The following is a 72,089-nucleotide window of genomic DNA, read 5'->3' on the forward strand; positions in this document are numbered from 1 at the left end:
CTGGATATTTACCTTGTGACCTGTAGAGCTTGAAAACATTTTCCCCATACTATAGGTTATTTCTTTACTCCCTTGAGTCTTTCTTTTGCTGTGCAGAAACTTTGTACTCTGATATAATTTTATCTATTTTTTTCTGTTTCCTTTGATTTGGGGCTCTTATTCATACCTCCTTGTCCATTCCAATGCTTTGTGCCTTTCTCTTAGTAGACTCAAAGTTTCTGATTTCACATCTAAGTCTGTAGTGAATTTTTATACATGATGAGAAACAGAGGTCTACTTTCATTTTTTTTTTTACATATATGGATACCCAATTTCCCCAGTACCACTTATTGAAGAGCCTGTCTTTTCCCCAAAGTTTGCTCTCATCTGCTGTAAATGGGAGGGCTGACAGGGTTCCCTGTCTGCTGGTGATTTTGAATTTTATCTTTTAGTAAATACATAAAAAGAAATGGTATTCATCTTCATACTATGTATTTATCTGAGCAAATGTACTTAAAATATCAGCTCAAGTGTAATTGATGTAACAAAATGCTGTAAATAGTCTATATTCACCTTTTCAAGGTTTTGAAAATTCATTGTGTATTTCACAACTCACGACTAAGTTCAGGTCTAGTCATATTTCAAATGTTAATATTCATCTGAGGCTACTCCACCTCTCTGAAGACCTCAGACATAAGACTCCCGTGATTACTTAAACACAGTGCCTTTCTTTGCAGTAGGGTGCGATAGAGTGATGTGTCTTCTGCTTGAGGAGGTCTTTGGATCTGATGGGATGCAGGTTCAATGGATTTGGTAGTTGTTTATTTTAAATGGTGGATATCAAACCCAGAACCATATATTAACTGGGCAAGAAATCTCCCAATGAATCATATCTTTGGCTCTGGCAGTTTCTTTCAAAACATTTGATTTTTTTCAACAATGACACATGTTAATTGTACATATTTATGGGACACAGTGGAGTAACATGACCCATGTACCCAATGTGAAAGGATTGACTGAACTCAAGCGCTAGGTCTGGGTCTTGTTCTCTCTCTCTCTCTCTCTCTCTCTCTCTCTCTCTCTCTCTCTCTCTCTCTCTCTCTCTCAGCATGTCTCCATATTTTACCTCAGCAGACCTTGTCTTCCCTTCCTGGGTGGTTTAGCCTGTCTATTGTGCACTATGTCAGGAACTGCAAACTAATCAGTGGCAAGAAGAGCCTGAGGAAAGAATAATTTTGATTAAAAAAAACAACAACCAGTTTTTCTTATGATGTGAAGAACTGAAAAATAGCTTGTGGCTAAGCAATTAAGATTAGATGGGCATCATTTGTCCAAGTCCTCCACCTGTGAGAAAGTAGGCACGAGTCATGGGAACCACCCACGACCTCTCCTCCTATATCATCTCCCAGGAAGATGGTCTTTGAGGAAAGTAGTCCATTTTTCTTCCATCAGCTAACTCATCACTTAATGAAGACTTTCCTCTGCTACTGCCCGACCTCTTGGCTGATTCCTTCCAGCCTGAAGAGAACACAGAGATCCTGTGTGCACCAACAAAATCAGGGCAATTAACATTTCCATCTCCCCTGTTGTATCCTTCGAGCTCCTCTCTGCTAATTATGCTAAGCTGTATAATGAATTGTTGTGAACTGTGACCACGCGACTGTGAATGCTGTAGATCTTACTCTTCCTAGGTAGCTGCACTGAGGTCTACACTTCCCCTTCTAGTGCCCCTCCCAGCCTCCGGTGACTGCAGCTTACATCCTCTATCTCTATGAGATCAACATTTTAGCTCCCACATATGACTGAAAATATGCAGCATTTGTATTTCTGTGCCTGGCTTGTGTCACTTACCACGATGTCCTCCAAAAGTATGGAATGCTTCTTAGATGTATGTGTTATCCTTGTGTAGAAGCCACATGAATCTCTGTGTGCCTCCAGTTGTGATTTCTGTGCTGCAGAAGCATCAATGTGATAGGATGAGGTTTACCTTGAGTGGAAAATAGGGCTGTTTTTGCCCTATGATGGAAAAGGGATTTGAGAAGGAAATTATATTTAATTATGGAAAACATAGCTTCAGTTATTTATACACAGAGAATGTGGTTCCTTGTGTGAAATTTCCTTGAGAAATTTGAAAGTCCCTGTTATCAGAGCCAGTTTTTGGATCCAAAAATGGTAGAGAGGACTGTGGACTCAAAGAAACCAATAGGACATTTTTATGAGGAATCTTGCTAGAACCAACTGGGAAACAAAGCTCTGAGCAAGAGCAAGTTAGGCCAATAGCTCCTGAACAAAGGAAAAGAGAGAGGTACTTTGTGTAGGAGAAATTCCCATCTTCGACCCCATCCAGTTACCTCATACAAATAAGGAAATCAAATGAATGCAGAAAAAACAGTTTGATTGGTCAGTGCCAGGCCCTTCATGCAAATAGGAAATTCAAATTTGCAGAGGAAGTGGAGACCTGGCTAGTGAGGCCGTCAGTCAGTGAGTGTTGTAGGCCGCTCAGGGTCAGCTTTGTCTGCCAGGGTAAGGCTGCTTTGAAGGCCCTGTCTATGTGAGCAGGAAGCTGTGCTTGCATTTTCCTTGAAAGCACAGCATAGGTATGACCCCCGCAGTAGCGCTTTCTAGCAGCCATGGTTCTACCTCTGTCAAGAATGATCCCCATCTGTCTCATCAATATGGCCTCTGTTCTTCACCACGACCCAAGTGGGTTGCCCAGGCTGCTGTATGTTTTCCTCTGGGGTTTTCAGAGCCTCCTCACCTGGTCTTTCCAAAACAGGTTTTGCAGATAGGAATGAAAGCAGTTTCAAATCATCTTCCTTAATCTCTTTACCAGCAGTGTTTTAAAAACAACTAATTTTTAATTTTTAGTTTTCTCTTCTCTTGGGATGAAAGGAATTCAACAGGGATGATATTTCCCAAGGCATTGGTTTCTCCTTTACTTAGATGTTTCTGGTCAGTTTCTCAGGTAGGGCCTCATTATCGAAGTGATGCAGTTCCCCCGTGTGTGAGCATCGGAGAGCACTGTGCACCTAGAAGATGGCATGTGTGCTTGTCTATGTGCCCAGCCACTCAGTGAGATGTCATTGCACAAGGTATGACTGTGTATTTATCCTCTTGGTGATTGTTGGCATTTTGGTTTTGTTTTGGGTTTTTGGTATTAGGGCCATCGCTAAGGGACGGACTGCTTTAAATGGGTAAAAACATCTAGGTCTGAGCCCAGAGCTGTCATTTCCTGGCTCTGTAATTGCAAGCTGATAACTTAACCTCTTTGGCCCCAACTTTCCTGGGACTCACAGAAGATCTCCCTTGGCAGATGGCTTTGTGAGAATCACCAGCACGCCCTGTGGGGCAGGCTGGCCACAGAGTTCTCAGCAGATTGTACTTGTGGTCAGGATGGTCAAACATCTTCCGTAAAGGGCCCGGGAATAACGTTTAGGCTTGACAGGCTTTACAATCTCTTTCCTAATAACTAGACTTGCCCTTTTATAATGAAAGCAACCATAGACACAAGAGTGAATAAGTATGGGGTTCCAGTAAAACTTGTAGTCTTTTTAGTGCTTTTATTTTGTTCTTTTCAGAGCTGAGGACCAAACTCAGGGCCTTGTGCTTGCCAGGCAAGTGCTTTTCTACTGAGCTAAATCCCCAACCTCTCCCCCTTCCCCCATCCACTAAAACTTTATAAAAGTTCCCTTGGCCAGTTTGCCAACTATTGCTGTAGGCAATGAGAGATTAGGAGAGCCAGTGAAGGGGGCCTGCTCTGCCTAGCTCTGAACACCAGGGTTCTGGTCACAGTACTTCATTGCAGTCCCTAGATTAACTGGCTGTATTTTTGTCACTAGATAATTTACTTTCTGAATTAGTGACTTGGATATGCAAATGACACCAGGACTCTTTCATCACTTCTTTTCATTCCCTCTCACTTCACTTCCACTTTCCTCACCTATTCTGCATTCCCACCTCCTTCCCAGTCTGAGGAAAATCTGTCCGGATTATCCTAGCCTACTTGTTTCCTTCCCAGCAGCACAGCACACTGTACTGTCGTGGTTTCTGTGATGGAAAAGCTGCCTGGATCCTCCAGCTCCTGTTGCTGCCACTCCCCAGAGGGGACTGGGTAGTGCAAATTCAGAATTCTAAGTAGGGTCCATGTAAATGCAACCATGTGTGGGACCATTGTCTAGGCTGCAGGCATCTCTGCTTCCTCCTACCTCTTGTGCTTCCTAGCCAACAGCAATTTCTGGTCTTTCCCTGAAGCCTGTAGGCAGTATTTGCATCACAAACAAGCCAACCAACCAACCACACAGTGTCCTGCGTGTGCCCTGCAGAAGCCCACATCTCAGTCACAACTCTGGGTGTTCGCCCTGCTGGGTCTTCACCCTGGCCCTTCCTGACAAGGCTGCTGGAGCCAGGTCCATCGTAATCACCTGGAAGAAAGCTGCCATCTTGGGAGAAACATGGCTCTTGGCATGAAAGGCTGAGAGCAGACTGTGATTCATTGCGCCCGTCCCCAGTCACCCTACATACAGCCCAGCTGCTCATGTCTCTCCCAACACCTAATATCCTGACAAGGGATGAGGGATGACTGAAGATGCTGGTTGTGGGTGACTCAGCTCTATCTACCCTCTGCGCTAAGAACTTGTTTATGTTTTCTGTGACATAAGGCTCCGACAGGCTGGGACAAGTAATACAATAGTAAGGGCAACAAATTATTCCAAATGCTGGATTCCACGTGAAGGTCAGAATGTGTTTAACCCCAAAATATGGCCTTCCGCTTGATGTTTCTGTAGCCACTTTGTTTCCCAAACATATAGTTTGTTTCCCAAACATACAGTCTTTCTTTCCTCACTGGGTCTTCCAATCACATTTCACCTTGGTGCTAAATGACTTGCTGTTTTGTCTCTTACTCATTTGTCAAGTCTACAAATGAAAGCAGAGAAACGTCTACACAAATGAAAACATGTTTTATTTACAAGAAAAAGTCTGTACACTGTGTATACGTAAAAATATACAAAAATCAAAATAGAAAATATCCAAGTGTTAAAATGTATACAAACACTTCTAAAATGCAATTTCTGGAAAACTTTAAGCCTTGATTAGTTTGAAGAGTACACACTTCATTTTAAAAATTATCATACAAAAAAAACTCCCAAAGCTGTTAGAAAAGTTCACTGGTTTCTATTGGAAGGGTTCCATAAGTAGTTTCATGAGAGCAGAGCAGGATATGTTATAAATGTCAGATTTTAATACCACCAGTGCATTGTACTTGCTTGGAATCTATCTAGTTAGAAGACTATTATCCACAGAACCAGTAAATGTTTCTTCCCCCAATCCTGTAAAAGCTATGCACTATAGATAAACATCTCCTCAAATTTCAGAGTTAAAATAAAACTTGAGATTAGGAAATAATACTACCTTCATATTGCCTTTTAAATATTTCATTCAAATGTTTTTTGACATGGTGGAGATATGAAAAATATGATATAGAGGCAGGGTAGAGGGTAGAGGACTGAATTTTTTTTTAATAGAAGGATATAGAATGTAATCCTCCTCTGAAAAATTTAGTGCTCACATAATTAAAATAAAACTTATTTTGTAAAGGTTTCATCATAAAGATGAGTGAAAAACACAATATAAATGCAACCATGTGTGTAGATATGTATATGTAATTATATAACTATACCTACATACACACGTCTCTAGACTAAGAACTATATTGGTGTTTTTAATTCTTCAAATTTCATTAGGCTAAAGTTAGAGAGAATATACTGGATTACTTTTAGTCTTACTAAAGGCTTCATTCATTTAATAAAAGAAGAGCTAGAACTTACACTTTATTTCATTGATCCATCAAAGAAATTCTTTCCATATATCAATTGTATAAATAATGTCCAAGTGACAGAAACATGCAGAAGAATTTCACAAAGGAAATACCCAGAGTAGAAAAACAAGCTTAGACTCAGGCACATTTTACCTAAGGAATTAATTTCTAAATGAAGCTGCCTTCATCAGTTGTGTAATTACAGGGCAAGAGCTCTAAACTGTCAAAAAATCAGAAATCAAACAGGTTAATATGCTAGAACATATTCAGAGACATGTCCTGCATATTAAATCATCTCCCAGCCCTGCTTTTCTCCCTTTCTCTCACTCTTTCCACAGCCAAGCCCAAATGGGAAGAAGTAATCTTGACCACAATCACTGTGCTGATGCACAACAAAACCTACAGAACTGTAATCATATCATTGGTGCATGATGAAATTCTTCCATCTGTCATCTAGACTGATATGGCCTAATACATCCTAAACACCACCAGATTAATTCACAAATACAGTTCTCCTTACACTCCCAAAGGTCATCCAATAACATAAGGTATAATCTGTTCTGAGGGATTAAGTAGTTTATAAACATATAAGTGAGTGACTGAGGTCCTTTTATTTCTCTATTTGGAAACTACCAAGCATTACCTGAACCTTGTTTTTGTCTTGATGTTAGGGCTATGGTGACAGAGGGCTACTGGAAAGTGGAGGGTTGATTAGGATAGGACTGAGTGACCAAGGGGACAAGATCCACAGGAAGTGCTACTTGAGAGACAGGACACCTCGACTTCTACATCCTGCCAGAAAGACAAGGAAAAACACGAAACTCAAACATGTGTGAAGGCCCCTCACTTGCCTATTACAGCGCACCCAGTTGCTGATGTGCGACTTTGAATTGACCACGTCTGGTCCCTGAGCATCTATTCTCTGAAAAAAGATCAGCCACATGGGTCCATCATTGGTGTCTATGAAAACAGTCTAGGATTGAGAATCACATAGCCAATAGACATTATCCTCCTGCCGCAGGTGAGCTCTTGGAAAAACAAAGTAGAGAGAATCTACTTTGAATTGTCCTTGTCATTCTCTGTGACATCTGGGACTTTGTGATGGCAACAACAACAAAGGATGGGGTGAAATTATATTGAAATGCAAGGGACTGATATGTCCTGAAAGCAGAAGAAGAAATGCCTGATCAATTTAGGTTGTACCATGAGGACTTGATTCTCTTCCAGTCACTGAAGAGAATGGAGAATTCTAGAAGGGATGGAGCCAGAAAGAAAGGGGGTTATGGAGATGCCATTTAGTATTAGCTATTCCACAGAAGGGCCATGTGTTTACTGGAGTTCAAGAAATGTGGCACATAAGATTTTATTCAATGACTGGCAAAACAGTGCCACTGAGGACAATTTGACTAATATGGGGAGCAGATATGGCAATGGACACCACTGTGTAAGAGTCTGAAGCTAAATTATTTGAATTTCTAAACACAAGAATGCTCAGCCAATGCTACATTAATATATGCACCAGTTTTGGAATGTTTAACCAATTCCACATTCCAAGAGTCTTTAGGGTCATAGTAAATTCAAAAAAAGTTAATTAAATTTCTTTTTTGCTCTTCTGTCAACAATCTCTATAAATAATAATGAAATTGCTTTTTTAAAATGTACCACAACAGAGTGGTAGTTGAAAACTTTTGAAGTGTTTTCTGAGGCTTTTGAACTGCCTATTTATACTGCCTTCAATAGGTTATTTTCAACCCACATTTTCTTATCATCAAAAGGGATTGTCATGAATTATAAGGATACCGGTAAGACTAAAATGTCACTTGGAAGACTACGAAAGGAACTTTAATAGTGTGAGTATTAAAATATCAAAGCCTGGAAGGTTCTCAAATGGCCAAGGATGCTAGGATGAAATATTTGTCCTACATTCCAGCTTCCTTGTTATATTCAAAGTTATGGCAATGATCACTCACACAAATGTGGCAAGATCATGTTCTTCTAGGAAATCACGAAGAAACCTAATGCCACTTGAGATGTAAGTTAGTGCATGAGACATAGCTAGCTATCACTCCTCATAGACTTAGTAATGAAGCTCTCAAATGGACTTTCACAGATCCTGTCCTGAAGGGAACTTTTCGAATCCTCTCATTTCACAGCTGTAGTAAGCCACAGAGGTTGCATGTTGTCCAACTTCTTTTCTGCTGGGTAGAATAAGCAAACGGAAGCTGCCAGGCTCTGAGAATCACTCTTGCTCAAGAAGACAATCCTGTGGGCATTCTAGAACAAACCAATCCTGAAAAACCCTTCCCATTCAACTTTCCTGACAGTCTCTCCTCACTCATTTTGCCAGGAAAATTGTATTTAATTAAGCTGCTCTTGTCATTACCAAAGAAAGTCTAAACTATACCTACCACTGAGCAATGTTTGGGTTTGATATGGAAATAATGTCGTGTTTAATGTCATATTCCAAAATGCTTCTGTTGTACTCTCTTCACTGGAGAGAAGTAGGAGGGAAGAGTCAGAGAGAGACACCGAGTCAGAGAGGCATTAATATATGAGTGACAGAAGTTAAGATTAACATACCTGAATCTAGCTAACAATTCGGGATGAAATTATTCCTCTGCCTCTCAATCCAAACACAGATATATTCCTTGTTATTAAAGAGCAATACTTCCACAGAATTTTATTGGTTATATGGCTCTGCCATGCTGTTTACATAAAACATGCCTATGAAAACAAAGATTGTATTTCTACATGTTTGCCAATAGAAAGAATTTGTAAAAACTTTGGAGCACCTAACTGCCAAGTTTCCAATAGCTGAAGGCTACAAGAAATCTCTATTAAGAGACAGGTAGGTATGTATCTACTGCAGCTCAGGAACGGTGACTGCAAAGTCCGTTTTAGTTTGTAAGGAGCAAGGATGTCCCCCATAAGCCTGTACCCTGTGTTATGTATCAGTGCAAGAACTGTAGGATGGACTTGCCTACCAGAAGACATGGCTGGAGAAGTCAGAGCGAGGGAGGTCAGCGTGGCTCTGCAGCCCTGCGGTTCTGCATAGACTAGCTCGTAACTTCATCTTGGTTGGGTCATGAAGTCCCGGGGAAACAGGGCGCCTGTCAGGCATTTGGCTTTTCCTTGGACTGTTTAGGAGTGATGAGCCCTGCTTTTAGAAATTGGTTCTGATACACAGAGGGAGTTGGGTCTGGTGGACCATGGGAAAGCTGAGGTGGAGAAACTGATAGGTTCCAAGGGGAACTTGTGTTGTCAAAATAAACATGTCTGAGTGGTAACACAGACCGCCATCCTAAAATCCGGGATCTTGAGTGAGGAATGCATGTAGAAGCGACATTCTCGACCTCAACTTGACTTTTCCCACACAGCATTATCATCCCAGCCTGAGGTTGGAACCAATCCTGATGGGGTCAAGCCCTGGCCTACAAGAAGGCTAACATTTTGGGGAGGTATTATGTCCATGGTAACACTATTTGCTTTCCATATGCTCTTTTACTTAATGTTTTTTTTCTTTTTCCATCTTCCTTGAGTCTTTAAAACTCCATTTCTATATTCAAAGCAGTAATAAATAGTCCATGGCTTAGGAAGAGCAGAGTTCTCATGGCCACCACTTCATTACAGTTTAAAGACTCAACACTACATTGCCTAACATCTAGCTTCAAGTATATTTTTGTGACTTGGAGGACTACAGTAGTACCTTATTGCACAGTGATTCTCAAGATTCCCTTTCTTAAGAATGAGCATCATCAGCTTTAGGGGCTGGACAACGCACAGCCTGGAAGCCGGGCAGGACCACCTTGCCCTTGCGATGTAGATCAGCCTGGGTGCCCACGTTCAGACGCTGTACCAGGAGCTTCTCGTACAGCAGAGGATGGTAGGCGCCCAGAGTGCAGGCTGCATCGTAGTACAGCTCGTGGTAGTGGCAAAGCTCCGTCTGGCGGATGGATGGGAGGTATTCATAGACGTGCACCTCTTTACACATGGACATCATGAGGATGATTCCTGAGCCGGAAAGAAATAACCCAATGAGCAATTCCCACAAAGAAAGGTCACCTTCTTTTTTTGAGCGGTGGCAACTGCTAGCTATCAAGAAATACCTCCTTTGCACTCATCTGTCGTTATCTCTACTTTTGTGATATTACCACTTCTACTAAATGGCATGCAGATGGTTGGCTCATGAGCTATGGGGATCATAATGGTATAATGCTATGTATATATGATCAGTCACTAAGTTGAGCCCATGAATTACATATAAAAAGACAGAACTTGTGACCTTAAGCAGATGCTGCTAGGAGTAAGAGATTTGCTCCACCAACCCCCTCCAAATTAGACTTCCCTGAATTACATTCAGCATCAGGCTCTGATTTGCAATAAGATGGCTGTTGGTTCCAAAGAAAGCAATGTTATAAGCCAGGTGCTGGTGTCTCAGGCCCATAATCCTGGCTACTCAGGAAGCTGAGATGTGAGGATCACCATTCAAAGCCAGCCCAGGCAGGAAAGTCTGTGAGACTCTCGTCTCCAATTAACCACCAGAAAGCTGGAAGTGGCACTGTGGCTCAGAGTGGTAGAGCACTTGTCTTGGGCAAAAAGAGCTCAGACACCACATCCAACCCCAGAGTTTAAGCCCTTTGACCAACCAAAAACAAAACAAACAAAAATAAAAACAACAGGATGTTATAAGGTAGATTATAGAACAGCACTTGATGATAAATTGACATCATTGCTCTTCTCTTAGTCTGAATGAGCTATCAGCTGCTTGAATATGATTAATTTTTTCTGAAATTCTTAATTTGCTAGATAATTATGACATTTAAATCACATCTTTACTAAGTATACAATATTTACTTTGTGATAAGACCAGGCAAAAAGTTATGCTTTCTCTAGGCACCTGTAGATCATGCCTGTAATCCTAGCTACTCAGGAGGCTGAGATCTGAGGATCAAGGTTCAAAGCTACCCTGGGCAGTAAAGACCACTGTGAGACTCCTATCTCCCAACACTCAGGTGATAGAGCACTAACTTGGAGCAAATAATGTTCATGGACAATGCCCAGGCCCTGGGCATTGTTCAAGCCCCAAGATCAGCACAGATAACATCAACAACAACAACATAGAAGTTATGCTTTCAATGCTCTAGTAAATAGACACACTTAGCCTGGCGACGTGGCTCATGCCTATAATCCTAGTTACTCAGGAGGCTAAGATCTAGATTCGATGGCAGATTCGATCATCTAGATTAGCTGATTAGAAAACAAAGAACATCCTTGAGACTGTATCTCAAAAATAACCAGCAAAAATGCAGGTTGGATATGTGGCTTAAGTGGTAGAGCACCAACTGAATTAAACGAGACCTTGAGTTCAAACCCTTGCAGTGGACTTCCACTCCCCACCTCCCCCGCAGAAAATCCACATAATTAACACAGGTACTATGTGTCTATTTACATTCTATTGCCTTAAGGATGTTATTAATACCAAAATTTCTATTTAGATTCTGACTTTGTCACATAATTTAAATGGCGATAATGGTTCATGAACACGGTTAAACCTACACCTCAGTTTTCCTGAAGAGTTATTAAGAGAGCATAGCACCTATGACATCCTAGCAGAGAAATTGCTTGGTGCCTTGCAGAAGCAACCAGGAAGACATGGCATGTGTCGGGGTGCGCACAGACACCCTTACACAGAGCCCAGCGTGTGTGTCACAAATGGGACGTAGGTACTGCAGGGAGCCCGGGAGGACTGGGGAGCATCGAACCCTCCAGCCCTCCAGGAGGCCTCTTCAGTTAGTTAGCTTTAACATCTACCAAGCTAGGTCCAGGGAAAATCATTAGGGATTTGGGAAAACGTTCTTTGAAAATTAATCTGGGAGAGTAGGGACAGACAGACAGACAGAAAGAAAAGGGTGGGTAATTACAGTCCTAAAATTCCAGTGTACATAGTGAAACTGAAACCAGGAAACTTGAGGAGACAAGTGGGGCTGGGAGAGATGGGGGAGGGGTGGTGGAGAGGTGACACTGATCACGATAGGGGGAGAGACGGGGAGGTGACACTGATCACGATGCATCGTTCTCAAAAACTGGCGAATGAGAACCTCCTCCTGGGAGCTGGTGGCTCATTCTTGCCATCCTAGCTACTTAGGTGGCTGAGATCTGAGGATGGCAGTTCGAAGCCAGCCTGCGAAGGCAAGTTTGTGAGACTCTTATCTCCGATTAATTACCAAAAAGCTGGAAGTCATGTGGTAGAGTGATAGCTTTCAGCACAAAAGCTCAGGAAGAGCAACCAGGCCCTGAGTGCAAGCCTTAGGACTGGCACCAAAACCAAAACAAACCCAACCAAACAAAGCGAATAGAGCAAAACCAAACCTCTATACAACTCCTTAAATGAAATAAAATATTTTTAAACTGATGTGTTAAATCGAAACGTTTTTGTACAACTCTTTAAAGATAATAAAATTTTACTACGCTGGGCACTGGTAGCTCAGGCCTGTAATCTCAGTTACTCAAGAGGCTGAGATCTGAGAGTCTCCGTTCAAAGCCAGCCCCAGCAGAACGTGTTTGTAAGACGTTTGTCTCTGATGAACTATTGGAAAGCTGGCAGTGGCAGTGTGGCTTAAGTTGTAGAGTACTAACTAGCCTTGATAGAAAAAGCTATGGCACAGCCCAAGCCTTGAGTTCAACCCCAGCAATGACATGCATACGGAAAGAATTCACTTTTAAATTTAAAGATTGGACCAAGATACAACCATTCCCATGAGCTGAACAAAATGTTCTAAATGCCATGCTGAAAAACATGTTTGGTTTCTCCCCTTACATTGTGTGGGAACTGCTATGACACTGACGCTGAGTGGTAGCATCCACAAACGACATAACCACCAACCGCACCTGGCTCAGTGGTTCTGTAAATTACCACCAAGTAGGTGCTAGATCTGAGTCCCCATCTCACTTCTACCCACATCTGAGGATTCTCTGGGAGCCCCAGGGTTTCACATATAGCTGCTGACAAGACCAAGACCATATTTTATTGTAGTGAAAGAAGTCAGGAAAAGAGAAAGTGATGGGAAGAGGCCCTGGAGAAGCCAGGCATGAACTTCTAGAGCCCTCCCCAAGGAGATAATTCCTCCAACAATGTCTTGCCAAGTTGTGACAGCAGACATAGACCAAACCTGAAACTCATCTCTTCAGATGCTAATGAGATTAGTGCCCTTCTAGGGAGAAACGGCCCAAGGAATCTTTCCTACTGTCTTGAGGACACAGGAAGGAGGCAAGAAGAGGTCCCTACCAGGAACTGAACTGGCTGTGGCTTACATCTTGATCTTGGATTTCCAACCTTCAGAACAGTGAGATGAAAACCTCTGATGTTTAGGTCCTTTCATCTGTTGTTTCTTTGTTTGTTGGTTGGTTTGTTTTTGTGCCAGTAGTCAGGTTTGAACTCAGGGCCTGGCAACTATTCCTTAGCTTTTTCACTCAAGGCTGGTGCTCTACCATTTGAGCCACTTGTGGCTTTTTGCTGGTCAATTGAAGATAAGAGTTCCTTGGACTTTCCTGCTTGGTCTGACTTTGACTTATGGTCCTCAGATCTTAGCTTCCTCTGAGTAGCCAGGATTATAGGTGTGAGCCAGTCCAAAATGACTGGGACAGCCACACATAAAAAATGCCAGCAAACAGGAAGGGTCTTAGAGACTCAATGCTTAGAGCTTTAAGCAGGAGCTGGCTACACAGGCAGTCTTTGACATGTGCTCAAATCCCATACTTCCAGGAGGAGAGCAAGTACTTAGAAAAACCCATTTTCCTTGTATAAACAATATAGACATAGTGGTCCATTCGTATCAGTTAGAGGGTAGGGTTCTTCCCAAAACACAAGTTCCTAGATGCTATCCAAGCACCACTCTTCTAAACAGCTAAGCCTTGATGTGCTCAGTTTTTCCTGCACAGCTGCCCGGAAGGTGTAAATTCGTCAAAGTACCAGAACTTCTTCATAATCGTTTTTCCATGCCAGACTGACAAGGAGATTTCTTGTCTACTCATGCTAAAGATAGTTCTGGATTTCTCCTCTCATTTCCTCTCTTATGTCTGGCCAGGATTATCTGAAACATAAGAGGAATGCAGATTGCCTAATGGTATACAATTCAGTAAAGAATCACTTTAAGCCAGGCACTGGTGGCTCACACCAATAATCCTGGAGAATTATTATACGAGGCTGAGATCTGGACAGTTACATTTCAAAGCTATCGAGGAAAAAAGTCATCATGACTATTATCTCCAAAATGACCGGCAGAAAGCTGGAATGGAGGTGTGGCTCAAGAAGTAGAATGTCAGTTGGGCCATGAGTTCGAAAACAAGGGAGTAGCTTTTAGAGAGCATTAAAGGGACTTTTATGCTAAATAATCTTGTTTGCTTAGTATCAAAAATTAACTGATTTCATCATTCATAAAATCTTTAGTGCTTTCAACATGGACTTGAACCTTTTGGGAAGCAGATACATATTTAGAAGCTTTTAAGAGTATTTTTCTGAGCCAATCAAATGGGCATGTGGCCAATTATTCAAGATCTTTAAGCAGAATTCAACTAACTTAAACGTCTTATGTGACCAGTTTTTTATAATGAGTCCTTATGAAGGTTTTATTTAAAGGGGAAAAAAGTATCTTCCAAGCAGTTGTGATTGAAGTGGCATTCATATGTCAAACTGCATGTTTTAAAATATTTTATAATGAAACGTTATTATCAAGCCAATTAAAAATCATTTCATCTGGTCTTAATAAAATGTCATATTACATGATTCAGTATGATAAGCAGATGGATACTTATTTATTTGCTCCAAACCTGGATAAAAGGCAAACTTGAAATTGGGTCCAATTATCTTGGGTTTTAGATAAATGAGTATTCTCTGAAAAGCCATGTTTGCATGTATAGGTATATTTAATAGGCAATGAGAGTCTAGTGAGTCATTTAGCATGAGCTTAATTATAATTCCACCAAAATTATACTGCATTTCACCTGGTAGAATATTTACATTAACTTTCCAAATAATTAGAAATAGATTTTTCTCCTTGATGAAAATACCCTTTCATCAAATACCAAAGTAAATTATTGATATAACACAGGATGTTTCAAGTATAGGTAAAATATTTGACCAGATCAGCTTAAGTCAATTCTAATAAACTTGACCATAATTCATATATGATGCGGAGGATTTCTTACGACAACCAACAGGATATTATAAAACACATGTTTGGATTTATTTTTTCAGTACTGAGGATTGAACTCAGGGCTTTGCACTTGCATTTCTGGTGCCCAGACAGTTGAACCATGCCCCTAGCTTGGCATTTTTTCTCTTTAGTTGGAAATGGAGGAAGTCTGATGGGGTTTTCTTCTCTGAGCTGGCCCTGAACTTTGATTCTCCAGATCACAGCCTCTTTAGTAACTAGGATTACAGGCATTAGCCACAAACATCTAGTTACAGAATCCAAAATACTGCTCTGAATGAATGAAAAGTTTACCATTCATGTACCACACTAATGGAAATCTCACATCTGTGTTGCAGTTTCTTTATGAAGCTGACCATAAAATTGAAAACTATGAAATGTACACTTTTTGAATGATAATCAGACTTTTTAAGTGATATTGTCAGAAACTATCTGTCATTCCAAGATGGGTAAATTGGAAATTGGATGTACTAACATAACTTAAGCATCTGTATGCTAAAAAATATAACAGTCCAAGAATAATACTTGAAGGCAACTTGAGTTCACTGCTATTGTTACTTGATTTATTTTTAAAGCAAAAACAATCAGTTAGGACATATTTTACACAACCACAAATGTTAAGTGGCTGATTATTCTTCGCTAATGTTCAAGCTGGAAGGGCGTATTAGAAAAAGCAGATCCCAAAATATAACATAAAATGTGAACAAAGAAAGTTATGACTTGTTTTGGAGCATATTTTTCTTGTGCTGGTATTAAATAGCCTGGCATTTTAGAGTTTGCTTATCTCTGTGACTTACATAAATGACTTCGGTGGCAGCAGTAGAAGATGCCATTGAACAGGGGAGGGTGGGAATGTCTGGTTTCTTCACTCAACTTTGGCGAAGCGTATGATGAGCAAGCTTCCCAGACATGGGGTGTGGAGGAACCACGAGGCCTGTCTGCTGTCTGATATTGTTCCAGCTGTGAGCCCAGTGCAGGGGGGGATTGGCCTTAGTTCCTCCCCCCCCCCCCCCGGCTCTTCCTGAAACTCTTCTATGTGAAGTTAGCAAGCAGAGAGTCAGGATTCATGATCCCTCCTGTGCTCACTCGCCTTCTGTCAAAATAGCTAATATCACGAGGGCAACACAGAAGCCAAGGGAGTCCAAGCAAATCATCCAGGCGGCTGCGGAATTGAAATGACTTCATTACACCATTTACACAAGGTAAAGTCTCCAGTCTCCAACTAGGGATGAAAGGGAGAAGAAAGGTTCCTCACACAGGAACCAAGTGCTCCCAGTGGGCAGAGTAGAAGGAATCTAATAGGATAAAAAAAAAAATGTTGCTCTAAAGAAACCAGTCCTTATGGATCATCTACATTACCTTGCTACATCCTTTGAACTTTAGAATCCATGTGCAGCTCGATGCTCACCTGTGTGGCGTGTGTAACACATCTTCCATGTCTCTTCCCAGAACCTCTAGCTGGGCACTGAGACTGTAGATGTGGACTCTGACTTGCAGTGCTACTGGATAATTGTTAGTAAAGCAAGGTGTTGGTTGTTATCAGCAATCTTCAAAGTCATTCCCTTTGCATCAGCACTGGTAAGCCTGGGAATTTATCCTTACCCTAGCCTCACTGAGGTTTAAACTCAAGGCTTCATTCGCACTTGCTTGGCCCTCTTATCCCTTGAGCCATGTTTCCAGCCTGTTTATGTTTATGTTGTTGTTGTTGTTAGTTAAACAGAGATGGGATCATGTGAACTTTTCAGCCCATAAGTTTGTCTCAGCCTCCTGAATAGCTGGGATGACAGGCATGAGCCATCTGTACCCTGCTCTGGGAATTTATCTCACGTTAAAAGGAAAGAAAAGTTTACATATTAAACATGGAATAAACATATATACATATATATATAAACTAATGACTCCTTAATGTAATCATCAGATGATAATGAACATTTTGAAGCAAGAAAAATACTCAGCGATTAAAGAAAGGCATATGTTATTGGATACCTATTGGATATAATTATATGGCCTCTAACACCCAAGCAAACCCAAGTCTATTTCCTTCTTAATTATAGACCTGTAATGAAAGAGTAGTTCTTTTCTGTATGGGAATGTAGTCTTGTTTGACCTGGCATGAAGTTTTAGATGAAGCTGATCACCATTCTAGTAAACTCTAAATGTACTCTTCTCAACTACAAGGTAGCTGAAAAGAAGTATTAGATCTTCATTTTACAGGTTGAAGAATTTGGGTTTAGTGGGGCTAGTCCCTCACTGAGGTTCATAGTGCTAGTCAAGAGGTGGAGGGCTGATCTGTGTCTGTAAAGTCCATGGTAACCATGGTTCGCACACAAAGTGACTGAGCATCCTACATTTGTCACCTGTCATACTAAAGGTCAGAGCCCAAAAGATGACAGGTCTCTACCTCCCATCCACTCCTTCATTCATTCAGCAACCAATTAAGCTATGTGTCTAGTCTGTGTCATTTCACACTGAGAGGGCTCATCTGTCACCGACAATATTTAGACCTTGGAAGAGTATACATTGAAATATAAGTCAGGACGGTGGTTCCAAGGAAAAATGCAAGAGTTATTTGGCGTTTAAAAACTATATTTAAATATTAGTTTAAAAGTGCTATTTTCTCTCTTTTTATACAGCATGAAAATTTCTAGGAAGTTTTTCCCAAAAACCTTGCCAGGCAAAGCTAATGAAACAAGGAGTTTTTTGTTGTTTTATTTTCCCCTTAAGGTTTAGTGAAAGGTTGGTCCTTTATTATTATTATTGCTCAAAGGTGGCACCATACTACTTGAACAACACCTTCACTTTCTGGATCCATATTTATATGGAGATAAATAATATCTTAATATCTCCTTAGAATTCCATGTTAATAAAATGGATTTAAAAATTGTATCAACTTTAATAATCATTCCATTTTCTAGAACAGTTTGGGCTACAAAGACAAGGAAACCAGAGGCAATCTTCATGTCTCTGATGGGTTTCTTAAAGCTGCTGCTGTTGAGGTGGACCTTGAACGCATCTCTAAGATGACCCAAGAGGTACTCTGTTCCATCAACATGAGCATCGCTTTTTGCTTTAGTGGCCAATAAAACGTATTTTTATCGCCATCTTTTGTGTGTGTGTGTGTGTGTGTGTGTGTGTGTGTGTGTGTGTGTGTGCCAGTATTGGAGCTTGAACTCAGTCAGGGCCTTCTTTTTTTTTTTGGCCAGTCCTGGGCCTTGGACTCAGGGCCTGAGCACTGTCCCTGGCTTCTTCCCGCTCAAGGCTAGCACTCTGCCACTTGAGCCACAGCGCCACTTCTGGCCGTTTTCTGTATATGTGGTGCTGGGGAATCGAACCTAGGGCCTCGTGTATCCGAGGCAGGCACTCTTGCCACTAGGCTATATCCCCAGCCCCAGTCAGGGCCTTCTTGTTCTGGCTTGAGTGTTTTGCTCAAGGCTGGTGTTCACTCTATCACTTGAAACCCAGCTCCATTTCCGACTTTTTGCTGGTTAATTGGAAATAAGATTTGTCTGCCCAGCCTGGCTTTCAACCTAGATCCTCCAGTCTCAGCCTCCTGAGTAGCTGGAATTAAAAGCTTAATCCACTGGTGCCTGGCTAAAATGGATTTGTAGTTTTTTTGTGTGTGTGCTGGCTCTGGGGCTTGAACTCAGAGCCTGGGTTCTGTCCCTGAGATTTTTTGCTCAGGGCTATCACTTTACCATGTGAGACAGGTCCACTTTTGGCTGTTTTAGTAGTATACTGGAAATAAGAGTCACATACTTTCCTGTCCAGGCTGGTTTTGAACCATGATCCTCAGAGCTCAGTCTCTTGAATAGTTAGGATTACAGAAGTGAGTCAGAGGCATTTGGCTTCTAAAATGCATTTTTAATAGTCAAGTTTTTCACCGACTTTCAAGCAATGACCTTGTTACCAAAAGTAGAAAAAATGTGAAATTATTTTTAAATGTTTTCAAAAATAATGATCAGTAATTAATGTGCAATTTTGAGCTAAACATTCATGTTTAACTTCAATAAATATTCATATCTTTAATAATGATTCCTCAAAATATTTTGTTAGGTAAAATTTCTAGGTAATAATATGGAACTGATGTTTACAAAGTAGAAAACCTGGTTTAAAAATATTTCTTTAGAATCTGAGATATTTTAATAGGTATCATGTAATCCTAAATTGAGTATGTAATGGAAGTATAGCTTAATTCATTTACTATGACGATAAACTTGCACTGTATAAATATGAGCATTGTTAATGGGTTCCCCAAGTCAACTGACTTAACTGAAAGCGTAATGAACAATCTTTGGTAAGTTTTCTGTGCACATGAATTATAAACAGAAAAGAGATACTTTTCCAACAATGGGTTTTACCTTTCTTGGTTTTTGCTTGTTGTTGTTGTTTAAGAACTAGGATTTGAACTGTGGGGTCTTCAGCTGGCATGACTTGTACTCTACCACTTGAGCCATGCAAACAGCCCTGCATTCTGCTGGGTTTTTGTTTTGTTTTTGTTTTAGCATGAGTCTCTTGGACTCTTCTGCCCAAGCTGGCTTGGAGCTTTGATCCTCCAGATATTAGTCCCCTGAGTAGCGAGAATCACAGGCATGGGTCAATAGCAGACCCAAGGTTGCTTTTTCCTTTTAAGGAGGAAAAGAGTCCCCGCTATTTGAAAAGAGAAATACGAATTTATGTAGTTGTACACTAACTATTCTTGTCCTAAATTGGATTTCACTGAGAAACTGACTTCCTGCTGCACTGGAAATGAAAACAGATCCTGCAGAGCTGAGGGGAGAAATTCAACCCGAACCAAGGGCACAGAATCCGTCCTGATGCTAAATGTCTGTTGGCGCCTGGAGAACGAGTGCTCAGAATGGCTGGTGCACTGAGCAAAATCTGCTTCCAGACATTCCTTCCCACCCACATTTTGCTTTCGTTTTCTTCCTGGCAGAAAGCCCATGGGCATGGACACTCACAGGTGTACACACAGACACACACACACACACACACACACACACACACACACACCACTGCAAGGGACAACTAAATGACTTATCAGGAAGACTGCTAGTGCTGGAGTAAGGGTGGCGAATGTAGGTGCAAACATGATGTGTTGTTTGTGGGCTGGAAGGTGCTAGCTAAATGTGTTAGTCTGTTCAAAGTGTGGTCCCAGGACTAGCATTAGCTTTACTTAAAAAAACTTGTTAAATAAAAAGAAAGAAAAGCTCTCAGCACCTTTACCTTCACCGAATCTCTGAAGCCAGGCCAGCAATCCATAAAGCTATGGTAGCTACCCTTCAAAATGGCTCCTTCTGGAGCCTGTTTGTGGCAAACAGATGGCAGCAAAAGTGACAGTATAAAAACATCAGGACTTCTCTCTTGCTCGCTTCACTCTCTTGGCACTTTGGAAGTCAGCCCCACTGTTGGGGGGTGTTCATGTGGCCAGGTCAACTGAGGGACCGCCACCTGCTAGGGCTATGCATGGGACATATCTTGGAAGCCTTGTCCAGCTAGGTCACAGCTTCACCAGCAACTAAGCTAGAGTCATCCAGCTAAATGCCCCACAGGTTACTGACCCGCAGACACTTGACACTCAGTTCAGTGTCTCAGCTTTGCTTTACAGCAAAGGATTACTAATCCAAGAGCCTTATGGGTAATTGTGGTGCATTGTAAATTCCTATGACCATTGAGGTACTTGTGCATTCATTCAGCAAGTCCAGTCACTCCTCAGTATTTGAGAGAACTTGGTTCTAGGGTCCCTTGCAGATAGCCAAATATAAGTAGCTCAAGTCACTCATAAAATGGCATAGGATTCGCATATAATCTTTGCACATGCTACTATATGCTTTGTTTTGTTGTTTTTTTTTGCCAGTCCTGGGGCTTGAACTCAGGGCCTGAGCACTGTCCCTGGCTTCTTGTTGCTCAAGGCTTGCACTGTACCACTTGAGCCACAGCGCCACTTCTGGCCATTTTCTATATATGTGGTGCTGAGGAATTGAACCCAGGGCTTCCTGCATGCTAGGCAAGCACTCTACCACTAAGCCATATTCCCACCCTGGGGATGTTTTTTTTTGTTTGTTTGTTTTGTTTTGTTTTGTTTGCCAGTCCTAGGGCTTGGGACTCAGGGCCTGAGCACTGTCCCTGGCTTCTTTTTGCTCAAGGCTAGCACTCTACCACTTGAGCCACAGCGCCACTTCTGGCCATTTTCTATATATGTGGTGCTGGGGAAATGAACCCAGGGCTTCATGTATACGAGGCAAGCTCTCTTGCCACTAGGCCATATTCCCAGCCCCTGGGGATGATTTTTAATAACAAGAAAAAAAGTTTCATTCATATTTTAAAAGTTCCTAGCCAGTCACCAAGGGGTCACACCTATAATCCTCGCTACCCAGAAGGCTGAGATTTGAGGATCTCAGTTTAAAGCCAGCCTGGAAAAGAAAGCCTATGAAACTCGAATCTCCAATTAACTACTAAGAGGCTAGAAGTGGAGCTGTGGCTCACGTGGTAAAGCACCAGCCTTGAGCAAAAAGGACAATATCCAGGCCCCGAGTTCAAGCCTTAGAATCCACACACATACAAAAATATTCTTACGGCTGGTAGATTAAAATATAGGTGATGTCCATTTACTGTTATAAGAATGGTAGATGGGGGAGAATGATGAAAGAGGTTATATCAGTTGAGATGCGTTATACTTATAAACTGCCACATGGAATGGTAACCCCTTTATTCAACTACATAAAAATACCACTGCTGCTACTACTACTACTAAAATAGTAGATATCCAGGTTTAGGGGGCTCCAACCTGTAATCATAACTACTTATAGTAGGTTGAGATCTGAAGTTTGCTGTTTTAAGCCAATCTAGGCAGATAAATCCAAGACTCTAATTCCTGATTAACCAGAGAAAAGCCATAGGTAGAAGTATAGCTCAAGTGGTAGCACACCAGCCTTGAACTCAAAAGCTAAGTAACAGCATGAGGACAAGAGAGTTCAAGCCCCAGTACTGCCACACAAACACACATACATGGACACAAGCACACATACAAGCACACACGTACACACACAATAATAGTAGATAAATGATAAAGAAACCAGCTCTCTGCCTATTTCTGGGCCAGAGCAGAGAAGGGATATAAATACTACAGCATCCTTAGGGTCCTCAGAGGGTGCTAACTTGGCCACCCTTGGTGATAGGTCTCCCATACTTAACTAAGTTGAGATTCAGGGTCAGCGAGTAAATTTAATTTAGAAGTTACATTTTCCTTTTCGTCTTCCATTCTCACCCACAGAGCACCACTTGCCCAAAGGGAACTTTGTGATTTCTTATCTATTCATTGTTCTTTTGGGAGGAGAGTACAAGGGTATTGAACCCAGGGCTTTGCGCCTACTGGGTAAGTGCTTTTTACCACTGAGCTACATGTGTAACCCTTGGTTTTTGGAGACAAGGTCACTTTAGGTAAGATAGATAGTATGGTTTCATCAAGACCAAGATCCTCTTGTGTTTATTTCCTGCGTTTGAGGATTAAAGATGGGCATCGATTTGCATGGCTTCATTCTTTATTGACTAGGCTAATTTATCAGTGGTGCCCCACTCAACTCAGAAGTGGAACTAGAACACTCAGAAGCAGGCCCCATCTTCTCATCTAGTTCCGATGAAATGAAATTTAAATGCTCACGTGTGGCCAATAGCAACCATATTGGGTAAAGCAGTGCTAGAAAATAATAATGATTGAATATTGGTCAGTAAGTTCACCCTTAGAAAGGTTTTGTGGTATTTTCATTTTCCATCTGAGAACACCCAGGGTCAAAGGATTAAGCAATTTACCCAAGCTCAGAAAACTATCAGGTGGCAGAGAAGAATTCAAACTCAAACGAAGGCAACTCTAACCTACATTCTTGCACCGACATTAAACTATACTTCTTCTTTATGCCATGCAAGCTACAAAGGCACTCGCCAGCCTTTCCAAGTTCTCAAGAAAAGCTGGACATATGGGGAGTGATTTCCTCAAGGAAAATGCAGGTATTTTTATTTTTGGCAACAAAACTCTAATTGGTTTTGAAACCACATGCCAATAATAATTATATCTGACAGTCCCATCCTGTCAAGCCATGCTTTAAAATGTTTTTCCTATTCAAATATTAGCAACATAAATTCAAGATGACAATATTAAAAATGTGTCCCTATCTTGCTATGCTGTGTCATTCTATCATGTCTACCCTCTGTTGACAAACCAGGTAATACTTTCTTTCCTAAATCAACTTTAAGAAACGAAATAATAGATTAAGAATGTTGGATTTTTACAACAGTAGTTTGGATACCAAGGCATGGTTTTAAAAGAAAGAGGAAAAGAACAGGGCATTAAAGCAAACAATATACAGTCCTCTCACAAGTATTTTATCGACTGCCATGTAAAATATTCCACATAATTACAATACTATAAAACACTTCCCAAGTCTGCAAGCCTCACTTCAGGATATCTGTGTGCTCTGCATGCAAAACAAAACTAGTGCAATCTCCCTAAGTCTCTCCTCTCCATTCACAGAACCTGCTTTGCAGCGAGGAAGGCGGTTGTGAATTCCTTGAAACTGAGGTGACAACGGGACCATTATCTCTGGTATTATTCCAGCCTTTCATAGTTTCAGAGGCATCTAAAGTATGACTCAGTAGTGCCCTACTCAGGTAAAATCAAAGAAATAATAAGCCAAGATATAGAGAAATTGGGACACACCTACAAGCTTTGAGGATCAAAGCGTGGCTAAAAAAAAAAAAAAAGTCAAGTATGATTATCTCCCCAATATGAAATCCATTGTTGGACATTGGCGCTTGTTCATTCGAGTTAATGAACTAGGGATGGAGTCCTGGTAGCCGAGGCCATTATTACCGGTAATCTTGCAACCATGCTTACTCTTTAGGGCCTCACATTCAGCTCCTCGGGCTGGCACCTCATAGGCCATATGAACGAGGGTGGTGCAAGTAAGAAAGAGTCACAGGTCTCCACACACCTACTTTGCCTCTCATCAAGAGCCGAGGTCTATGTTTCCTCGCCCTCCGTGTGCTGGTCCTGAGATTTCTCTGGTCACGTAGCACATGCGCTATCGGGCCAGTCCCCAGGCCTGGAGCATAAGCAACTGGTTGCTTCTATTTCTTATTCTTCGGAACATACTTCAGAGCCTCCTCTAGCTGCCATGTAATAAAGTTTAACTACCTTGGGATGGCCATGAAAGAGACACCACATGCAGGCATTTGTTTACCGGTTTCAACTCGGCCTGCCCTTAGCTGCCCTGTCCATGGGGTTGGATAAGCAAGCTGAGCACCAAGTGACCCCACTGATGCCGGGCGGAGCAGAAGAATTGTCCAGCCAGGCAGGTCCTGAGCCACCGAATCACGAGAGAAAACACAGCAGTTCTCATGTGACAGCGCAGAATCTTGGGGCAATTTGTGATGTAGTAATAAATAACAGGAACAGAACATTTCTCTTTTCTTTAAGCAATCTACAAAGCCACCGGCTAGTTACTCTGACTATATTACATAATGGTTCATTCACTATATAGAAAATGTCAACGAATCATTCCAAATCGTTAATGTACACATACCAATGAAACCAGAAGATGGTGGGTTTGGCTGAATCTTCTCCTTTGTGTTCTCCTGGATTATGTCCCAGAGCTGCCATATAAATTTCGGATGAAGAATGTAAAATGGTTGAGTTGGGTTTCTCTGACGATGCTGAATATATGGCGTGAACAGGTTGTAATCTGGCTTTTTGTACCACTGAAACGGAAAAGGAACTGAATCAAGCACAGAGGACTAACTGAAAACAGGCCAGCGTACAGGCAGGTGGGTTTAGAGGATGCAGGGCTGGGCTGGGGCTGGGAGGAGGAAATGTCTACACCTCCTTGCTTCTAGACAGTCCCCTTGAAGCAAGGAGAAGCAAAGAGCTTGCCCGGTCAGGCTTAGTACATGTTTGCTGAGAAGGGTTAAGTCATAGACACTTGAGGCTTTCTGGTCCATGCTTTCTGGATCTTTTTGGTGACTACTGAACTCTATTTCAGGGCATAGAAGCAGCCATAGGGAACACAGACATGCTGAATTCTAAGAAAACTTTATCAAGGCAACTGGTGGCCATATTTGGACTGTGCTTCAGAATGCTCATTCTTGAGTTTGCTCAAGCAGTATATTGCAAAAATAAGTTTCTGTCACCTGTCTGTGGTGACAGTACATCATTGCATTCTGGCTCTGGGTGGAGGCTAAGGAAGACTGACGTGAGAACTCTTCCTGAACCATGACAAAGAATCCCTACGGATAAAAATGTATTCATGCTCATCAGAATGTACAATTATATTTGTTATAGGCCCATTGTGTGCAAAAGTCTCAGTCAGGTCTATTTAAAACCAAAACCTTCAAGAAAATGACCCAGGTGCTATCACTATGTGAGAGTGAGGGAGGGGTTGTGGGAAAAGGTTTAGCTCACAGACCTCTGAGAATCCTAAGCTCCCTCCTGCTCCTTCTGTCAAAACTCAGTCCTTGGCCTGCTACCATGTCTAATCAGTCTCAGGGATTGTCTGACTGGACTACGGATAGCAAGGAAACACTTACCAGGTTAAGATTCGCAGAATAAGGAGCAGGGTCCCACGCCACCAAAATGACGTCTCTGTATAAAGAGCTGTCGATGAAATGATGGCTAGGATTGGTTAAAATCTGCAAGTACACAGAAAAAAAAATCAAATCCAGTGGTGTTTCATTCTCCGAATGTATTTTTAAAACCAGGTGGAAATTACAAATTGGAAACAGAGCAAGAAAAGAAAAGACTCAGGTTTTCTGTTTTCCTTTGGGAGAAGAAGAGACTAGTGTTACAGACCAGAGACCCAAAGCATGTTCAGAGAAATGAGGTGGGGTTTTGGTGGTGGTGGTGTTTTAAAAGCAAATATTGTTTTAAAAGAAGTGATAAATGTTTAAGGGGATGGAAATGGTAATCACCCTGATAGAATTCTGACACATGACCATCACATATCAAAATACAAAACATCAAAATATGCTATCAAAATATATCCTATAAATGTGTGTGAATAGTGTCAGCTTTAAGTGAAAAAGCTAAGGGACTGTGTCTAAACATTGGCTTTAAGCCTCTAGTACAGGCACTGATAAATGAATGAATAAAGGAAGAAGGAAAAGAAGAAGAGAAAAAGGAAGGAAGAGAGAGAAAGGATGGAAGGAAGGACAGAAAGGGAGAGAGAAAGGAAGGAAAAAGAAAGGAAAAAAAGGAAAAAAAGAAGGAACGGAGGGAGGGAGGAAGGAAGGAATGAGAGAGAGAATGGAAGAAAGGAAGTAAGGAAGAAAGGAAGGAAGGGAAGAAGAGAAGGAGGGAAAGGAAGGAAGGAAGGAAGGAAGAAAGAAAGAAAGAGACAAAGATAAAAGACAGTGAGAAAGGAAGGAAGGAGGGAAGGAAGGAAGGATGCCATTACCATCAATGTATGGTATCAAGTGATCTAGAACCCAGCCCCTGAAAGATGTAACTCCCCAGCCAGTTCAGGCGCCATCTCAGTGATAGCCCTAACTTGTGATTTCGAGGCCACATGGATGCGCTCTGGAAGAGCCACACACGCCATGGTCCTGGATATAGTCATCCATGTCACCTGCCAATCTTCCTTTTTAAAAAACATAAAACTACAAGCTATATTTGGGAGGAAATACAGCTTGCTTTTTCTGTTTTCAGATGCAAACTTTCACCCTTATTAAGATACAGTATTTTCATATCATATTATTTCTGAAGTACAGCTTTAGGATGACATGTATTTTAATTTGCTGGGTTTTCTCTTTTCTTTGCTGAGAAGCTGTCATTAAACATATAGTGGATCTTCCAGCCAACGCCCTCTATGAATTAAGGAGATATGGAAATTGTTTCCTACCTCTCTTCAGGTGGCCTGACAGATACCTGCTGAGTGCTAATCACTTTCTCAATCACAGGCAGTTCATTCATGATCAATCCCTTATACCTCTGTTTCCTTTTTTACATACTTTTGAAATTGTGATTGGTGTCTTTTGTTTGTTTGTTTGTTTCGTTAGTCCTGGAGCTTGAACTCAGGGCCTGAATGCTATCTCTGAGCTCTTTGGCTCATGGCTAGCATTCTACCACTTAAGCCACAGCTCCATTTCCATCTACTTCTGGTGGTTAATTGAAGATAAGAATCTCCCATACTTTTTTGCTTGGGCTGGCTTCAAGCCATGATCTCATATCTCATAGCTCAGCCTCCTGAGTAGCTAGAATTACAAGCAAGAGCCTCAGGCATCCAAGCTTGGAAGTCATTCTTATTAAGAACATAAACAAAAGAGGTGTTTTCATTTTCAAAATAATTCATTTTTTTTTTTGTTTTTACAAGTTCCAAAGTAACAGGTGAAATTTCAAAGATATCTTATTAGCTCTCAGATTTGTGGCTTTGTCTCCCTTTAACTCTAGGTTTGTGGGGTGTGTGTGTGTGTGTGTGTGTGTGTGTGTGTGTGTGTGTGTGCGCTACTACTAGGGCTTGAACTCAGGGCCTCTCATTGTCTTTTTAGGGCCTCTTACACTTGATTGGCTTTATCACTCAAGGCTGGTACTCTACCTCTTGTGCTTCACCTCCATACCTGACCTTTTGCTAGTTAATTGGATATAAGAATATCCCTAATTTATCTGCTTGGGCTGGCTTCCAACCACAGTCTTCAGATCGCAACCTCCTGAGTAGCTGTGATTTACCTACTGCATTTATAATGCCCAGATTTCTTTTGTTTGATACTTTTTCTTCCTTCCCCAATTGTTACATGCTAAGTCTCTAATTCAAAATGTGTTTCTGTATGTAATTTGATTTTGTGTTGGATTTTAATTCTTTTCCCCTAGTTGTATCACATCTAAGTTCCCATTTCTCTGCATTTTTGTCAATTCTTTATAATTACAAAGTGCATGTGCAGTTACAGTGGTCACAGACAACCAGGTAATTCCTGTTCACTTATCTGGTCTCACCATTTACCTATAGAATGGGCCTCTAGAAACACTTCATCCATCTTACCTGGGAGTTAATGATGCGGACTGTGGTTTTATTTCCGACATCTTTCTCATAACCTCGGGTAGGAGCTGAGTTAAATCTCAAAACCGCATCGTGAGAATCTAAAGGCATATAGGGACAAGTTTACTTTTGGTCTGTTGAATCTAGGAAAAAAGGTTAGAGAAAAATCTTCCAATACCTGAAGCTAGATATACATGCACAGCTGTTCAGATAATGTGCCGTTGACTTGGGAAGAGAGCTTGGCTCAGGCGATGCATCAGGAAGTACACTGTCAGTCACACGCAGTTGGTAACAGGACAGTGCTCCCAACCAGCTGTGTTGCCTAGCGACGCTGTGGCTCAGTTAATGGAAAGGCAGACTACGATGTTAGCATGAAGGCAACCTCACCTAAAGACACATGCATTTTTCAGACCTGTCTAATAGTACGGCAATGCCTGCGTATGTATGCATGAACTCATTCAGTTACATAGGATCTTGTCATTTAAGTTTCATTCATAGGTCACAAGTAGTATGCTTTCTGCAGCCATTTCTTGGAAGGCTCTAGAATACTGGGAAAGTAGAACTACAGAAGGAGGTAAGCTGATGAGAGAGGCAGAAGATCAGAGAATGCTCATCTGGTGTGTGTGTGTGTGTGTGTGTGTGTGTGTATGTGTGTGTGTGTGTGTGTGTGATATTCGCATGAGCCATGTGGACATGTAGTCACCTCATTTACTGTGACCATATATCATACAAATGGAGGGAAGCTACCCTTCTTCCCCTGGGTCCTGCTGCTCCCTCCTTGGGAGTCTTTTGACTCCTTAGAAGGGTTAAACTATCATGTATGTCCCGCCAAAACAATGCTGGAAAATGTGCCTTTATTAATGAGACCTGAGCCATAATGGATTGGAATGTTCTGGCTTTCTTTGTTTGTCTGCTTTAATCTTGAAGCCTCCAGCTTGCTAGACAGGTGATCCACCACTGAACCATGCCTCCAGCCTGGGTTTTTGCTGATTATTTTTGAGATAGGACCTTGCTTCTGACCCAGGCATGCTCCAGGACTATGACCTGCCTATTTTTGGCTTTCCGTTGTCATCTACAGGATGATGGAGTCTTGCAGACTTTTCTTCCTAGGTTTGCCTGGAACCACAGTCCTCCCAATTTCTTCCTCTCACTTAGCTTAGGATGGCAGGTACAAACCACTGCCCCAGCTGTAGGTGAGCTCTTCTACCTGGACTGGCCTCAAACCACTGTCCTTCAGTTCTCAGCTCTGCAAACAGCTAGAACTGCAGAAGCAAGCCCCAGGCACCAGACTGGAGCTCTAGTTCTGAGTGACAAAAAGATGAAACTTTTGGAATGCAACAAACTCACAAAGGGTACCTCTTTGGACCATTGGACCAAGTTATGACCAACCTATGGCCTGCCACCAGGTTTAGTATATAAAGTTGAAGGATTAGTATATAAAGTTGAAATGTGTGCATGCACACATTTATTTTTGAACCTATGTCTACAATTGCACAGTTGAGTTGTTCAAACAGACTTCATGGTCTGAAAATCTTAAAATGCTACCTGGCTCTTTAGAAAAATTATGTTGCAAATCTCTAAAAGATATGCTCTGGGTAAATTGTACAAAAATATCTTAATACTTCCTACTAAGAGCTGGATCTTCTTTTATTGGGTTTGGGTAGGGGGCCCAATACTTAGGCTTGAACTCAGTGTCTTTTGCCTTCACTTGGCCTTTTTGCTCAAGGCTGGTGCTCTAACACTTGAGCCACAGCTCCACTTATGTCTTTTTAGTAGTTAACTGGAAGTAAAAATCTTACAAACTTCTCTGTAGGCTGAATTCAAACCATGACCCTCAGATCTCAGCCTCCCAAGTAGCTAGGATTGCATGCACAAACCACTTGGATTCAGCTTTAAGAGCTGCTTCTTTATGTTACATTGTAAGTTCTTTGCATTTTGGGGGGGGGGCGCATATTGCTTTATTACTTATTTTTATTGAACAGTGTGTTTTCATTTTTTAAAAAAACAGACAAAAGTTATTGGAGCTACAAAATTTAGATTACCAAAGCATTAGCACTTGCATTGTGGAATCAGGAAATATTTATAAAAGAATATTGATATTATAGTCACTGCATTAAAAAGTAGGATAAAAATTTAATGTTTTATTCACTAATTTATATTAAAATAATATTTGTCATGAAAATTTTAAACAGCAAAGAAAGCAGCGAGAAGACTGGCATGTTTTAAGTATTTGCAAATCTCCTCTAAGTTTGGCTTTTTTTTTTTTTTTTTTGCTGGTCCTAAGGCTTGAAGTCGGGGCCTGGGCTCCGTCTCTGAGCCTCTCTGTGCTCAAAGCTAGTGCTCTATCACTTGAGCACAGCACCACTTCCAGCTGTTTCCAAGTAGTTAATTGGAGGTAAGAATCTCACGGACTTTCCTGCCTGGGCTGGCTTTGACCCATGATCTTCAGATCTCAGCCTCCTGATTACAGGCATGAGTGACCGGTGCCCAGCTCTAAGTTTGATGTTTTAGAAGACACTTAGCTTCTTATCCCTTTTGCTTTCAGTGTTTACAAGATGTTGCTTTAGTGCATAAACACATAGGCTTTCGTGGATAAAGACTAAGGTGGGTCCTACCCAAAGGGAAGGCTATTTTAGTGGTCTGCCAAGCGATCTGTGAAATACATACACACACACAACGCACGCACACACACACACACACAAGTGCTAGCTTGTTAAAGGTTGGTTGCGATGTGGCTTTTGAAAATTTTATTAATGAGGGTGTGTGTGTGTGTGTGTGTGTGTGTGTGTGTGTGTGTGCCAGTACTAGAGGACCTTGGTACTGACCCTTCATTGTTTGCTCAAAGTTGGCATTTTACCACTTGAGCCATAGCTCTACTTCTCTCTTTTGGCTAGTTAATTGGAAATAAAACTCTCACAAACTTTCCTGCCTGGACTGGCTTTGAAATGCTATCCTCAGATCTCAGTTTCCTAGTATCTAGAACTACAGGCATGAGCTACTGATGCCTGGCTTTGATGAACCCTTTTGTCTTCATAAACTGAGGACTTCTTATTTTAATTATAAAGGATCAAGCCAGTGTCTACTGTCAGCCAGTCTATATCCACCACCCAGGAGTCTCCTTCCCAAGAACCTCCCAGAACACTTTCGTGTTTAACATAACAAGGCCTGCGAACTGTGGAATTACAGAAAATTTAAATTAATGGGTGTAAATTTAAGTAGTTCTGCCACATTAGTGCCCATTAATCTATTTTGTTCTTAATGTGGGCCTCTCACTCATGCACAATTCCGTAATATCATGCAAAGATCATTTGAAAACTCTGTCAGCTCTCAAATGTCGATTCATTCCATTAGAAAGTATAAAAAAAAAAACAAAACCACCACCTGGATTAATATCATGTGGAGCTCCTCACTTCTGAAGGGTAAGAAACCTCTAAGTTCACAGTCAAAAGCCTGAGTTTTACCACCGACAGCACACCTGGCCATGGTTGCTTAAAAACTGACTGACTAGGCTGGTCGCCAGTTTCTCATGTGTGTCATTCTAGCTACGTAGGAGGCTGAGATCTGAAGGATCTCAGTTCAGAGCCAGGTAGGGCAGCAAGGTCTGTGATAATCTCCAAAATACCTCGTAAAATGCAGGGTTGGCAGCATGGCTCAAGTAGGAGAGCACCAGGCAAGCATGCGATCAAGTCAAGCAAGTGTAAGGCCCTTTTAGTCGGGTTCAAACCCCACTACAAAGTGATAGGTTCACTTAGTTCCCTTAAGAGAAAATGCCTGCTAAATATCCAAGACTGAATTAAAAAAAAAAATGTCCTGAAATCCAGGCTTGGGTGTCATCACTCCTAGAAATGGGTGCCACTGGTCCCCTGCTTGTAATATCCCTCTGTCTCGGCCTTTTGGGTATAGGAATGGGAGCTTCTGTTCCTCAGATACAGGCTGAGCTTACAGGGCTGCGGTAACAGTGTACAACAGCCACACTCAGAACACATGGTCAGGAAAGATCTTGTCTAAAGCATAAGTCTGCTGAGGTGCAGCTGTTCCAGCAATGGAATGAAGTCGATTTGCGCAGAATGGCTTGCAAAAGGGTCTGTGCCCTGCTCTACTACCCTTTAGCCAGTGTGGCCGCCTTCCCCAGCTTTGGGCTCTTGGACTTCCTGGGGCCCGGGTCACCCACACACTGTGCTGATTCATGTCTCCTCCCCCCGCTGGACTGCCGGCCTGATCTCTGTCAGAGCAGGCTTTCCGCCCTCTTCTCTGCTCACCCAGGCAGTAGCTCTCAGAGGGTCTTCCCCACCCTTGTGGGTATATACCCCTCTGTGCCTTTCCCTTACCCACAAAGTACTGCATTTCTGTTGGTGACCTGCATTGTCCCCGCAGGGCCACAGAATCTGAGGCCTAGGTCTGTGCCTGTGTCACCTCTGCGTCTAGCGCAGGAGCAGGTAAGGAACTTGGGGACAATAAATAGCTAATGTGGGTCTCCCACTTCCTACCCTCTTGCTAGATGCCACGTGTTCAAAATACAGACTCTATAATCTTCCATTTTAAGGCTATTGCTGGGTTTTCTTATTTGTTTGTTTGTTTGCCTTTGTGCAGGTCCTGGGGCTTGAACTCAGGGCCTCATGCTCTGCTTGGCTTTTTCGTTCGAGGCTGGCACTCTACCACTGGAGTCACGTGGCCACTTCCAAAGCTATTGCTCCTCAGGAGCACTTCGATGGGAGCACCAAGAGTGACTTCATCAGGAAATTATTACCTCGTAGGTACAATCTGACACCAGGTCATCAGCTCGTGCCTTCTGGAATGTTTCATGTTTCCTCAGCAGCTTCAATAACATATTCAAAACCTTTGTACTTTACTTGTAGTTTAACAACTTTTACACTTTCCCAGCCCCAAGCAATTGTTCTGTGGGACTCAGTTTAACAGAAAGGATCTAGGGACAGGACTTCATTTCCCTGGAACAAACACCAGGGGGCGTTAAGCGGCAGCTAATCAACAAATAGGCAGGCATGAGGGCGGGGGTGTCTCTCTGGGGGGGAAGGAAGGAAGGAACTATGTAGTACTGGGGCTATCTGCCTAGAGTAGGGTCAGATGCTGCAGGGGTCACCTCTCAGTCCTGCCTTTGATATCTCACTGGGTCACGCCTCCTCTGGTAATTCTTAATCTGCATTTAGCAAATTCAGAGGCAGGTATTTAGGGGTCAACCTGAGCTTGGCTAACGCATGCCCCAACATTGCAAGGGTCCTGAAGGAATCTGCTGCCTCATGAGTTTGTTTCTGCCACGAAAGCTATTAGTGACTTAACGACTGTGACTTGCACTGACATCTCAGGTGAGCAGGAGAAAGGTAAGCACCTGGTATGCACAAGGCTGACAGCGACCCAAGCTTAGAAAGCTCAGTCTCGGTGCAGCAACCGCGCAGTGATGTGGTTGTATGAACATCTGATTCAAAGGAACGGAAATAAAAAGCAAGGCAATTTTCATGTAATGGGAGTTTGAGCTAGGCTGGCCTTCTACCACCTGAGTCATACCTCTATCCCTTTTTGCTTTGGTTAATTTTGAGACAGAGTATTACATTTGTGTCCCAGCTGGCCTCCATAGAGAGCCTCTTTACTCTTCTTGTGTAGCTGGAATAAAAGGCATGTACTACCATGCCCAACAGTTTTGGTTGTGGTTATTGAGAGGTTTCCTGAACTTTTTGCCCAAACTGATCTTAAATTCAATCTTCCCAATCTCTGCCTTGTGAATAGCTGGGACTGTAAGTCATGAGCCACTGCATCTGGCTAAGATAGACAATTAAAAAAAAGTTTCCAGACATGCTTTCCATCTGTGACTTTACAATTCTAATCATATAAACAATCATATGAGTGCTACATCGTGAATTAAATTTGGACACTAGACACTAGCAGGTACATAACTTGGTTCTGCATAAACACAGACTTCTTGGTGTCTTTCATACCTTCTTCCTAGTTCTAAATAGTGTTTAAAAGGCTGTGGACAGGGATATTTATGCAGGCATAAAGAGTGTGGGAATTCTCCCTGGCCTGTAAAAGCTATCCAAATACCACATATTTACGATGCAGCGGTGTTTAAAACAAACCAGAAGCAGGTTACCAGCTGCTTCAAAGCTTAATACCTAAATTCCTCCCTTGCATTATTGATGTTGGTCCTCAGAAATGAGGAGAAACGGTGGTGTTATTTCACCCCAGGGGCCTTAAACCTCTGCACATGGCTAATAAATTGCAGGGTGCTTTGCTCTGGTTTGGCTCCAAGCTTACGTGAGACACGGGCAGTATTACTGTAAGCCTGCTATAAGGTCAGTCCCAAGACACAGGGACCCCAAATCACGAGTCTAGATGGGTTGTTGCCTCATTCCCGAGAACATGTGCCTTGAAGTCTGTGTTGCTGCCCTCTCAGCCTAAGGAAACAGTCACCAACCATTCTCTTTTGCTTTTACACTCAAGGTTGGCACTCTGCCATTGAGTCACTGCTCCACTTCTGGCTTTTTGCTGTTTAGTTGGAAATAGGAGTCTCGTGGACTTTTCTATCCCAGTGGGCTTTGTGCTTCCATAGGTGGTTAGGATAAGAGGTGAACTGCACCCAGCCATTGCGCTTTCCCCATGGCTCGGGATGACATTGGGTGAGACTGGAGTCTAAGAGAATTTTCACCCCGCCCCCTACCCAATCCCTAACTCTCAAGTATCTGGAACTACAGACTTGAGCCACGGAGCCCAGCTAAACCACTAAGACTTTGAACAAAGCACATTACTGCTCCCATTGTAGGTGGGGAATCTGATCCGTGGCAAGCTTGGAGAACAAAGTGGAATGTTTCTAGAGGAAGGGATTCTACCTCAAGCATGCAACATAGAAACCCTGCCTGAGTTTCCCACCTGTCCGCCTGTTGTACAGATTGCAAGTTTGAAAGCGCTCACAACTGTAGAACATGTCTTCTTTCACCCTCTTTCTTTCTTTCCAGCACCCTGACCAATGGCAGGACCTATGTCCCCAAACAGATGTGGTGGTGTTTGCAGGGCAAATGGAACCAGGCTTGGCCACAGCGATGTTATGCTGAGAAGCTAAGCTTGTGTCAATAGCTGACAGGCCAACCGTGCTTTCCCACCCATATTTTCAGTACTAACCCCAATCTCGGGGCCCACTAAATTTGGTCCTCGAAGTGGCCGCCATAATCCTCCCGTGCTGGATTCTGGTGACTCGTGCCATAATCCCAGCTCCTCAGGAGGCTGAAATCTAGAGGTTCTCAGCTTGAGGCCAGCTCAGGCAGCAAAGGCTGTGAGACTTCAACTCCACAATAAGCAGCCTAGAGCAAGGTGGAGGTGATGGTTCAAGTGGTTGAGCACCACCAGCCTCGCAAGACCAAGGTCCTGAGTTCCAATCCCAGTATCAGGGGAAAAATAATCATCTCCCTGTGTCCTCGTAGGAGATACCACCCACAGGGACCTCCTGCTGCCTTGTCCTGTTTCCACTCCGCGGGAGGGCTTCTGGTGACTTTGGCCACCAGGGAACACCCAGTAACCCCCTGGCAACAGCGGAAAGGCCTAGGGCAAAGGGTGGGGTTGGCACCTGGCATGCCGGGGGACATGGCTCCTGTCCTCAATTCCCCCTGCTCCACCATGTCCCTAAGAAGACACCATCTCGGATCCCCAGCCCCCCCCCCTCTTCCCGCAGCCCCCGGGGGTGGGGTGGGGTGGGGTGGGGTGGGGGACGGGACGCACCTATCTCCTCTCCCAGCGAGGAGTTGAGGATGGCCCCGGCCGACATGACGACGGCGCAGGTGCGCGGGCCGCGCGCGTGGAGCTGGGCGGCGAGGGGCAGGGCGGGCACGAGGCGGCGCCAGCCCAGCGCGGCGAAGGGCGCCTCGGTGCCGTCCAGGGTGCGCACGCGGCCGCGCCGCTGCAGCTCGCACAGCAGCTGGGCGCGGCTGCGGGCGCGGCGCGCGGCGGGGCGCGGGCTCCGGAAGCGCACCCCGTGCTTGTTGGCCGCCATGTAATCGCGCATGGCCTTCTGCAGGCGCGGGGCCAGCATGCGCGACGACACGTTGCCCTTCCACAGCCGCGACAGCAGGGCCCGGGACATGGAGGCCGACAGCCGCTCCCCCTCGTCGCCGCCCTCCTCCGAGGCCTGGCTCCGGGCCTTCCTCCCGCGCTGCCTCCGCGGCGCGCCCCGCCGCGGCGCTGGCTCCCCGGGGGGCTGCCAGCCCGGGGTCCCCGGCTCGTGGCTCTGCCAGCCCGGCGGCCCCACGGCGAAGAAGTAGTCGTCGTCCTCAGGGTAGAAGGCGCTTTGAGATCTCCTCCCCGTCTGCGACGGAAGCAACTCGGAGTGGCCCAGGCCACCGGGGGCCTGCTCCCACGTCGGCGGGTCCCCAGGTCCTCCCGCGTGGAAGGGACCCACGGGGGGCCCGGCCGCCCGGGGCGCCGGGTTGGGATCCAGGCTCCCTGGGGAGGGGCCCTCCTGCAGGGCGCCCATGATGGCCCGCTGGCGGCCCTGGAGGGGCAGGAGCCGCCTGGTCTCCAGGAAGGAGAAGGAACTGGGCGCGGGCTCGGCGGGGTTGCTGTCGGTGAAGTAGATGAAGATGACCAGGAAGAGCAGCCCCCAGACGAAGATCCCGAGGAGCATGCGTTGTCTCCATTGCTTCAAGTGTGGCTTCATGGCAAGGCCTCGGGCCAGGGCCTCCTCGGGGTCCCAGAGCGCCGGGCAGGGCAGGGCGCACCTGAAAGACAGCCAGGGGTGCCACGTTAGTGGGTCTGGGAAGCCTGGGGAACAGGCTGGCATGGGTGCAGGGAGGAGAGGGCAAGAATCCAGGAACTAAGTCCAGGACCTAAGCGCAGGATGCCGTCCCTGGGGCTAGAACTCAGGGCCTCGGTGGCATTTTCCCTCAAGGCCGGCCTTTTACCACTTGGAGATAGGAATCTCATAGAATTTTTAAAACTTAAGAGATAAGAGTCTCACAGACTTCTGTGCTTCCAGCTAGCTTTGAACTAGGATCCTTAGGGCTCCGCTTCTTGAACAGTTAGGATTACAGGTGTGAGCCTCGGGCAACTGACGTTGAGCTCCGGGATTTTACAGCAGAAATGTACACTGTTAAGTAATGGTCACCAGGTTCACTTGGTCATGGTCTCTCCCAGGCGAGAGGGCTGCTAGAACGTGCCAGAAGTCCCCCAGTGCCACTGAATAAAGCAAAACTCAGTGCTCTTGGCAGGTGTTATGCCTGGTGAAGGCTGCTATTGAATCCAACTCTGTCTCCAGGTTACACTTCCATATTTCTGCAGCCAAGACTAAATGCCAGGATATGAACCCGGGAAAAAAAATGTCACCAGTTCCCTTGCTTTGTATGCAGCATTAACCCTGGGTTGTCTCCTGTGGTTTTATTTCAGCATGGAATAAAACAGGACGTAGTGTTATATCCATTTTCTAGGTGAGGAAACTGAGGCCCAAGGAGTTTTAAGTAACCTGCTCAAAACCACAGCAACAGACAGCATCAGATATCACACACACACACACACATACACACACACACACACACACACACACACACACACTCCTTTGCTTGATTCAGAAGCCCACACTTCTAACACTGAACTGTGATCTCATCTGCTCCTGCCAACTGAAGTTCTAAATTAGGCTCTTCAAGCTGTCTGTGGCAAGGGATCTTCCCCCCAAATTGTCACTGTCTGATATATTTTCATATTTCCTTCTATGTTCGAATGTTCTGGCAAAATCCAAAGGCTGTCAAAGCTTCTACATGCATACATGCCAGTTCTACGCAGATGGCACTGACATCTGCTAATGGACAGTCCACAAAAGTGGGGGCTGGGGCCAAACGCTGAGTGACATTCCCTACGTCATCTGCTTAGCCTGTCTACTCAGCAGAATGCTGCAAGCTGTAATGCCACATAAAGAAAGGTCTAAGAAAGGTGTCTCACGTTTCAAGGTTTCTAATAGAAAGTGGAAAACTATCCTAAACAATTATCCTGCTTCTTCTGCAATTGTGTGCATTACAGTATAATTCTGGAGTCATGAAAGTAGCTAGTGGCTCACACTTACCATCCTCACTACTCAAAAGGCTGAGATCTGAGGCTTCCAACTTCAAGCCAGCCTGGGCAGGAAAGTCTGTGAGGTTCTTCTATCTAATTAACTGGTAAAAAGCTGGAAATAGAGCTGTGAATCAAGTGGTAGCATGCCCGCTTTGAGTGAAAAGCTAAGGAACAATGCCCAGAGATCAAGCCCCAGTACACACACACACACACACACACACACACACACACACACACACACACACACGTATAATTCGAGAGCCAGTATGGATCCATCAAGTGAGCAGCTCTGTATCTCCAAAACCGACCCACACCCAATGCTAGCTGTCTTGTGGGTTCCCCAGGCCACTTGTACTCTTGATGACCCAAATACCAAACTGGAGGTTTCTCACACCCAGCAGGTACAAGAATTGGTTAGAATGACTCAACAGAGATGCCAGGGTTAGTAGTTGTACTTATGATTTCAGATTTACAGTGAAGGGTTCATACAGAGAAATAGCTGCAGTGCTATCACCTCCTGGTGTACAGGATTTCACCAACCAGAGGGCTCCACCGAGCCTCAGGGGCAGAGTGTGTATTGAGGTGTCACTAAATGAGTATCATGTGAATGAGCCGCATTTCCAGTCTTCCTCTCCTCTCTGGCTGTCAGGTCGGCTCAAAGTTCCAGTCTTACTATTTTACTCGATTGGTCTTTCTGATAACTAGGACCGCTTCTGAAGTTAACTAGGGATCTGTGAGTTACCTCATTATTACAGGCACAGCCAAATCCCTGAGGAAATTCCAAGTGTCTCCGAGGCTCCAGATGAGGAGCCCAGACACCAGCCAGAAGAAGCCTTCCTTGTCCCACACACAGGCTGCAGAGCAGAGCCGGAGGCCACCTTCCCGCTTGGGCTGGGAATTACCCTTGCCGGGTCTCCCTGCTCTGAGCAGCTGCTCCAGGAAGCAGCTCAAGAACGGGAGGAGAGTTTCTAATTTCAGCATTTTCTTGAGAACATTCCTAAAACCCAGTGCCCACGTGACATGTCTGGAGCGGGGAAGAAGATGATGCAAGGAATACAGCCAAGATTTGAGCTGCTGAGAAAGAACCAGAAACTTCTGGTCTTGAGGCGACATCCCCTGAGCCAGATGAATTCTTGCTGCCTTAGCTCAGAGGCTCCAGGAAGCAACAACATGCATCTGTAAATTCCATGGAAGGATCCAAAATATGGAACCCAGGCTTTATCTCATGTGACTATATGGGGGCAGGGAAGAGGAGGAGGGAGGAGGAGAGAGAGAGGGAAGGGAGTGAGAATACAGTCAAAATACCTCATGTACCTATGTAAAAGTGGGACAGGGAAGCTTCCTGAGATTGATTTGGGATGGGGAGGACTGGGGTTGAGCAAGTTATTCTGGACACCTATAGGGACATGTCATAATGAAATCATATTCTACAACTCATGGATACAAACACAGCAGTGTTTTAAAAGAAATGTACTCCTTAGCTTACTTATGTAACTGTCCCCCCCCCCTCCCGTTCATCACCTTTACAGTAAAGCTTTAAAAAAATATATAAAACTAAGCCAGGTACTGGTGGCTCCTATCTAGAATGCCAGCTACTTAGAAGGCTGACATATGAGAGTCACAGTTCAAAACCAGTCTAGGCAGAAATGTGTCTAACACACTTATCTCCAGCTAACCACTAAAAACAGCTGGAAGTGGACGTGGAGGCGTGGCTCAATGCTAGGTCACCAGCCTTGAATCTAAGGGGGGAAGGAAAGGCCCTGAGTTCTGTGTACTGGGGAGCTTGTGCACACCTACACACATCCACACACACGTCCACACACGAGATAAAAATAAAAAGTGCCTAGTTTCCTGGAGAAGTTGTGTCATCAAGATGATGACAGACACAAATGGAAAGGACAAGAAATCTGAGGATACCTGAGAGTAACCGATAGAGTAAGTGCTATAGGGACCAGGACTGTCTGGTGTGGTAGGAAGGAGCGATGAACTGGGTCTCTGTAGCCCTGCTAACTCTACAAAAGCAATAAGGACCCCGATACCAGTGGTGGTGGCTCTTCAGCAGGTGAAACTGTGGGCCTCGTGCAGGGTAATTATAAAAAGGAGTGAGCTCCTGCCACCACTCGTGATTAGACTCCAACTTTTAATAATCCCAAAGCCTTTGCTGCAACTTCTGCGAACCTGCTGATGCTAATTAGGGATCTTCTCCAAAGCAATTAAATCTCAAGGCAAAGACAAATCCTTTGCTGTACATATCCCAAGTCTCCATCACGAGTGCATCGTAAGGGATACAAGACAGAGAGGCAGGAGATGTCATCAAGGTTCAAGCCATGGATCCTTCTTTTTCTTTTTGTGCCCACACTGGACCTTGAACTCGGGGCCTAGGCACTGTCTCTTAGCTTCTGTGCTCAAGGCTGGTGGCTTTACCACTTGAGTCACAGCTCTACTTCTGGCTTTTTACTGGTTAGTTGGAGATAAGAGTTCTACAATCTAAGCCTCCTGAGTAGTTGGGCTTGCTTATGTGCCTGAGCCATTGATATCTGGCTCATGCATCATGCTTTTGCAGTGGAAGGGAAGGGCTAATGAAGCACTCGAAAGGCAGTCTCCTAATCTAGCCGAGACACACTATAATGAGAGACTGTCAACAAAGTCATCTCTTCTGCCTGCCACCGTAAGCCCATGGTAGATGGTATCATATACAAGACTTCAGGGAGGTAAAAGAGGCTCATCGTTTTGCACCCTTTCCCCTACTTTAGCTTTCTACCCACCAAAGCCTCTAAGAACTTCAATTCGGGCAAGCAAAAATCCAAAGTACTGAGACTGACTTAAGTGCTGGTAGCTCATGTCCAGAATCCTAGCTCAGGAGACTGATAACCATGGAAACGTGTTTCAAAGTCAGCCAGGGTAGAGAAGTCCAAGAGTTGCTATATCCAAACTCACCAGCAAAAAAAAAAAAAAGCCGGGAAGAAGCATGGCTCAAGTGGTAAAGTACCAAGTGAGAGCGTAAGGCCCTGAGTTCAAGTCTCCCTTGGTACCAGAAAAACCTTCCTGTCCCAGGAGGGTTGGTAGATACCCGTATGTTAACAAAGAAAGAATCTTATTGCCTTATGGATATACAGTGCACTTTAACTTCTTCATATTATGAAAGAAGTCATGCCTTCTAAAGGCATAATTTATCACACATTGTCAGATGAAATTAGGCAATGTAAACAGTGCTGCACAGAAACACTGCCATGCTGCTCTGGGTTAATGCAGCTAACTTCCTGTTTTTTTCAAGGGCAGATGGAGGTTAATTTTAGACCTTGCCCCTTTAATGATGTCACTTAGGCCCTGTGTCTGGCAAGCTTTACCACCAGATCTCTTGAATGGAGACTTGGAAACACACACACACACACACACACACACACACACACACACACACACACACACTTTGACCCATATATCTGTACAAGGGCCGTTTGGCTGGGTTTTCTGTGAGTCTGATAAACACTGGTGGATTGATTTTTGTCAAAATTATCTGGACTAATTCTAAACCTAAGTAGTTATTTTCATGTTAAAATAATAAAGACTTAGACTGTGAGCTACAGCAAGACACTTAAATCTCTTAATGGCCTTCAGGAGTCATTTTCTTTGGAGAATCATTTTTCTAAAATTAGCCCCTGTCACATGGAGAAAACACTCCTCTGCAGGCAGAAAGATACACCCCTGTGCTGGAATTCTTGTATCTCTTCACAACCTCAGGGGCTTCTTTTACAAGTGGCCCCTTTCCCTTGTTCAGGTTTGATAAGAGTAAGGAAGTCTAGATAGCATGGAGACTGACTCACTCTCCATGTCCTCGTTCTGTGTTGAGACTCAGCCCATTCTTAGGGTTAATGTCCAGCACAGCCAGTGAGGTTGCAGAGCATTTAGGCTGTGCAACAGGGACAAGGACCCTTTCTAGGAAGCAGGACTGGCCCAGACTTGGTCCCAACAAAGTGGATCCGATGGAGGGAGGCAGGAGAGGCTTCCTTGTCCTCAAGGCTGGGCAAAGGATGTATACGTTTAAAACACTGTCAGGGCTTTTGTTCTTAAAACTTAGATTTTTGAGCATGCTACATTGGGGTTGACTGTGAGCTTCCTGAAGGCTGGGAATACTGTATATCTCGCCCTGAGGTCATGCAACCCCAGAACACTCCTAAAATAGATTTCTGAAATAAATGAAATCAATCAACCAAATGAGTGGAGGGGATGCCTTGCTCTGGGATTGCCAACGTGATGTTCCTGGTTGGTTTAAGAGGGTGGCTGTACCTTGCTGTCTGTGCCTCTGAGCCCAAGAGCAGGTGCACAGGTGGCTTGTGGGATGGCTGGGTCTGTGTTATTTGCCAAAGTCATTATTCTAGGCAGGTGCTAATGGAGTGAATGAGCTCCAGCACCAACATCCTACGCACCAAAGGTGCGACATCTTCTCACTCCTCTCTACCCCAAACTTCAGCATGCTTTGTCCCCATCAAACACATAAGAAGCCGAAGCTCCTTCCAGTTCTCTCCCTTTAGTCCATCTGGAAACTTCTAGGTGCTATGCAAGTCCCAAGTTTGAAATTTTGTTGAGTTTTCTTTTTCTCTTGACAACTGTTAGGCCTCATTTCAGGCCAGCATTCTAAATTCACCAGACCAAGTGAACCCCTAATGCCCTGTTGTCCCTTCAAATCCTGACTCTTACTTGCTAAAGTAACAGGTTTTCACGGGGAGACGGCGGGAAGAGCCACACCTCCCCCTGCCTGGCAGTCACTGAAGAGAGCTTGGTGTTTGGACCTGGAAGTGAACTGTGCCTCTCATGAAAGGCTGCAAATCTTTTCTGCTATTTCCAGAGAGCCTGGGGGTGTCCAGGCCTGTGGGCTTGAGATAGTGCCCGCCAGGACTCTCTACACTTCCCTGAGGAGTGCTTGGAGGAGAAATTTGGATTAAAGAAATCCTTGGATGATGCTCCCTGAGGAGGAGGTGGTTGAACGTTCATGCTTCCGGGTAGAGGATGGTTCCCCATCTTGAGCAGTGAGCCACAGGTGTTTGGGTGAGAATACGTTCAGGGCCCAGTTTGGATGAGAGTGGGTTGTTGTGACAAGTGGATGGCATTATCTTCCTTTGGATAATTTCTACAGTTGTGTGTGTGTGTGTGTGTGTGTGTGTGTGTGTGTGTGTGTATGCTAAAGAGGGAGGGTAGATGAGAAATATTTTTAAAGGCAAAATTGCACGTAAGTGAGTCACGTGGCAGCTTCTAGCCAAGGGGTGAGGAGAGAGGGAAGATGATTCTCGACATGGATCACTGGTGTAAAGAAAAGACAACCTGCTCACAAGCCGGGTCTATCAGCTTCATGAAGCAGCATTCCTCGGCTTTGGACCTGGAGGCCTGTTCATTTTTACAATAATTAGCATTCAAATATTTGCACTTTATACTAAGGATGCACAAATGCTCATGGTGGATGCTGTACATTCACTTCCACATTGATATCGAATCTTTGAGAAGCTGTGGGGTTGTAGACCTGCCTTGAGACCTCGAGGGTTTGCAGGGTCCTATTCAGTGGGCTTTGGGGGGCTTTGGACAGCAGGTGGTTCTCACAGGGAGTCTGGGTCCCAGTGAGGCTGGCATTTCTGGAGAGAAGCGATGTCCTTTGTCGTTCCTCAGCCTCAGTGGGGGTTGGGCAGGGTACCACTTCAGGCTGACAGTAAGTAGGCAAGGGAATGCTGCCACCATTTGGGAGTTGAGTCACAGCTGCCATTCTCAGCCTAGGCACTCGTGTTGCAGAAGGACACAAGTTACAATGGGTTTATGAAGAGCAAACCCAATGTGCGGCTGACCACAGTCCAGTGGGCAGACAGCCCATTCCTGTGCAATTGTGGGTAAGTCCTTGGAGCCCTAGTTTCTCTATCAAATAGAGTCATATGGATGTTTAATCAGCACTTCCCAGGGAAGGAATGGAAAATGTGATGTGGTTATGAGCACATGGTTGGCCCCAAGGAGCTTGGTTAGCAGTACTTTTCAGGCTAGTAGGAGACGTTGACAAAGTGGAACAGAGTCACAATGACATGGGTTTCACTTTGTGAGTTTTACCACGTGAGACTCTGTCTCCAATTAAGCGTGACAAATGCTGGAAGCTGAGCTGTGCTTCAGGAGGTAGAGTGCTAGCTTTGAACACAAAAGCTCAAGGATAGCACCCAGGCCCTGAGTTCAAGCCCCAGGACCAGCAGCGCGCACACATACACACACACACCCACAAACACACACAGACACCCACATACATGCACACACGCACAGCCCCCCTCATGCACATATGGAACTCATTATAAGCCCAGGCCTTGTTAGAACACACACACACACACACGCACACATGTACCACACATGCACACACACACACACACACACACGGACTCGTTACACGTGTTAGATGGTAGGGATTAAGTGGATGATGTAACTAACCCAAGTTTATCTTCTTTGATCTTATAATTAGTGGAGATAACTGGTTACATTGTCTCCAGAGTACTTGTTTTCACCAGAAGCATTTCCTAATGAATATCTATTTGTTCTTCATTTATACTGTTATGTGAAAATGCAAATGATATTACAATTAGTGCATCTGCATCTATATTGCCTGCTGAGTAAATGACATTTCTGCAGCAGAGATGAAATCATTAATCCATCATTTTTTCATTCAACAAACACTGCTTGCAGGACACATTCTCAGACATAGAATTACTAGTGTTCATTCCAGATATGACATGTGTGTAACTAAACTTCTAATGCCACAGACCCACAGTAATAAAGCAATGAAGAAATAAATCTTTATGTTGTCTCTCACCCCAGAGTACATTTCCTCATTTTATTTCTGCTCTTGACATGATTTAAATAAAGCATTTTCCTCCTTTGCTCTACAAATGTTTGCAGTAGCTGCATTATGGCAACTTAACACAGCATTAACTACAGAGCAAATATACACTCCCCAGATTGCTTTTGGAAAAAGAAAAATGTTTATATTGTCTATCACAGAAACACTGAATTCATCAGTCTGAAATTTATTTAAAATATCAGATGTAAAAATCAGGATTGTGAATTCATTTATGAACAGTGTAAGGTTATTACTTTGCTTTTAAAGGAATATATATGTATATATGTGTGTATATGTATATGTGTATATATGTATGTATATGTATATATGTGTGTATACATACATGTGTATATGTATATATGTATATGTATGTACATGTGTGTATATATGCATCTGTATATATGTATATATATATATATATATATATACACCCCAAAATATTTTGGCTTTCTCAGAAAAGTTCAAGCTAATCTAGGGAAGGCTCCTGTGAGTTTACAGTGTATTATGTGCTTAACAAACATTGCCAGTTGGTTAACTTTCTTGTTGGAGTAAACTTTTTAGTCCTAATTCTGTCATTGATGAAAGTACTGGTCCTATGCAAAAGCAACAGGGAGCTGAGACGGAGTCTCGTGGTGTTTGACCTAGGCACTGGGCTAAGGCAGGGCAGGGAAGGAACATATCTAGTCAGAGCCATGAATCTGGGGAACAGGACTCAACACTTGAGCGACAGAATCACTCAGGAGCCAGGCACCTGCCCAGTGGCTCCTGTCGTCCTAGCTGCGCAGGAAACTGACATCCAAAGGCGTTCAGTTTGAAGCCAGCTTGGGCAGAATATTCTTAGAGACTCCATTCCCAGTTAACCAACAAAAAGCAGTCTGGCAATGTGGCTGAAGTGGTAGAACACCAGTCATGAGCAAGAAAGTTGAGCGAGCTTGCTGCTCTGAATTCAAGTCCTTGTACTGAAAAAAGAAAAAAAATCCTAATAGGGAAAATATATTTCTATTCTCCTACTCCTCCCGTCCCCAAATATGAACATAATAATAGAATCGCAAACATTGCTTATAATGCAAACATTTTATTTGTCAGACACAAGCTAAAGAATGTGTCTTCTGTTGGGAATATTTTTTTCCTCCATTCTGGAGAGGCAGAACCCACACCATGAATGGCAGAGCTTACAGGAACTCCAGTTCTCTCTTCTTACAAATGAGAAACTGTTGGCCTAAACAAACAAAACAAGTTACCCATGGCTACCGAGCTCTGTGGAGGCAGACAGCAGGAAGTAAAGACTTCCTGACTCATTCATCTTGTTCTCTGTTCTTAAGGAATAAAAAGGGACTAAAGTCTTTAAAAAGTTGACAGAGTTCCTTGGGAGGGCAAAACTGGGAGAAAACGAGGGAAGAGGTGACACTGATTAAAGAACAACAACAACAAAAACCCCAACACACAATGTACTCGTTACCTGGCATGTAAATGTAACCCCTCTGTGCATCACCTTTATAATAATAGTAAAAAAGAATAAATAAAATTGGCAGAGCTCTTTTGTGCCTTCAATGTAATCTTTATCACCTGACACTTCCCATGTGGGATTATGGGATGGATCCTCAAGCACAGTGATGAACCAGTTAACCACAGGGCCATGCCACAACGAATGCATCCTTAGTCAAGTGCATGGGAGCACGAGCCCCCAAAATGGAGTCACACACACTAAGCTACTGTGATGTCCCTGAATGAGCCAACGTTATGTCTCTCACGCCGATAAAGCCCATTGTTGACTGAGATGCTGTTTGGGAAGGCTGAAGCTCAGCACACTGTTCTAGCCCCTGAGCATGAGGAACCTCAAAAGACAATCACTACCTTGTAACAACTTATTTCGGTCAAGTTCAAAATATTTGTTGGGAGCACTGGGAGACCCATTTAAAGTGCCACATTTCTAGGCTGGTCCTTGAGCAGGCTACTGCAAGATGCCATCCTCGTAACACAAGAATAATAGCCATCATGGGGCTTTGTCCACCCAGGGAAATTACTGGAAGAACACTGGAGACCCCCTTGCTAATGAGGGACCTAGTGTTACTTAATTAACCCTGCATCATCTTTGGTTCCTGCCACTATACACCATGAAGAGTAATTAAGTGCCCAGAACCTCCACAGGATAATCGTGGCAATCAATAGAGTCTGGGCACTAAAGTGATCTGCAGCAAGGGAGAGCTGCTACTATCATTAAGAGTGTGTCCTTTTCTCTTCTGCAGACAGACAGCAAAGATACCACACCATTGTCAGATTTCCCAGTGCATGGGTCTGATACTGTGAATCTCCCAAGCTTATGTGTCTAAAATGCACCTTCCTAGGACCTACCCCAGGCTTCGGGATCACTAGGCCCAGAACATTGCCCATAAGCTTTCTGGGAAGCTTCCCAAATGGAGTGCATGTCCCTGGAAGGGCTGTAACTGACTGAATGAAAGCCAGAAAAGGCTAGAAAAATGAGCCAGCACATTCCAGTGCATTGCGAGTGGGTTGGCACACAGGGCAGGCTTCCCACAGAAACATGGCTCCATGCACTGCTTGGAATTCTCAACCTACCCACAGATGTGAGTTTGGCTATAACCTGAAAACCTGCCACCCGTACAAAGACTAAACTTTCTCTGCAACACTTAAAGACCTGGGACCCCGTGCCAGGCACCCCCTGCCAGGCACACACCTGCATTCTTTGCAAGCATCCTGGCTTTTCTGACCTTCTCCGACCTCTCTGACTTACCTCGATCCCTTTCTGAACTTTCCCAGCCTAGGCAGAACCTTCACATGGTGAGAGGAGAAGTTCTGATATGCAAAAAATAAGTGAAAGAATGAATGTCAGATGCCAGTGGCTCACACTTGTAATCCTAGCTGCTCAGGAGGCTGAGATCTGAGGACTGAAGTTTGTTTGTTTGTTTGCCAGTCCTGAGCCTTGAACTCAGGGCCTGAGCACTGTCCCTGGCTTCTTTTTGCTCGAGGCTAGCACTCTGTCACTTGAGCCACAGTGCCACTTCTGGCCATTTTCTATATATGTGGTGCTGGGGAATGGAACCCAGGGCTTCATGTAGACAAGGCAAGCACTCTTGCCACTAGGCCATATTCCCAGCCCTGAGCACTGAAGTTTGAAGCCAGGCTGAGCAAGAAAGTTTGTGAGACTCTTATCTCTAATAAACTCTTATCTGGAATAAAAGTAATGCTTTAAGTGGAAGTATAGCTCAAGTGGTAGAGTGCTTTGAGTGAAAAAGCTAAGGGACAGCCCCCACGCTCAGGACTTGAGTTCAAGCTATAGTACTAGAACGCCCTCCCGAATGTAGTATTTTATCCTTTCAAAAATCTTGACATAGAATTTAACACTGTTATCTTTGCCAAATGTATTCAAGTGTCAGGACTAGAGCATAACTCAAATACTAGAGAGACAGAGTTTGCCTAGAATGCATTAGACTCTAGGCTCAATCCTCAGTATTAACCCCCACACAAATTCAAATATATTCTAATTTTCAGTGGATATAACAATGATAATAAGCATTTGAAAACCAATATCTGGATTCAAATACATTTCCAACATGGTTGTTTGCTGTTCCATTGAGTAGGTATGTCAACTTGGGCAAATGATTAAATCACCAAGCAGTTTCACCAGCTGCAACTGAGATGACATCATACAATTGACTCTATCTTTAAGAAAAGTTTAATTGGACTCCCTCTGAAAAGCAATCAATATATTGTGGGGGCACCCATGCTCAAAGAATGTTCCTTCCCTTCTTCTCCTCCTCCTTTTCCACTCTCCACTGGGTTTTGTAATAGCTTACAATAGCTGCAACTTGTAACAAATCTTCCAAAAGGAATTCTTACACTAAATGTGTTCCCACACTCCAAGACATGCTGAGAAACGCTTCACAATTGGCCCCCAGGGAGGGAAGGCGGGGAGAGACCTGAGTGTGGGCCCGTGGATTTACAGCACAGCCAGTTGCCTTCTACCAGTGATATCACTGAGTGGAACTGGGAAGAGACAGAGGGGCTTGTGACTTAGAGTGCACACCCACAAGTACGTGACATATACACAACCCAGAGAATGCAAATAACACGAAGTCCACACATTAATCGTAGGGCTCAAGTGCCAAGTATTCACTACCATTAGTGTGCGCATGTGTGCATGCATGCATATGCTTGTGCATGTGTGTGTGTGTTCTGGTACTGGGCCTTGAACTCAAGGCCTGGGTGCTATCCCTCAGCTTTTTCACTCAAGGTTAGAGCTCTACTACTCAAGCCACACCTTCAATTCCTGCTGGGTTTTAGTTGTTACTTGGAGATAAGAGTCTCATGGGCCTTCCTGCCAGGGCTGGCTTTGAACCTCCATCCTCAGATCTCAGCCCCTTGAGTGTCTAGGATTACATGTATGAGTCACTTTACCATTATTTTAAATCATAGTTAATGATTTGTCCACAAAATTCCTGAAACAAATCATACAACTGTATCTCACTCTACTAAGAAACTACTGACCATCTCAAAATACAAATTCTTAGGAATTCAGCCTATTCAGAGGACTTTATAGGTACAGGTCCCTTTCAGACAGGTGCAGAATGCAGGGGAAAGTAAAAAAAGGGGTGACAGGTGACATTGTCCAAAAAAAAAAAAAAAAAAAAAAGATGTACCCATGACCTGACATAAAATGGTAACCCCTCTGTACAACACCTTACCAATAACAATGAAATTGAACTTAAAAATAACAGGTACAGGACACATGTGCTGTTTCTGCCATGGTGTACACCTGTGTAGACCTAACAGCAGAACACGGCTCTGGAAGTCACGGTGGGAAGATGTGGCAGACTTTAGGATCCAGGCACTCCCTTTCGATATGAGAAAACCAAGGTGCAGTGGGGCAGAGCAGGTTGACCCCATGAAGAAGAGGTCTGGCCGGAAGCCAGGCTGTGTAGTTTAGAAAATAGTTTCGTTCTTCAAAGCTTTTAAGGCTTTAAGCCTTCATATTGTATTTGCTTATCCAAATTGTTCAGACACTGACTTATTTCCAAGGAGATAATAAAATACATTTGCAACTTATAAAATATTTTTGCAGCTAGTGCTGGCAGTGACATTTAATGACCGTGACTTGCATTTGCATATGGCTGTTCTTATGACAATGGAGCCCTCCTGCTTGAAGACTCTCTCAGCAGTAGAAGCATTAGGAATATCTTTTATTTAAGGTCTTTTGTATACCAAGTGTGGGACCCCATTCATGATCAATTGGGCTGATTTAAACAGGATGCTGTATGAGTTGACGGTCACTAGTGTTTCAACTTCATAATGAAGAGACAGACAAAGCCCCTTGAGACCGAAAGCCATTAGATGTGAGCAGAGTGTACAGGGTTGTACCACCTGCACAGATCTCAGTAAGTGCAAAAGACCATGAGGTAAACATGTTGTCTCATGACCATGGGGAACTGGGTCATTCTCAGAGGCCATGATTCTGTTTGAACCAGAACTGGCTTCAAAGCAAAAGGTAAACAATGGGTCCAAGGACCCCACCATGTTTTTCCTTATTGTCCTGTCTGAACCAACCTCATGTGAAAAATAGCCATGCAAAGGGAGAAGAAGTCTTCCCTCCTCACCAGTGGGCTTGTGGGAAAAAAATGCTGGTAGAAGGTGCATGGGTCAAGAAGTGAAATTGTAAAAATTACGAAACAAAACAACAAAAAAAAGCATGGTGAAAGCATGTCCAGTGTCTAGTAGGAACAACTAAAAAACATGGCATTGTAGCCAGGTACCAATGGCTTACACCTGTAATCCTAGCTAGCCAGGAGACTGAGACCTGGAGAATCACTGTTTGAGGTCAGCCTGGGTAGAAAATCCTGAGAGATTCCAGCTCCAAAGTTACCAGCAGAAGGCTAGGCTGGAGGCTGGAGGTATGGCTCTAGTGGTACAGTGCCAGCCAAACAAGCAAGCTGAGTGAAAGTGGGAGGGTTTAAGTTCAAGTCTCTTGGTACCAGAACAAACAAGCAAACAAACAAACAAAAACTTTGCCTGTACAAGATAGCAACATACCATAAATTTCATGCTAATAATTAAAATTGCTATTTTTTCTTTATTCAGTGCACTAAACATATTCCTAGCCAATGGGGAGAAGGGAAGGAAGAGAAGAACAAAGCATTTCGTTTGAGCACTAGTGTCTGACACACAGTCACTCAGGAGACTGAGACCTAGAGGATCACAAGGTTCCAAGCCATGTCTGTGAGACTCCATCTCCAAGTAACTAGCAAGATGCTAGCTGGAGGTGTGGCTCAAGAGACAGAGCAGACTGTGATGAACAGGAAAAGCTGATTGGATTGAGAACTCCAGGCTTTGAGTTCAAGCTCCAGTACCAGCTCACACATACAAAAACTAACAATACATTTATGTATTCACCTGGAGTCAGGTGAATCTAAAACACCTGCTCTCGGACATGTACTTATTTCTCCTTTCACTGAGAGCCATAGGACATTTCAGTTTCAAATCCTTGTCTGTCCTCCAGCAGGGGTGATTAATCCTGACACCTGACTATTACTGGCTTATTCCTTTTGCCGTTTCTTTTCTTTTGCTCTAAATCATAGTAGCTACACGTCTCCATTCATGGAGCAAGCAGACTTTGTTAGAGGCTCAGCTATCTCTTTCCTGAGGGCACAACAGCCAAGCCTACAACTATCAGTATAAGGATGACCGAGTTGCTTCTGAGAGCCTTAACAAAACAAAACATGACAAGTTTTGTCTACCTTCAAAGTCTCCTATTCTTACCTGTTTCTTATCTAGTAACTGCTAAAGCAGAAGCTGTATTTCCCAGCAGAGCTGATCTTTTCAAGTTCTAGTAGAATAGGAAGGAAGGGCCAGACATGGAGGCTTGGGTTTCAAAGAGGGCTGGTTTCCAGGAACAGCTGAAGTATGCCGGAAATAAGACATTAAAATTCTGCATTTCAAAAAGCCATCAAGCTGGGCACCAATGGCTCAAGCCTGTAACTCTAGCTACTCAGGAGGCTGAGATCTGAGAATCACAGTTCAGAGCCAGCCCGGGGAAGGAAAGTCCATGAGACTCTTATCTCTAATTAACCACCAGAAAACCAGAAGTGGTGCTGTGGCTCAAGTGGTAGAGCGCTAGCCTTGAGCTGAAGAGCTCAGGGACAGTGCCCAAGCCCAGAGTTCAACCCTCATGACTGACCCTTCCCCCCCCCCCAAAAAAAAGCCATCAGTGGTGGCTCACACTTGTAATCCTAGCTACTAAGGAGGCTGAGATCTGAGGATCATGGTTCAAAGCCAGCTTGGGCCAGAAAGTCTTATCTTAAAGTCTCTTATCTCCAATTAACCACCCAAAAGCCAGAAGTGGAGCTGTAGCTCACGTAAGCATCAAACAGAAAAGCTCAGGGGCAGCATCCAGGCCTTGAGTTCAAGCCTCAGGATCAACACTGTGTGCTTGAGTCCCACAAAGGCTCTAAGTCTGGAGATTGCTGACTTCAATGCTTTCTGCTTTTTCTTCTTCCAGAGCAGCCTCACAAGGTGACTCATGCTTGTAATCCTAGCTGCTAAAGAGGCAGAGATCAGGAGATCACAATTCAAGGCCAGCAAGGCCAGAGTTGTTGAAATTCCATCTCAAGCAATAAAAGCTAGGTATGGCAATACACTCCCATAACAACAACTGTACAGGAACTATAAAGAGGAAGATCAAAGTCCAGGCAGGCGCAGAGATGCTATTTGAAAAATGAGAGCAACAAAAGGGGCTAGAGGCATGGTTCAAGTGGCAAAGTGCCTGCTCAGTCAGCTTAAGACCTGGAAATCAAATCCTATACAACCAAGAACAAACAAACAATCCTCCGAGTCACTCTCTGAATAGTAAGTTTCACCAATCACAAGTCACTTGAAGAATGAAGGCATGTTATAAGAAGATAATGGAAGAGGAAATCTATATGGCTTTCCCCACTACTTAAGCAATAGGCTTTTTTTTTTTTTTGGTGCCAGTACTGGGGCTTGAACTCTGGACCTAGGCTTTTTCATCTAAGACTGGTGTTCTACCACTTGAGTCACAGCCCTACCTCCATCTTTTTTTCCACTGGAAGATAAGAATCTGACAGACTTTTCTACCCAAGCTGACCTCAAAGCATGGTCCTCAAATCTCAGCTTCCTGATTAGCTAAGGTTGCAGATGTGAGTCACCAGTACCCAGCGAAGGGACCCAAATTTTGCTAGACACAGAACAAATCCCATGTTCTATGCTTATTCTGTTGTATTCTCATAATAACAGCAAGGGTGTCCCCTGGAGCTAGGTACAGCTGGGCTGGTTGGCATTTCCATACACTGTTTGTCGAAGAACAGCCAGATCATTTCATTTTTACAGGGGAAGAATCTAAAGCTTAGAACATGGTTAAGTTTTTGTTCCTTTGTTTGTTTTCTTGAAACCAAAAGTAGAAAGAAAAAAAAAGAGCAACTCACAAAGACCTCCCCTAGGTGGCAGCCCCATAATCAGAGACAATGGACCGGGGAGCTCCCTTCTCTCCCGCAGGCTGCCTGCCCTTTGTGGTTTACAAAGTGCTCCTACACAAAGGTGTAACTCAGTGACTCGCGATTTCAGAGGAAATGTCTCATTCTGACCTCAGTTACACTGAAAATAAACTTTTCATAGCTCATAAATTTCTAGAACCAGCCATAACCCACTAAATATCTGTGTACAAGTCCCAGAGCAAAGATAACCACTTTGTGATCCCTGGGAAGCCCTGGCTCAGGGATGGTTGTTAAGCTGAAGAATGGAGGTGCTGTGAGGAAGAGAGAAACAACTTGCTGGAGACCAGCCCTTGAACAGAGCTGAGGGAACGAATCCAATACAAGGAAACTCCAGCCATCTAACATCCATGTAGAGTTTAGAGACCTACCAGACAGTTACACGAAGCCAATTTATTTCTGTTCCCAGGGAGGAAATTTCTTTCTCTTTTTTAAATGCTTTCTTTTCTTTTTTAAACATTTTTTATTTTTGAAATTATTTTTACATAGTTATACACAGAAATTTCGATTCTACATGTAAATTTGGGGGTACAGGGCATGTTGATCAGTGTCATCCCTTAGACAGGAATTTTCCAATCTCCAAGTGTGATTTTCACCAATACATTCATTTGGTACACTAGTCACAGAAGGAATGCCATGACATAACAATAAGATAGCAGGAAAAGTATCTGCTAGGAAGCTATTGCTAGGTAGTAATAAACACACATCTCCTATGAAGTAAGAAATTTCTTTTAGTTGGCTCCGGTAGTTCACAACTGTAATCCTAGCTACTCAGGAAGCTGAAATCTGAGGATACATGTTGGAAGCCATCCTCAGCAATAAAGTCCCCAAAATTCTTATCTCCAATTAGCCATCAACAAATTGGAAGTGGATCAAGTCATAGTATGCCAGCAGAAAAAGTTGAATGAGAGTGCAAGACTCTGAGTTCAAGTCTCACAACCAGCAGACAAAGTGGCCAACAAATAGCTAAGGAAGGTAGCCTTGGTGACTACAAGGGTAATTAAGTTAGATAAGCTGCTACATCTTAGGAAGAAGTATCTTTGTGGGGGGAGGGGGGCTTTGGGAGTGGTGATTCACACATCTTTAAGTAAAGGGCAAGTGTCCCAGAAGCAGTCTGGCTCCATGGCTCACACCTGTAATCCTAGCTACTCAAGAGGCTGGGATCTGAGGATCTTGGTTCAAAATCAGCCAAGACAGGAAATGTTTGTGAGACTCTTACCTCCAATTTTCTGCCAAATAGCTGTAAATGGAGATATGGTTCCAGTGGTAGTCTTGAGCCAAAAAATAGCCACAAGGTCCTGAGTCAAGCCTCAGTACTGATACCAAAAGAAATGAGAGGGAGGGGAAGAGGAAGGGAGGGAGGGAGAGAGGAAGGAAGGAAGGACTAAAGGAAGGAGGGAAGGAAGGAAGGAAGGAAGGAAGGAAGGAAGGAAGGAAGGAAGGAAGGAAGGAAGGAAGGAAGGGGCAGGAAGAAGGAGGGCTTCAAGCTGCCAATCATATCCTTCCTGAATACACCTTGAGGAAGGAGGAAAGGATCTGGTTGGCTGATAGACCCCACAGGATGTAGGGACCCAATGCTGAGGTCTAAGTACAAGTGGCTAGAGGGCCTCCGTGACCTCCACATAACTGCACAGGTGGACATACAGCCTAGGCTGGCTTGTCCTCTCTGTCTCCCCCCTACTTGACAGGCAGTAAAACAGAACAGAAGTCCCTGCCCCAAAGGCTCCGGCCCTTGAGGTGGAGAGAGAGGTCTTTGGGAATAAATGCAGTAATGCCAAACTGCATGTGTGAGCCGCTTTCTCCTTCACCTGGCGTGTCTGACCCTAAAACCAACTTCCCCAGGGTTGTAGAGGCCCCTGTGCAGAATGGGGCTCCAGGAGGGGTCAGTTTTCTCCCAGAAGTCACCTGGGCATCCCTGGGCTTTGTACCTGCTGAGGCAAGAGCTCGTCTGGACACCGTAAGTGGGAATAAAAGCCATTATCCTAATGTGTAAACTGAACGGTTACTAGCAATTCACTAAGAATGTTGACACTTCCTATTGCCTCTAATATTCATGACATGCAAACAAACAAGCAGATGTAGGAATTCTTGCTATATCACATTGTTACCAGTTTTCTAGGAAGCCCCAAACAGTGTTTACTTTACATGCCCAGGGGAAACCCTTTGTTCTTTTATTTTAATTGTTCACATACCCCACAAATACTTTAATAAAAAAATTAGTAGAGGAAGTTATACACTGTTGGCACTACATAGAGGAAAGCCGATGGGCTGGCGGCCTCGCTCAGGGAGAGGGGGGTGGGGTGGGAAGTGGTTGGTCAGGCAGAGCCTAGTGCTGGGAATCTGCTTTGTTCTCCTAACTCCATGCTGCTCCTCTCTCAGCCCATTCTTTCCATGTTTCCAAAGATGAAATATAAAGGATTGACCCCCAGCCTATTTTCCCAGACACATACAGGCACCAGGCAAAACCCTAGGTTTGCACAGACCTGCTTTGATGTTCCAGCAGGGCAATCCACCTAAGCCCAGCTGTAAACAGCCCCTTATGGGCCCAACCAAAAAGTCCCCAACTTCTTAGACCTAAGGGCTTCTTCATTAACCTCTGTTATCTTGTTCAGACCTCATATAAGCCTGATCCCAAACTCACCCCCTCCACAACCTCCAAACCCATAGGAAGGTCTGTGCCCCTCGCTGGCAATAAATAGTCCTCACCTGTTGACGATCGATCAAGTCTGTCCTATTCCTTTTCCATTCTCCTCCATTTTCCTAACACCTCGTATTACCAAAACACAGCAAAAACAAACCAAAGAGAGCTGGATGCCTTCTATTAATTTCATACTGTGTTAATTTTGAATCAGATTTTTAGGACCAATTACAGAGGTAACCTTTCCAAAGACTCTAAAGCAGTTGAAAACAGAAAATCTAAAAATTGAAGAAGCACAACGGAAGATGTTACTAAAGACGTGCTCAAACCAAGCCAACCTTTTCCCTCAAGCTCCAGATCTATCTGAAACCACCTCCATCTCCAGTGCTTTTGGGTTTCCAACAGAGTACAAAGTCCTGTGGGCATAGCCCAGGTGAGGTCTTTCTGGCAGGCACCAATATTCTGGAACACAGTCCTAAGACTTTTTTAAAAAACCATATCCCACTACTATGAACCTTGTTAAGGACAACGACATAATTAAAAGTACAGGACACCAACTGGCAATGTATGCCTGGCTAAACCTGCATAGCAGGACTTGTAAAGAAAATGAAAAGAGCTCAGAGATCTAAGAGCATTTAAAAGCATGGAACAATTTTAACACGTTACTATGAATAACCGCCAGGCCCATGCTCTGCGACCCAACAGGGCTTCTCACTGTAAACTGAGTTTTCTTATTGAAAGCAGGCTTTCCTGGTGCAGGAAGCCAGGCCGCCTGGGTCAGCGGCACGCTGTGGTGGTGAGCACAGCCCCGGGGAATGCTGGGATGGCCAGACAGCAGCACGGTCACACGGAGAGACAGTCACACTCCACCACAACCACTAATAGCCCACACGCACCAAGTCATTAAAATCCACTTAACATCATTATGAATGCAATTAAAACCATTTCCATGGCCACCAGGAAGTCCACTTTGGTCTTCTCTTTTAAGAAGATTTCATTCAAATGCTCCCTGCCTTTTTCCTTTGTGTGAAACTCCACTTTCCAGTACTTTCAATACATCCCTGCGATGTGCGATTTACAAGGATAACCATCCAATGTCCCTAACTGCAACTGCTGATACAATTTTCCATTGCAGTTCTTGTGCAGGTTCAGAATGAGGGAAAGAGTTCGCTTAATTAGCTGACATAGCCGAAGCACGCCTCCAGTTTTTAACTTGACTCTTTAGAAGACTGCAAACCAAAATGAATGAATGAATGAATGAATGAATAAATACCAAACAGATACTAGAAGAAAAATGCATAGCTCTCAGGACCCAGGGGTTTGTGAGACCGGGGTGAGGCTTAGAAAACAGGCCAAAGTTTCACTTCCATTCTAGTGACGCCTGAACTCCGTTCACCCTCATCTCTGACTCCTGCAGAGAGCACTGGAAAAATGAGGGGAGGACAACGGTTCTGCCCCAGGGATAGGAGGCAGCAGATGCTTCTTCAGACTTCAGGCCAAAAGTGGGTCCAATGGTTCATCTGCAGTTGGCTGGGACAGGACTGAAGCTTAAAGGACCACACATGTAATTCTTTAGGGACAGCCGATACTGTACCCCAGTCTAGGGGGCCTTTTCCAAATTTTAGTAGCAATTCTGCGGGGGAGCTAGGCAGGCAGGAAATAGAAACACAACCCAATTACCAGCCATGTGGAATGCACTCACTCCAACACTGCCATATTAGCCCACCAGGTACGGAAACTGCATGTCGTGTCATTCTAATTGTTAGGATTCCATACAGCACTTATGAATTCAAGGCGAGGTGCATTTATAACCTCTCCCTGGACAGATCTGTCCCGATTTATGTACTAATTATTTACCGTTTCCACATGGCCCTCCGTGCTGAATGCTTTGCTAAGGGACAAAGAGATTCAACCCTATTTGTAATAATTATAAGAAGAAAACGTGAATTGTAGACTGCCTAAGCGGCACAGATCATTCTAAGGTTGAATGGTTCCATGCTGATTTCCTGACATTTCTCCAAAATGCTTACCTGCATCTGGAGCCTAAGATAATGCACCTACAGAGTGGCCCACCTCCCCCTGGCCCTTTGTGCTGTTTGTAAGGGGATTGATGGAATCTGCTACATTCGTGGGTATTCGACTTGAAGAAAGGGGGTGGGGAACATTTGGCCCACACCTCTCTTTATTTTTAGCAATCACATTTAAGGAGTGGATCTAACAGGACTCTTAACTCCATTCACTCAGCCCACATTAGGAAGCACCTGCTGAGTGCAGTACCACTAAGCATCTAATAAGTAGCTGGAACAGCATTCTCGAGGCGGGGGCTGCCTGCAGGGACCTTATAGTTGGGCAGGAGGCGGAGGGGAGTGGTAAGAGCTGCCACACAGGACAACACTGTGGAGGACGCCTAGGAGGAAAAGAGACCACTAAATCACTGTGTGTGTGGCTTGTTGGGGAAAAATAGAAATTGGTGTGGGGATTGAGGGTGGTGGTGGTGGTGGTGGTGGTGGTGGTGAAGGAACAGAAAATGGTCAAGTTCTTAACCTGATCAGAGAGGAGAGCCTGCAAGTGAATGTGGCTAGGAGTTAGAGACCAGGAGCTGAGCTGGAGCCTAATCTAGAAGCACAGAAGGTTCTAGAAATTACAAATAGGGCCTATGCACAAGGGGGTGGCTGGGACAGAAGGCCATATGTCCAATGTATGGAAAAGTGACTCTTTCCCAAAATAAGTTATACACTGGTGTGAGCGAGAAGCCTTCCCAACAAAGGATAAATATTTAAGAGAATGGAAATGCTAATTACCTCTGTTGGACTCCGACACGTTGTCAACAGTACTGGGTTATCACAATGTATCCCAATAAATGTTTATGAATAAAAATAGAGACCAGGTGCTGGTGGATCATGTCTATAATCCTAGCTACTCTATCAGTTGAAATCGGAGGACTGCAGCTCAAAACTAGCTCAGGCAGGAAAGTTCTGAGATTCTTAACCCCAACCTACTAGCAAAAACCTGGATATGGAGGTGCGGTTCAAGTGGTAGAACACCTTGAGTCCAAAAGCTAAAGGAGAAAGTGAGTGAGGCCTTGTGTTCAGACCTTAGTACTGGTACAATGCGGGGAGGGGTGTGAGGGATATAACTGGACAGAGACAAATGTAAATGAATGCCTCCCATCAAATGTTCCTTTTGCCAAAAACAGTGGAGGATTTAGTATTTTGTCCTTGCAGGCTATGATAGACACTGAAGCCTTTCAGCAATGGTAAATGTCTCGGGAAAGAAGGAGACTCGGGACAGGCACACAAAGCACGACGACATATTTCTAAGCCATTTGAATGCACAGAGGCAAGGCATCTGTGGAAAGGCTAGGGTTGGAGGCAGCAGGTAGCAGATCCAGCCTTTTGTTCAGGGAACAGAGACCAAATCATGGAACCCTAGTGAGCATAAGCTCCTGGCCATGCCACATCATGAGGCGTCATTTGCATCAGGCTTTGGATGAAAGCCGACTGCCTTGCCTCTAGGACAACCCTGAATTTGTACAATATAATCCCAGCACAGTTGATCTCTATTGAGCAATGTGCCTGTCTCTTATGTTCTGGAATTACACTTTCATCCCTTCCTCTCTTCCTTTCTATTAAACTTAAGATATCTTCCGTGCTCCCCTTCTTCTCTTTCTTTTCCTTCCTTCTTCCCTCCCCCTCCCTTTCTTTTGCTTATCTTCAAGGTATTTGGCAGTACTGGGGTTTGAACTCAGGACCTCATGCTTGCTAGGCAGGATTTCTATCGCTTGACCCACACCTCCAACCCTTTTTGCCTTTCTTAATTTTTGAATAGGGTGTTGCTTTTTCTTTGACTAGACTGGACTGCGACCCCCCCCCCCCATGTATATTTGGGATGACAGGCATGTGTCACTGCACACAACTTTCTACCTGATTGAGATGACATACTCGAGAAGTTTTTACCCGGGTTGGCTGTGAACCATGATCCCCCCATCCTAGCCTCTCGAATAGCTAGGATTCCAGGCATAAGACACTACACCCAGCATTCTCTTTTCAAACATTTCTCAGAGAAGGTTGCCATACATAAGCACAAGCTAATTAACTGATGGGCATGGGACAGGTCTGTACTAGGGTTTAAGATTTTCATTTATTATTTCCATATTGTAATATTAAATTTCTTTATGAGGCCAAAATGCCAGAGAATCTGTGACTTAAATCTACTATGTCTTATTGAAGTTTTCTGAGCTATTTCCTCCATAATATCCCCTAAGAGAATCTAACTATATTATGTAAAATAACTTCTAGAACTATCCGTGTATCAGTATTCACTGGGTAATATTAAATTATCCCAAAGTTGCAAATTCAGAGACTACACGTTGTCAAGTGAAATTAAGTGCAGTTAGCAAAGCAGATTTCATTTTTACAGTGTTTTCCCCATATTATTTGAGTATGACTCCAAGACATAGAGCATAATGTACTAGCTTTTATATGCTTTGAAAACTTATTTTTGATCCTGGGGTTATAGACACCAAATGGCAAAATTAAACTCATACTATTAAGAAGTCTGCAGTGGTTAGTACACAGCATTAAACTTTCCAATATGAAGAAAATACAGAATGTTTTACTTCAGTCTCACAAAAAAATGCCTTCACTCCTGTTTAACTTTGCTTTATTTACAGAAAAGAAAATAATCTGGATTGTTTATGCTATTTGTGTAAAAAAACTGATGAAAGTAGGGGGTGACAGTAAACTATTCCGTAAGAAATAAAGAGAGTGATTTGAAGACAGTGACCAGAAGGAACCCAGGGCTGGCAAGAGGCTAGTGATATTTGTTCCTCAATGTTGCTACCTAGCTATATCTCCTTTATAAAAATCCATCAGGTGGCATATTTATACTCTAAGCACAACTGACACTGGTAAAAGGCTTAATGATTTTTCTATGGAGCAATACTCTATGTTAGGCTCAGGAGCTGAAGAGGCCAAAAGAGTGACAGCCCGTTGACCTTCCACATTCCTGGCTCCCGATTCAGATACAGATTTAGTCAAGCATGGATAGAAAGTACCTTTGACATCCTCCCCCTCCCAAAATAATAGATTGCATGTGTTCTGGACACAAACACATAGAGATTGCCTTCCTTGTTGCTATTCCTTATACAATACAGTCTGACAAAAATTTAAAGAGCATTCACTTTGTATTGGATGCGATAAATCATTTAGAGACGACTAAACATATATAGGGTATGTGTAGGTTCTGAGCAGATAGAGTACCATTTTACATAAGCTATCTGAGCATGAGAGGGGGTTGTATCCCTGAGATCCTAGAATAAATTCAGAGTAAACATGGGTCTTGGCCAGAGGGGGCGCCCTTGCTTCCTTCCTGTCCACGGAGATACAATGAGTTCACTATGGATGCAGGCATCACTGGAGAGAATGAGGGGAAAAAAAGAAATAGAGTGCAAATGTCCTCTCTGAGGGAATCCACAAACAAAAAGCAAGTGACAGGAAGAAAGGACAGTGCGGAGGACATGTTTTTATGTAGCCTTTTCTCCTCTCAGATTCCATTTGACATCCGTGTCTGATTCAAGTACTATCAGGGAACCATGCCATACGTCACCTTCTGATGTTTTAGAAAGTCCTCGTGGTTGGTCTGATTTGCAAACTTATGGCTAAGATTGTTTCCTCCTAGCCCTTCTGAGATGCTCAGAGGTGGTTTGGGGGATATCGTGCAGCTCAGCTGATGGAATCTGACTTGTGAACACCCATGGAACTGACAAAATTTCATACAAATAGAGATGTGAAGATATATATATAGAGAGAGATCACATATCAATGTATACAATAATGTACATGCTATGTAATGTGTAGTGCAATGTATAATATATACTGTTATACATTATTGTATGTATGTTTTTATATCTGTTATACATTATATATATATGTTCTCTATATGCAGTATCTGCAACCTTTTACATCTACAAAATCAACCAACTACAGATGAAAAGAACAATGAAAGCCAACATAGGAGAACTCTATCTATACTGAACATATTAAGACTTTTTCTTGTTATCAGTCTCTAAATAACACTGCTTTTTGCAGCCAGATATGGTGATGTACCCTTGTGCCGGTACTCTGGAATGGGGGGGGGGGGGGCCGGGAAACAGAAGGATGTGAGTCTCACTGCAGCTTGGGCTATATAACCAGATCCTGTCTCAAGCAACCTGGGGCTGCAGGTAGTGGTAGAGCTCTTGCTTAGCACGTGTAGCACTCGGGGTTCAATCCTTAGCGCTGCAATTTTAACATAACGTTTATATTGCTACTAAAGAGCATAAGCCATTTAGAAATAATTTAAAATAGGTTATATGCAAATACTACAGTTTTTAATATAAAGAACTTGAACGTCCACGGATGGATTTCATTCACTGCTGTATTCCGTGGTGGGTGAGTTGGGACCAGCTTGCCAAACCCCATGCTAAAACCCATGTGGGCCTGTTTGCTCCAGATCTGTCTTGTTCAGTATCACCCACCAAAGCACAGGACGTCCAACAGGAACCTGTAGCTATAAGTTTCTTTGTCACCTTTAGTAGCTGTCTCCCATTTTACTCTCACAGTCGGTGAACCAGTCAGTGTTTTCCAGCACCCTAGAGACTCCTTGGTACCAAATGAAGAAATTCTTATTTTGGAGTTCGTGGTTGAACTTGCCAAGGGCCTTAATCTTATTTCTGAGAAAAGATTTATGTAGCAGTAACTGCATAGTATAAGCAAGAGGAGTGTTAAAATAATTGCAATCAATTCTTGTTTTCTACTGGTAACGCTAAAAATAAGACTAGCTAGGCAGCAGAGGTTCACCCCTGTAATTCCAGCTACACAAGAGGATGAGATTCAAGGAGGGTGGTTCAAAGCCTACCCAGGCAGGGAAGCCTACGAGACTCTCATTTCCAATTAACTGGCACAAAACATACCACAAAAAACAGAAGTAGAGCTGTGGCTTAGTTGGTAGAGGGGATTAGCCTTACGCAGCAAAGCTCAGGGATGGTGCCAGGCACTGAGTTCAAGTTCTAGGATCAGAACAAATTAAAAAAAATAAATTACCCATTAAAAGCAAACAAAAACAATCATCTCCTTCTTGCAATAATCCTGTTCTAACCTACCTCTCATCCATACAAAATGTGACTTTGTTATTTGGGTTGTTGGTCAACATCACAAACTCATTGGTCACTCTCAACATCTGTCTTGCCAAGTACAAGGTAGATCTGATTTGGGCAACTGAGGGAGGGGGTAAGGAAGGGAGGGAGAGAGGGAGAAGGAGAGGGAGAGAGATTTGAGTCTGATGAGCGGGTTTTACCAGTGTAACATCACTGAACTCAGAGGGTTGTACATGGTGAGTGGGTTATGGATACCATCTGGAAGCAAGATTTCTAAAGCTGTTCCACAAGAGGCACATGATGTAACATGGACTAGTTCTTTTCTTTTAGACACTTCCCTCTAATTCTGTGGATAACAATGCTGAGATAATACTGGAAGAACTCTGAACCAAATATTTTGATTGTGTTTCCTGTGTAAGAACCAAACATGGGTTACAGGGCATTACAAAGGTGTGATTATAACACATTGTGATGCATTTGTGTGGTACCAAAAAAAGAGAATAAAACTGATGTAATAATGCAGGGATTTAACTTAAGAAAGTGGTCACATTATTTCAAAGCATACTTCCAAGAATTCAATGTCTAGCCTACCAAATTAAGAAGAATGAGGGGAAAGGTGTGTAGGGGAGGAATGACATTGATCAAGATGCGTTATATTTATAAACTGGTTTGCCAACTGGCAACTCCTTCTTACAACTACTTAAAGATAATAAGAAAACACACTTTACAGACATTTTCTATAGGACTAAAGTCCTCCACCGAAATGATCAGTACATTAACCTATTTAACAGCACTCTTGAACGTTATTCGAATGCATTAAATACAGGTGTCCCTTGGTATCCAATGGGGGATATTTTTCTGGGATCCTTGTGGATACCCAAATCCACAATTGCTCAAAATTCTTATATAAAATGGCCCAGTATTACACAAAACTATACATATCTCTTGTACATGTTAAATCACCTATAATACTTAATACATTGTAAATACTATGCAAGGTTATTAATGATGATAAGACATTTTTGTATGCATACTATGTGTGTGTGTGTATGTGTGTCCATGCGCACGTGTGTGCATGGGCACATGCTGCTTCTAGGCCTGAACACTCTCTCTAAGCTTTTTTGCACAAGACTAGTGCTTCCTCACTTGAGCTACAGTTCTGTTTCTTGATTTTTGATAGTTCTTTGGAGATAACAGTCTCACAGTCTTTCCTGCCTGAGCTGGCTTTGAACACCAATCCTCAGATCGCAGCCTCCTAAGTAGCTAAGATTACAAACACACGAGCCACCATTGCTCAGCTTAACTTTTTTTTTCTTCCAAATATCTACAGATGATTGAACCATGATGTGGAACTATCCATAAAGGGCAATCTATTAAGGCAGACACAGTATTTAGTATGTTCAATGTTCTGACCTCCTAATTTTGAACATAAAGTGGAAGAATTTGTTTTTTTCTTATGAATTAAGGAAGAGGCTGTCCTTTGAAAAATTGAAAGTCTAGACCTATGTAGACATTATACATTTGTAGACATTGTACATCATGTGTGCAAATATTTACTCTCCTGAAGGTGCACATTCAATAAAGTGTGCTTTTCCACACAAGTCCTGCTTTATAAAGCAAAAGGGTTACATTTAAATCTAAATACTTTCTCTTCCTCCTACAGCCCTTGGTGTAACTCAGACCATGTGATTCTCCCAGAAAGAGATGGGGCTTTTCTCAAGAAGGACAGGGCAGGGCTATAATCCGATTCTACTAATTAACATATAACAATGTCAACATTTTTTCTCAAATATTCTAATTTGTGTTCTTACTCCAGAGGCAAGAACACAGTCAAAAGAAGAACTTTACCCTCCTGTATTAGTGTGTGTGCGTGTGTGTGTGTGTGTGTGTGTCTTTTTAAGTCAGTTTATTTTCCATATGGAAGTTTCCTTTCTGTTGTTTTGTTTTTATTTATTTATTCATTCAATTTATTTTTTTTTATTTTTTATTTTTTGGTCAGTCCTGGGCCTTGGGCTCAGGGCCTGAGCACTGTCCCTGGCTTCTTCCCACTCAAGGCTAGCACTCTGCCACCTGAGCCACAGCGCCCCTTCTGGCCGTTTTCCATATATGTGGTGCTGGGGAATCGAACTGAGAGCTTCATGTGTAGGAGGCAAGCATTCTTGCCACTAGGCCATATTCCCAGCCCTATTCATTCAGTTTTTGAGCTGAAGTCTTCCTATGTTTCCCAGGCTGACCTCGAACCCCTAGTCCCCTCGACTCAGCCTCTTGACCGCTGGAATTACAGGTATGTACCACAACACCTACCTCTATATGGAGATTTCTAGCAATCTACATTTTTCTCAATTTAAGAACATAATTTACAAACCAAGATCCCCTTTCCAATAGTAAAAAAAGAAAATACATTGATTTAAGTATACATTTATGATTATATTTTAGATGAAATAAAATCAATAAATCCCATAAACACCATTCTTTCTCTACCTATTCATGGTCAGTGGTACAAACAGGTGTTCAGCCCATAGTAATAGACTAGCATTCCAGGAAACTATCAATGTGTTTTCAACAAAGCTACTTTTAGAATTTATTTCTCATAATAAAGCCACTGGATTACCTAAGAGATTTACCCTTTCCTAAATTTAATTTAAAGCTAAGTCATTTTAGAAACCACAACAATTACCCACATGTAAGAACATCTACTTGAAAAATTTGTGTAATTTGAACATGAAAAAGCAATTGTTTGAAATCTAATAAAGTATTTCTTGCTCAGGCTCAAATACTAGAAGAGAGGTAAACAGAATTTAATATATGAATTATAAACTTCTGAAAACAGAGGTTGATCATTGAGATGGCAGAAATTTTCTTTGTAGAATATTCTCTAGTGCGTTCACCAATACATTGTTAAATATCTCAAGAGACTACTTTCCATTCAGTCTCTTTACCCATCCGGTAACTCAGAATGGATGAATAGTTTTCTCCAATCAGCCCAAATCTTTCCTTGAAAATCTCACCTGATAAAAAAGCCTTTCATATTGTCAGAATTTCATTCTCATAATGCCTGCTTAGATATTCCAGATCTCCTGGCCCAGTGTTAAATTTCAGCTTAAGATTTTTTTTTTTCCTGCTTTCAGGTTCTGATACATTCTTCAGGCCAATGGGATCCTCTCTTCCCCTCTACCCACTTCCTGCCCAGCCTGCTCAGACAGGAGGAAAGACACCAGCCTGCATCCTCACAGTCACGGGCTCTGGCGGGAGTTATTCTTTATCCTCAGTTCAGTGGGTCTCAGTCCAGAAGCATGGGCTGTGGGCTCCCAGACCCAAGTTCAAATCCCAGCTTTGCCAAGGTACTTCACCTGTTTAGAGATCCAGTCTTCTCAAATACTACCTCCCAGAGCTGCAGCTAAAGTATACTCTGATAATCTCCACAAAAAAAATGGAGGGATGTGGTGCATTATATTCTTTGAATTGCTACCCTCTCCTGGGACTGCAGGGGAGTTGCTTTTAAGTGCACCGGAACATACAATTATCAGTCTTAAGGAATCCAGAGCCAAAAGTCAACCTAAAAAAGATTCAATCACAGCTCTCCTCTTAACAGCCCTGGAAACTGGGCGTCCTCCGGGGCAGGTCACCCCAGGGCCCCTGCCAACAGCTGTCCTTGTCTCTTTGTTCTTTCTAAGAAAGTCCAGTGTGAAATTACAAAGCCACTCCTCACGCCCCTCCAGCTCTTAAGAGCCTAGGGGGCCTTGAATTGAGTTCTTTCCTAAAGTGGCCCCCAGAGGGCAGCAGAAGCCAGGAGGGGCCCAGTACAATTCGTCCAGAGGAGGCAGCAGGACTCTGATGGCATCTCAAGAGGCCCCTGGACCTGTGGGACAATGTGGAGCCTGCAGGTAGATGACAACTACTGGGACTCAGCTTGTGCCAAGTGGCAGAGCTGGTGTTGGTTCTCAACCAGACCAATAGCTCCTGCAAAGGCTCGGAGCAACCCGGTTCTTATCCTGCAGCCTTTAAACATATTGTACATACAAACTAAATGGGCTCCGAGTACATAATCCAACGTGAATCTATGTGTTCCCTATTCATTCAAGGGCAGGCGGGGAATTTCAGATCCGAATAAAGTTCAGATTTAGTAAGAAGCCGATCAACCTGTCTTTTCCCAATGCTTCTGTACCGGTATGGTGCACGTAACACCATTTACAAACAAACCTCTAGAAAGGAGGTCTTTTGGACAAATGGCAGCGGTGTGAAATTGCAAGTGTGATAAAATGCTGACAGTGGCTGGACTTCTTCCACGGCTCATTCAGTCCCTGGCTTTGACATCCACAGCTTATATTAAGGCCATTGGAAATCTCTGTGTAAACATTCACTTAGCATTGCCTGATTCCAAAACCAGGAACTGATTCTCTGAATTTTTTTCTTTTTTTTTTTCTCTCATCTGTGAATTGTATGCCTTTCTTCTTTTGAAAAGGATGAGCTTTCAGCTTGCATGGCTTAAAAAAAAATCAAAACAATTTACACCTACCAATGAGGATACTATGTGAGTCCCTTAGATATTTAAGCACATTGAATAAAACATTTAATTCAATTTAAGCAATTAAAATTTAAGATCCAATTTCAGAATAGGAAGAAAAATGCTGTCAATTGGAAAAAAAACAATACAGTATGTGTATAGAGGAAAGCCACTGTTTTTCAACAAGAGTGTTTCTACTGTATCACACAGAGGAAAATTTCATTCAAAGTATCATGAATGAGGCAGCAAATTTGCAAATTAATTATGAATTTCTCACAGGACAAGTGTCTCCAAGTTTTTGGAGATTTATTTATAGAAGCAGGAGCTGCAGAAGACTCGGACTGAGTGTCATTTTAGGTAAAACTTCAGCAATGGAGATGAAATGCTCAGGTAAGTTATAGAGAAGATAAACTTGCCGATACTATAAACAACATACCCGATACTCCCATACTCAAGTAGTCTCAGAAAGAGGAGCATCAGAAAAGAAGTCTGCAGAAGCAAGCATATCAGGAATAGCTTAGCATCCATTTCCTATATAACTCTTCTTGCTGGCTGGATTCATTACAATTCACAGGCCCAACTTCTATCTTCACCCTGCAAGCAACCTCTTTGCCTTTTAATTGTTCTCCTTAGAAACCAAACACAGCCCAGAGCTAGTGGCTCATGCCTATAATCCTAGCTACTTCCAAGGGCAGGAAAGTCCATGAGACTGTTATCTCCAATTAAACACACACACACACACACACACACACACACACACAGTCCATGAGACTCTTATCTCCAATTAAACACACACACACACACACACACACAGAAACACACACTGAAAGCAGAGCTGTGGCTCAATTGCAAGCCTTGTTTGAAAAGCTAAGGAGCAGTGCCCCAGGCACTGAGTTCAAGCACCAATACCAACACACACACACACACACACGCACACACACACACACCCCACAGGTGATTTCCTTTTTCTGCATAATAATCAAGCACACATTTTCAGATATTAAATGATCACAGACCCTACCTAAATATACTTCTTTCTAAATCTCCTCATCTTTATTTCCTAGATTATGTACACCACATCATAAACTCACCAGAGGCTGGTGGATTGTGGCTTTGCACTCTTTCCTCCAGTCTTCACAGGTACTTGCAATGGTGAAGCTCAGACCTCCACAAGGAACAGAAGTTCATATCACAATCTCACAAGAGATTAGTTCAAAACTCCAGAAGCTTTGATTGCTCTAAGTAATAAAGGTATGCTGGCACAATTTCTATGAACTGCGACTAAGAATTCGATCAAGAATCCCTGTATGTTTGATTGCATTCTTTAACCACCTTGAAAAAATTCAAGACAATCCATCCAGCAAGTTTCTCTCCATTTTGCTCACAACATCCAATCACTACTGCTAACAGTTTTTCTAATGCCTCAGTACAAAATAGCACATAGCAAGGCCATGTGAAATTATAAAAGTTTCAGATATCTGGTCCAGAAAAATAATTGTGAGAGGAATGTGGGTAAAAACAGAATCAAGGCCACAGATCATTTTTTTTTCCTTTTAAAGGAAGCGTTAACTCTAACTTTTCAAGAACCTTACGATATTCGTTTTATTGAAATTCTTCCTAAGTCATAAATTACATTTCAAAGTAGTAAAAAATAATGTTGACCAAGCGTTCCAAAAATGATCTCTCTAATAACCTGAGTATTTGGGTAGGGTGCTGATACTGGGGCCTAGGTCCTGTCCCTTAACTCTTTCAGGCAAGACTAGGGCTCTTCCATTTGAGCCACATCTCCATGTCGGGCATTTTGCTGGGTAATGAGAAAAAAGAGTCTTATGGATTTTCCTGCTCAGAATGGCTTTACACCTCCATCTTCATATCTTGGTCTCCTGAGTAGCTAGGATCACAGATGTGAGCCACAGGTACCTCACCCTAGTCTCCGACAGTATATAGAAAGTATTTCTGAGGCAAAATATATTCCAGCCTTTCACTGAGTCCCTCACCGAAAAAGGCAGAGTGGGTAGAAGACTCACCAACATGCCCCTTCCCTACTGCCCCGGAGTCCAGGAGACAGCAGTTCCCATGGAGGACGGTTTACTTCTTGTCAAATTTTCAGCAGAACAAACAAAAATAAGTTTAACAAAAACCCAGCTAAACAATACTCGCCCCAGATACTTCTGGGATTGAAACAGAGCTGTGGAAGTTCTGCTTGACAAAACAAATATGGTATAGGAAAAGAGACCTGGAAGGCAATCACACACACAAAAAAGTCTCATTTAAATTCCTGGAAAGCACAGCCTCTCCAAACACAGCTCTTCAGTTCTCTTTGGAAGGCGTCATTTGCCGTGAGCCCCGAGTGTAACTTCACCGAGGCTCCGGCACCCGCACCGCCAAGTCCAAAGGAGATGAATGTCACACTCCCTATTCCAAAGAATGCATCAACCGCCCACTCTGTCCCCCCGCGAAACAGTCCCAGGGCGCCTGCCAAGTGCACAAGAGTCCACACCGGCTCCGAGGAGCCCCTCCGCACCTCCGAGCTACCAAGAACCAGCCATCAGTAGCACGCCTTGGGAGCTTTCCGAGTGCAGTTCTGTTGAAGAAGGGGCTGGAAAAAGGAACCCACCTTTCCCTTCCTTCCAGAGCCAAAGTAAAATGAAACAACCCTGGGGGGCCAACAGGGCTCCCCCGCGCCCCGTTCCCCCCCCCCGAAGCGCAAGCCCTGCTTCTCCCCAACGTCTCTCCAAAGCCAACCTTCCCGTTCGCCACCCACAGGTCGGGCCTCCCTCCGCCCAGTGGGACTCCGTGTGGAGCAGCTCCCGCTCGGCAGCGACTAGGAGGGAGATGCCGCCCCCTTGTCCCATTCCCCACTCCCCCCCCCACCCCCCGTGCCTCCCCTTACTAACCTTGTCCCCGCGCGCCGCGCCCGCCCGCACACCGCGGTGCCCAGCGCTCGCCGGCGCGCGCGGCGCTCCAAGGCGGAGACGAGCGAGTCACATTTTATTCCCCAGCAGCAGCCGCTCGGGCGCGCGCGCCACGCGCTCCCACACTCGCGCGGACGCGTGATCCTCCACCACCCCCCCCACCATCCAAGCGGGGGAATCTGGGCTGGGGGCGCCCGCCGCGCGCCGCGGAGCTGGGGGTGTGGGGGCCCTGGGGAGGGGGCCGGTCGTCCCGTGGCCTCCCAGCGCCCCGGGATGGGGCTGCCCGAGCCCTTGCGCTCCTTTGGCGGGGCGGCCTGCGGGCGGGCGAGATCAGCTCCCCGGGGCGAGCGGCGCTCCGCTCGGGCGGCAGCTGCCGGCGCGGGGGGGGGGGGGGGTGGGGGGGCCGGGGCGCGGCGGGGAGCTCGGCCTCCGAGCTAGTGCGGGGTTGGCTTCCGCCCCGCGCCGCGTGCCTCCTGGTTCCGGGCAGCGCCGCGATGGCTCTGGCGGTCAGGTCCAGACCCTCAGGGGCAAGACAGCGCCTCCGGGCCCGAACGCCGCCGAGGCTGCACCGCCCCGTCCGCCCGCCTCGGGGTCCCCTCCCCTGCCCTCCCCCACCCCCCTCTCTCCTCCAGCCGCCGCGGATTCCGCCGGGGCTCACCTAGCGGGCGGGCGCCGAGCGCCGGGAAGTTGCTCCGGCTGCTCCGGGCGCCCCCGGCCCGGCCCGCTCGGCCCGCGCGGGCGAGCTCCGGCGGGTGCTCCGGGCTCGGCGCCCAGCGCTGCCTCTCTCGCGCCCCGGGATCGCAGACTTGGGCTGCGTGGGGCGGCGCGGCGGCCGAAAGAGGCAGCTTTCTCCCCAGCCGCCGCTGCCATGCGGCCCCGGCCCCCGTGGCGGGGGTGGGGGGGTGGGGGGTGTTACCTGCGCCGTCCCCACCTGCACCGTCCCCGCCCGCCCCGCGCCTGCCACCCAGAGGGCGCGGGGCGCCCGGTGGGCGGCGGGGATGCAGGAATGGGAATGTGCGGGCTGAGGGTGGCGGGCCCCGCGGAAGGGAGTCTTGGTGAGCCCCGCGTGACACACACCCTTGTGCAGAGCCGGAGATCCGGCTACCTGGGCGGCCGGCGGCGCCCCTGAGCCCGCTGGGTGGGGCGCCGGGGAGCGCAGCATCCTCCCGGACCCGCTCGCTCCCTTTGTTCCTGTCGCCCCGCCAGGCTCCGCGCTCCCCACTCCCCGGGGCTTCTGCGAGGCGCCGGGCCGATCGGGGTGGACTTGGGAGCCGGCCACCTTCCACTTGGGAAGGGCTGCTGGCCAAGTCCGCGGACGGAGCTCCCCGGCGCGAGGGTGGCCCCGCCCCGCTCCCGGACTCGGGCCCCAAACCCGCACGGGCTGGGCTGGGATGGGACGGGGACGGTTCTGGCGGCGACGCCGGGGTGGGTGGGGGTGGTTCTCCTCGCCCGGGGAGAGTCGGCC

The 72,089-nt window shown here is 44.2% G+C and overlaps 1 protein-coding gene across 1 annotated transcript; it reads right to left on the minus strand.

The window, feature by feature from the left end:
- Positions 1 to 4,962: 4,962 nt before the first annotated feature.
- On the minus strand, positions 4,963 to 36,727 carry St6gal2 (ST6 beta-galactoside alpha-2,6-sialyltransferase 2). Its single transcript, XM_048352483.1, has 5 exons — positions 35,742 to 36,727; positions 28,023 to 28,120; positions 25,579 to 25,680; positions 24,579 to 24,753; positions 4,963 to 9,805 (listed from the first exon to the last, which is right to left on the minus strand). Exons 1-5 carry the CDS (start codon positions 36,673 to 36,675, stop codon positions 9,534 to 9,536), a joined length of 1,581 nt encoding a protein of 526 aa, XP_048208440.1. The 5' UTR covers positions 36,676 to 36,727; the 3' UTR covers positions 4,963 to 9,533.
- Between the last annotated feature and the right edge of the window lie 35,362 nt (positions 36,728 to 72,089).

This window comes from Perognathus longimembris, chromosome 8, assembly GCF_023159225.1.
Source record: "Perognathus longimembris pacificus isolate PPM17 chromosome 8, ASM2315922v1, whole genome shotgun sequence".
Taxonomy (NCBI): Eukaryota; Metazoa; Chordata; class Mammalia; order Rodentia; family Heteromyidae; genus Perognathus; species Perognathus longimembris.

What these genes read in the sequence shown, in the direction of transcription:
- St6gal2 (XM_048352483.1), bottom strand. Translation starts at nt 36,675, where the DNA reads ATGAAGCCACACTTGAAGCAATGGAGACAACGCATGCTCCTCGGGATC. An exon ending in CTCGCTGGGAGAGGAGATAG is followed by an intron (nt 28,121 to 35,741) that starts GTGCGTCCCGTC and finishes ATATGCCTTTAG; the next exon opens with ATTCTCACGATGCGGTTTTG. An exon ending in TCCGCATCATTAACTCCCAG is followed by an intron (nt 25,681 to 28,022) that starts GTAAGATGGATG and finishes GTGTACTTGCAG; the next exon opens with ATTTTAACCAATCCTAGCCA.